We start from the raw sequence: 60948 nt of genomic DNA, 5'->3' as shown, positions 1-60948 counted from the left end.
CACTTCTGGAGTGGATTCAACTCAATTCAGTTTATTATCCACTTTCTTTAAAATGTGGAGAATTTTCAAGACACAATGCATGAAAACACAATGTCCTCTGGAGTGCCCATGAGCTAAGGAGGGCAGGCTGAGTGTTTTCCAACCTGCAACCTGAGGCGTGTGGGAGTGGAGAGCTCTCAGCTGTGGGCTCGGGTGTGATGTAACAGGAAGTAGTGGGTTGCCTCCCAACGTCAATGTGACAGCTCCCAGTGCTCGGATCTCACTGGGAGCCGGAGAGCCGCCGTGTGAGGACCAGGACCAGGAGCAGGACCAGGACCAGGACCAGGAGGAGCAGGACCGGAGGAGCAGGACCAGGACCAGGAGGAGGACTCTCTGCGGGGATTCGAGCTCCTGCGCTGCGGCTGGATTTTTCTTTTATACCCTCGTTGGCAGGAGGAGCTGAAAACCCCACTACCACCGTGAGTTTGTGTTTGTGTTGATCCTGCAAATAACTGTAGCCCAGAATATCAGTTCGGAGTTGAAAGTGCGTTTTTAATCCAGGTCTATTCAAACCGGTATATCTGCTCCGGTCCGTTAGAAACACCGGGAATACGAGCATCCACAGCCGGCTCCACTTAATCTGCATTTTCCTTCTGTCCTAACGGTGCACGATCATATAGACCCAGTGTATATCCAAGGGTTCACCTCTCTACGTGGTATGGGGGGGTTTGATCACGATGCACTGGTCAGGGGGGATTCGAGCTGTTCATGGAAATGCGCAAAAGCCCTTTTTTTAAAATAATATATGGGAATAAAACTCTGCAGGATCTCTATGAGCGCACAGATGATCATAACACATCAGAGGCTATCATAAAATGTTTATTAATATTTCTAACGCCTGCATGGCTGACTCATCCTTGGTTGGCTCTTCACTGTACATCCACTTTACCACCCATCCACCCATTCTATACATTCTATAGATTCAACAACAATAATTACAGTGAGGGAGGGTATGGCGGGTGAAACGTGCCCCGGCTCTTCCCACTGATTGGGTTGGGGATCAGCGGTAGTTCAGCTCCATTCAGTGGCCGAGGCTCTGATGAGAGCCCTGCTCACTGGCTGATGAACCATCTGCATGGTTACATAATCGGCAGATTTTTGGACAAGCTGGAAGTTTGTGGGCTGGACAGTAACAGAGACAAGGGTACTGAGTGATGGTGATGTGTAGGAGGAGGAGGATTGGATGACGGTGGTTACAGCTGGATGTATAAACCTGGCTGAGGAAAGACACACCTGCGTCATTATGAAGGTGATGACAGAGCCCTGGTCAGTGCATCCTGGTTATTCACACGTCAGAGTTTCTGCACATGAAAGAACACTTCCTGTCAATTTGATACGGTTCTGCTGAAGCTGTGTAGCTACTACAGATATCTCTTGGTCTTTGCAGTGATGGAGTGTGCACACATAGGATGTTATATTTATTAGTTACCGTTTAATTCAGTACTTTCATATTGGTGAACAAGAAAACAGCATCAACAGGTTTTAAGTGATATTTATCCAATGGACCTTTAAAGGACCACTGTGTAACATTTAAAGGATTTATTGAAGAAATGGAAAACAATATTCTTAGGTGTGTTTTAAAAAATCTGCTGCGGCATTCACTTACTCAGGCGAGTGTGGGCGCAGGATCATTTGTGTTAACTTGTGGTAACAACGCAAGCAACGCCAGTTCAGGGCCCAGCTACACATGTTTTGAATAACCAAAGAAATGTGGGTCTATTTTCATCTTTACATTGACTTTGCATGAACATTTATCGCACAAAAAATCTTCTCCCACATGCCTGAAAAAGGTTGGGTGAAGGAAGGGGTATTCACTTGCTGGCAATCTGTAAATTCAACGCTAGACGTCACTACATCCTACACACTAGTCCTTTAAACTTTAAACCAAAGATTAAAAATGTCCTCCTGCACAATATAAAAAAAACTACACACAGTAAAGTTACTTTAAATGTTCTCTAAGGATTTGTGACATGTGAGTGGATCCAAGTGTAGCATTCAAATGTAAATTCATATAATGTGAACCTCCAGTTTTTTCATACATTTTAAAACTTTATTCATGCATTTATAGGCAGCTTAACTTTCTTATCTACAGGTGTAATGGACCATATTCCTTCTGTTCTCCACTCTCAGGGTACATGTGCAGTAGTCTGTCCCTTAGGCTGCATGAGAACGTGACTGTCAGGGTTTGTTTTTTTGCTTAATGAGTATATGACATTGTATGAGATGATACATATCGCACACCCCTGCTGTTACCACACAGTAATCCTGATAAAACTGGGTCTGGACCTCCCTCTCGATGCATGTCGCCTCTCAGGACACTTTGGACAGTGAGCGTGTCGAAGCTGCCAGTTGGCAGCACTATCACACGGATCTGTGAGGCCCTTTTTGCTCCGACAACATCCAATTGCCAGGGCCTACACTAAATACATGAGCTGATTGGGCGATGGGAATGTCGTGCAACTCACCGCTTTCAACCTCCATGCTGAGTGTTTACTGCCCGGGTCTAGAAAACAGCTATTAAATGTGGTGCAGACAAAGGTTGTGGCTGCATAGCTTCCAGAGCGCTGGATATCTCCATGGTATGATAAGTCTGGTCCCAGTGGGATAGCACTTACAGGCCTGTGCCAGTGGGATCTCCTTCACGCTGCTGCTGATACCATCACACAGGAGCTCTGCTGTGCACAAGCCTTGAGCCGAGGGTCAAGGGATGATTTCATTTCTACCTGCTCCATGCAGGGATTATATGTGAGTTAATCCAGTGCTATTGTGTTGGACTTCCTTCCTACAAACAATGCTGCTAACCTCCACTGACTGATACAAAGACCCCCACACTCAGTCCCAAGAGTGATGATGATGCTCATGGAACTTAACCCCCATAAATCACCCAGGCGCTCTGGGCTCCTGCACCCTGCAGCTCATGGACTGCTGTGTTCCCTCTCTCTCTCTCTCTCACATGTATTCACCGAGGGATGTGACCTCCATTTGAATCAAATCAGTAACACACGTATTCATGTGTTTTTTTTTTACCTCAGCCTGAAGTTATTATATTACACAAAAGCTCAATGATGTAGGCTTCACGTGCACCGGTCCCGAAGCACTCGCCTCAGGCTCTGGATTCAGTTACGTGTGTGTGTGAATTCTACTCTGGTCATTTTTTCCGCTCATACATTATGAAGGGTCATTTTCTTTTTTCCGATCCAGTTTTTTATTTCAACACAGAAGGTCCCTAACGGCACCTTTCATGGGTTAACATCTGCAGATGCAGCAGCTGAGGAGCTTTGCAGAGAAGCTTTGCAGAGGTTGGCAGTGAGAGCTCCGAGCTTTGTGGAGGATAGAGGACAGTGGAAAGAGGGCTTGCGGTTTCTAAGGGTGCTTCATGTTTGTGTGAGCTAAACAAATTGTCATGGTCCCTCAGAGAGTTTGTGTGTGTCTGCTCTTCTTCCAAAGGTGAACCTGCCGCACTGTACAATCGTTACTCATGAAGCAGTAATGAACCAACTTCCTTTTGCAGTTAAAGGTCTTACAGCCAAATAAGACACAACTACCCTCTTCTATTCTTGGATTTTACAGGACAGGGTGTTAATGAATAATTTGTTAAAGTAGGCGCAGAGATTTGCTGGTTTTGAAGAACTCCCTTTCCACTCAGTGCACTCTGCTTCCACCCTGTATTTTCTGCTGCTATGAGCAGATGTCAGACATTGCTGTTGGATCTCCAATTAGCCAACTTACTCTACTGTGAAGATGTGACTGTTATTATTGTCAAACCCGGACGGCCGGAAGCCGTGCCAAAAACCCTCTCCATATTATTGCAGTTAATTGGTTTGCAAGGTTGATAAAAGTCCCAAATTGCTCAGTTGTCCTTCAAAAACACAAACAGGGTTTTATTGTACATATTCTTTAACGTGATCATTATCACAACTCCTTGCGTGACCTGTATGAATACCTCAGTGTAGACCGGCTGGATGGTTTTTGATCATCTTTATTAGACCCGACACTTCAAGAGGAAAGTTGTATTTATCTAGTTGATGAAAGACATTGGAACACACAATATCTTGCTTGTCTGTTTTAATCAAAGACTTCATAGAGTCGGACGGCTTGTCAAGTGTCACGATATCTACCTTGTGGCTGATTTTTCCCGTAAAAGTGAAAATCATGTTACTCTAATAAATGTGACTGTTTTCAGATCTCAATAACCCCACTGTTCTTTTAAAGCCTTTGTTTGTGCCCATTTGTCAAGTTAAAAGCCGTTTCATAGTCTAAGCTTCATGTAATCTACTGCCGACGTGGGACCTGTTGTGTGGCTGTTATTTGGGCATCAAGCACGACTGCATTTATTTTTTGGCCAAACAAAACTAAATTAAACAGAAATGATTTAGCTTTTGACCAAATGTCTTGAATCTTCTTACTCCAGCTTCTCAAATGTGAGTTCACATGTCGTGTCTGATGGTAAATTGATCTTTCAGGTTTGATCTCTCCCGAGTGTTGGTTTTTACAAAATCAAATAATCCTATCCTTGGTTGGCTGGTGTGATTAAATGCTACCAATTAAAAAACCCTAATCCTTCAGACTTTTGGACTCTAATTTCATCGTAGCTCACACATGTAGGCAGTTAAATGATTCTGTTACACAAACCCGCGGCCTACAGAGCAACTTGAGCCGGGCGGTCGTGACGTGGATCGTTCCCTCGGAGGTCAAGTCGAGGGCCCACAGCGAGGATTTTCCTCCCTGGCTTCCTTTGGGCCGTCTCTAAAACAGCTGTGAATTTGACCGAGCTCCAGGGTTATTTCAATCGTGGCAATACCATCGGGGAACCACACACACACACACACACACACAGACACACAGACAGACTCACACACCAGACCTGGAAGACCCAGTGGTCCCTGCGGATAAATGCAAAAAAATGATGATGGCCTGTTCAAAATGAGACTGTGAGAAAATAGTTTTCAAATCCCTTTTTTCAGCCCTTTTCTATTTCTTGATTTTAGTATCACTTTGCCACCAGAGGAATAAAGATGAAGTGGGAATTTGCAGCGATCTCACTACCTTGCTGCTCCTCCATGTTATTCTGTCTGATTAGTGTCAGTATAATTTGGTCATGTCGTAGAAAATGAGTGTAATATGTAGTTTTGGTAATTTTCAGATGGACAGAATGACAGTGAACACGGTGATGATTAGTGATCGGTGCACAGATAGCCTGCAGGCAGATGACACAGGTTGAATTTCCCACTTTATACGGTTTCTATCTCCAAATAACATCAGAGCATGAACGTGTAAACACCCATTTAAGCTCCTCGGGCAGGTTGTGAGAAACCTCCCCCCCTCGGGCGGCGTGCCAGTTTAATGTCCTATTAATCGCTGCAACAAACACAACCGTGAAAGTCAAATCTGTGAAAAAGCAACAGTCAGTTGTTGTGCAGAAAATATCAGACAGAGAAATCGGGGAGGGAAAGAAAGAGCCCGGCTAAGAAAGCTTTAGCTATTGTGTGAAGCTCTCAGCCTGTCGGTGCACTAAAAGCACTCCACAAAGGGAATCCAGTGACCTGTGAACATGCGGCTCCATGTAGTGGAATGAATCGGTGGAATTAGCCGCTGTTTCCCAGCAGACGGTACTGTACGCCTCAGGTTCAGCAGCAGCGAGCACATGCTCAGCAGGTCAGACTGTTTTCCACGCAGCCTGGAAACCCCACAGCTACATCAAAACATTTACATTCACACCAACAAGGAGAATTAGCAGCAGCCACACAGGGGGTCAATCTATGCCTGGTTTATTATTAACTGGTGTATTTTTATCCAGTTATTTGTGCTATGCTTTCCCCTTGCGTCGACTGGAGGCCTCTGGAATGGGATCGTTTTCCACGGCGACACCTCGGGATCTGAGGACGGCCTTCCTGTTGGTCATGTGTATTTGTCATGTCTAAAGGATGGTATGTCACAATGGGAAGATGTGATGGTATCTACTCAACCAGCTAATGGCATGTGTGTTATCCAAAAGCTGTATTTGCATTAGGAGTTTTATGAATTGTTACTGTTATTATTGTTAGCTTAGCCCGGCGCTAAGACTGGAAACGGGGTGAAAAGTCAAGCCCGCCTCTGTCCAAATGTAAAGTGAAACAAGCTGTCAAGTGGAACCTCTTAGCCCTGAGACCTGGTATTAACACCGGTCCCGAGAGACCAGGTCCCAAGTGGACAGCTCTTTGTTCGTCTGCTCTCACCTGGTTCTAAAATACATCCTCAATGTGTCTCCTGGGGACCACTTGTGATCGGATCTTATTCCCTGCTCTGTACATGCAAATATTTAAGATTTAAGATATTTAAGATACATTTATTTGTCCCAAACACATGCACAGACATGCACAGGCACACTCATTCAAGGAGGGAAATTGAACCTCTGCTTTTAACCCATCTGGTGCAGGACACACAGAGCAGTGAGCAGCCATGTACGGCACCCGGGGAGCAGATGTTGGGGGAGTAAGGTGCCTTGCTCAGGGGCACTAGACAGGGTAGGGAGAATCCTCTTGGATTTTTGGACAGATCAATCCAGGTTCGTCTTTTTGTTGTTTCTCCGTGGAGTCGAACCACAGACAAACCAGAGACCTTTTCTGCCCATAGTCCAAGTTTCTGCCACTAGTCCAACGCCTCTACATATACATATATACATATACACACAACAACATGTGTGTTATTTCTATTTGTGAAGACCGAATGAAGTAGATTCCATATCAGTATACAGATGTGTCTGTCGTCAATGTGTTTCTGTTGGAGTGAGCGAGAGATAAAGAGAGCAGAGCCAGGAAGGGGCTTCATAAATCAATGCACTGCACGGAGATCCACTACACACTACACTATACACGATTTAAGCCATTCGAAAAATCATCATGTGGTGGTGTGTTAATGTTGTGGCAGCGAGGAAACATAAATCAACATTGTGGGAATACTTCAGCGGAGTAAGCGGTCCTTCATATGTGGCTCAGGATTCAGGATTCTGAAAAGAATGCGGCCACATGCTTCTCAGACCACTTCCAACTGGTGTCTGAGTAACAGGATCTCAAAACGCTTACTCACGGTTCACACCTGAACTGAGAGGCGACCACTTATGATCAGAGGTCTCAGGACCGATTCTTAACACCTGGGTATGAACCGAGCCTCAGCGCTCGCTTGGACCGGGTATTAACATCTGTAAAGAACACCTGGCGTCAGGATGAGTCTCGAGTGACCATCTGCGATCAGGTCGAGCTTCCCTGCTCTATCTGCAAAATATAACACCAGAGAAAGGAAAAAATGTTTCAAGCTTTTGTTCTGAAACCGTGAATTCAATAGAACCCATCATGAGAGGTGTGAATTGGTTTGTTTGGCTCTGCAGACGAATGACTTGGATCCACTGGTGCTTAATCAGGAATTGTCTGATGAATGTAATGGAGTAAAAAGTAAAATATTTCTTGTGAAGAAGAAAAATCCAGAATATTACACAAAAATTAATGTACTTAGTTGTATTCCACTGTTCTCCCATTTCCAGTCTTTATGCTAAGCTAAGCTAACTGGCTCCAGGTATCTATCCTTTCATGTACATGTTGCTGAGCAAGTGAATGATCATATTCCCCAGAATCATCTTGAACTGTGGGAGAACTTTGATTTTGGTTTACTGGAGAAAATGGAGAAAAAAACAAACAGATGGAGTCTGCCCATTCCTCGGCTCTGAATGAAGCCCCGGTGCTCAGGACCGAGTTTTATGATGTCCAGCAGCTGTCGTGACAAGATAACATCTCTTTATCTGTGAGCTGGGTCCACTGCTCCTCTTTGATAACGCTGCCGTGTTTGGCAGGTTCTCACTCTGGTTCCCCTGGCGACATTGGAAGAGATTTTTTTTTTTTTTTTGTGTATTTGACTCACGTAGCGAAGGGAGGAGTTCTGACGCTGAATATCTGACATCATTAGGACTTCAGCTGTTTCGTGGTGTTTTGAAAAGCCATCGCATACTCCACTGTGACTCACCTGCATGTCACTGTTTTTTATAATGGATGCTTCAAATTCCAGTTTTACAGATTGTGTATTCTAAGGATGAGAACCCGTCCTATAGAAACCATGTGTACAACTGGTTCTCTATTTAAAGCACTCACTTCCATAACGTCTCTGGTTCTGGAAGTAAATCTCATCTCAAAAGCAGAACAAAATACAGATTAATTGAAAACTGTTATTCACATAAAGTGATAATATGTCAGTGTTGTGTCTTCAGCTTGTTTCACTGCTCACAATGTCACGTTAAAGCCATAGCACAACCCCACTGGTCCAGAGGTGCACAACGATACCGTAGATGTCCAAGCCGAAAACTAAATTGGTGAAGAATTCATAGCCCAACCTTTTCCCAGACCGACTGTTGACAGTCTGATGATCCTGCCAAAGCCCAGATTGAAACCCCTTAATAATTCTACCCTAGAAAATGATCAGGGTATTATCATGGTTATTTAAAGACTGTCGGACTGGGCACTGTTTAAAAGTAAAGCTTATAGCCATGCTCGGCCTTTGAAGGGACAAGAACTCTGCTTGACACATTTACATCCACCATCCGTCCCTCCTCACGATTACTGGAGGAAGATCGTGTGCGACAGTCTTTCAGTTTTCATAATTCCTGAGGCCACTTGACTGTATCATCCGCCCTTTGACCATATAGCCTCTAGGGTTTGAGTGACCACAGTGACGGGCTGTATGTTTTTGCATCTGGCATCATTTGTTGTAACGATATTAAGCACCAGTATGAGCATCATCCTTCATTAGAGCTCAAGCGTAGTGCCTGTTTCTTCTTCTCAGCACTATAGCTGTAAGTAGAACCACGTGCTCGCCCTGGGAATGTTGGCACGATGGCAACCAAGGAGTAAATGCATTGACACGAACAGTTAGACATCTGGGTTCTGGTACGCGGCGAGACCTCTGGAGCCCCGCCCCCCCTCCCTCCCCCGTTGCCATGTCGATGCAGAGAACATTGTGTGCGTCTGTGAGGGCGGCTGGGTTGGAGGAGAGCTGAGGAGGTTTCTCCTTCCTCGCATCTGTGTGGGATTGTTATTGTTTCCTCTGACATCTGGAGAAGCCCCTGGCAGCTTGGAGGCTTGTATGAGGTCTGCGCTCATGTCCCGGGTTCGGTGAACACAAGTGACTGAGTTGATGAACTCTTTATTCAGACAGTTTATTAAACCGCACTCAGATCTGCCATAATATTAAAACCACTCACGAGTCTCAGTGTTATCTCGATCGCTCCATCTCCTGTGTCTCGTACCCACGTCTCTAAAAGTATAAGATTTTATTTAAATGTTTAAATTTGATAGATTTTTAAACCGTTCAATAATCAACTGTTAACGTGTTTAGGGTTAGGGTTAGGGTTAGGGTTAGGGTTAGGGTTAGGCTTAGGGTTAGGGTTAGGGTTAGGCTTAGGGTTAGGGTTAGGGAGCCTCAGATTGACTCACACTTAGGCTGCATACCGTCTTGAAACTATTTGAATTCCCTACATTTATTTATGTGGATCAGGACCAAATTACAACATGCCTCATTTTACCGATACATGAGAAATCTCTGAAAATCTCACAATGTTAAAAAATGTGAAAGAAATCCCGGATCCACCCCCCTGATCTGCATATGCAACAGAAAGTCCATCCTTGGGTCATATTCCAAGCCTCCACAAAAATGTTATGAAAATCAGTTGAGTAGTTTTTGTGTCATCCTGCTAAATAACAAACAAACAAACTCAGATGATCCCGGATCAAAGTTTATTTAAAGATTATTTAAAGCAGTGAAAACATGAACTAAACCTGCACGAAAATATAGTCAAATTATCATAAGAACTAATTACATGATCAGAATTTGGTTAAACATTATTTTCTAGTATTTACAAAACTGGGCTTTTCCTGGTTGTGAGAGTTGTCAGTGTGGTTACACTGGTCCTTTACTTCTCCCAGCCTGTGGTTTTTAAACAACCTTTCTGTTCTCAACATTAGGGTGGAAGTGGAGTTTAATCACAAGCACTTAGAGATCCATATAATAAGATGTAGTACACTGTATATGGAGAATGTTGAAATGTCAGTGGAAGCATTTATGTATCGTAATACTGCCGGAGGGCGGGTGGACCAGCACGCTTCATCCAGCGGATCCCAGTTTGTTCTTCGATAGAAACACAGTTATGTAACATCTCTCAGCACATGTACAGTATGGCCAGGCTCGGCCTTGGTTAGACATAATAGGCCACTCCTTCTCTCTTTGTTAATGTGAGGAGGAGATGACTGGTGAGCCGTGCAGAACACATAACTGTGTCACCAAGTCAGTGTAGTGAGAGCGTTCAGACACGATAAATAGACAAATAATGGATGAAGGTGAGGCCGCGGGCCGCGTTTTAAAAATGCATCTGCCCCGGAGTGCTTTAGTAAAATACACATTCCAATGTCTCTGCACATCGGAAAGAATACTATATTAAATAATAAAAACAAAAAATGTTCTTCATATTTGCACTGGAAGGAAATAAGCAGTGTTCTCGAGGGGCGTTCTTCATGAGTGTGGTTTAATTGCTCGAGTGCACTGCCACAAGTATTACAGGATAAGGGCGATGTATATTAAACAATTTTTAATATCACCCTTAAAAAAAGCCCAAACGTAAAAGACACAGACGAAGATGTCTAGAGGGTTTGTGGAGATTAAAGCCGACACTGGAGTCTGTGTTTGAGAATCACGTGATCTCCACAGCAGAATTAATACGTCACTTCCTGTCTCCGCCTGCTGCGCCCGGCTGCTCCACCTCTCGCCTGAATAATGCGGAGGATTCGATGCTGTTGTGAACTCGTCTCTGCAGAGAACCTGCTGCTGTGTTGAACTCTGTATCCGATTCGGCCGACCTCACCAGCAGGTCGTGTCTGAGAACAGTTTTTAGTTCTGCTCAGATAAAACCGTTATTTTTATTTCCCCTGGTAATCTCTTCTTCTTCTCTGGCTTTTCCAAACAGCAGTTTTTCTATACTGCCATGGGCACTGTACTGTTTTAAGAACAGAGAAGAAGTTCTAGAGCTTGCCAAGACATTTGGCAATATTTCCATCTGGCAGTGCTCTTGTTGTGTATTCCTGGGAATTATATTTATTTGTGTTCTATTTCAGTTATGAATCACAAACTAGATAATAAAAAATAAAATAAGTTCTTCAGCGTAAATTCTCTGTACATTTTCCTTTTTTTCAAACGGCTGAACCTGAACCAGGATGGCATCACTTCCATACAGTGATAATATCACACATAGCTGTTAAAAAACGTATTAAGTTGTTGTTGTTGTTGGTCTTAATGCCCTGATAGCGGCCAGCTCTCCTCCAGTTTCCTCAGCTGGTAACTTGCTGAGTACAGCTCACTGTGTGTTTGCTCTGATAGACGTTACAACACCGAAACCTGGACGTCATGTTTACATCACCGCTGATCAGAGACGTCTCACTCTGTAAACAGGGAGAGGGGCCAACACTTCCACAGGGAGGGACCCAACAGCTAATGTGAGCGTGTGCACGGACAAATTACCAAAACACAGAACACAGTCGTCTGCGTCACAACACACACACACACTTTATTCTCTCCTCAGGGCAACATTACACAGAACATGGTTGTTGGCAGTTATATCTAAGTTTTCGGGGGTATTTAAGTCTGAGTTGAGGAGTAATAGTGACAACGTGAACCAGAGCAGATGAGCAGCACACACTTCATGTATCGATTGTTGTTCTCCTGCATGCAGGAACCTAATCACCTCTCCGGGTTTCTCCCCCTCGCTTGTTAAGTCTGTATCCTGCTGTACAATAAGACACTAATGATGTTATGGGCCCTCACCAGCCTAATGAACATCCGAATGCCACAGAATGGAACTGGGAGTGTGGGGCGCCGAACATCCTGTCTGTGGGGACAGTGGGAGTTGATCAGTACAGGCTGAGCTCTGCCACTGGGGTGAGAACACGGCAGCTGTTATGCACAGGGCTGTTTTTCCAGGTATGTTTCTGTTGGCCCTTGTGCAAAGTGTACGTGACTCACCACTTGTGTGGAACACTGAGGTACTACACATGATAGTGGACCACCCACAGAGGGCATCGTGCCTGCTTGGATTCAATTGGGAACCAAACAGATCGATAATCAAGTGCTTTGAAATGCGAGAACATTCTCATGGATCATGATGTATCAGGATTTTCAGTATTTTTGTTTGTTGTTGTCTTTATCTGTTTGGTGTCACATGGCTGTGGACGTATTTCAATCTGTGTCCTGGTAGGAGAAGCAGATAATGAGATTGTGCTGTGATCTGTAGTTTCAACAGAATCAAGCTGTAAGAGCAGAGGCAAGAACTTAAATGCAAATCTGTTTTTGACGTGACATGAAACCTAGTTATTTGACTTCTGTAGAAGATATTATTCAGCCTCGGAATAGAAGATGAGTTTTCTTCCCACAGATTTCCTCTGGAGCTGCCAGGGAAAGGTCAGCAGAGGAACTCACTGTCTTGATGTATATAGGCGTGAATTTCACGAAGCTGCAAACAGTTAAAGCAACACATCGTTTTTCTTAATGGTTACACACGTTATAAATGTCTCTTTTTAAACTTTGTGTTTAAAGAAGTAAGTCACAATTCTAACTCCTGCTGTGGAACATCTGGAGAAACATGAAATCTTAGTTGGCAACAAATGAAGCATGACTGTAGATGAAAAAACAAACATTGAATTTTAGCCAAAGTCAATGAAAACAGCTTAAGTTAATTCTTGGAAGTAGGAAAATGGTGAAATAGGGGCCAACGGTCTTTGCACGACAAGTTTGTATTTTCCGGCCAGACTTTTTCGCATGTTTGATAATAAAAATGATCTCCTGTTGTGTCGGTGACGTTTACACATCCGACTTTGAAACCTTTGCCTGTCAAGAGATTTGATTTGCTGCATTTTCCACGTCTGTCCAATGTGTTAGTTTGAGCCGTCGGGATTAAATGGATAACAGCACTTTGTTGTCTTGTTTTTAATAAGCGGCTTTAACGCTGGTAACAAATCAAACATGGACCAACTTTCTGAAACAGACTTGGAAGCAAACAGGATCAGAAGATGAATCTGCAATCCTCCCTGACGGCCTCCCAGGATTACATGGACTCAAAGTTTTACTTCTTATTTCAAGATTTGTGTTTCCTACTTCCCAAAAAATACGAACTTGGTGAGCAAAGACCTTGAGGCTGGTTTTATCCATCCTGCTTTGTTTAGTCTGCTTAATGTGCCACTACCGCAAGAGGGGTCATTGAAGATGTACATTGCTCTAACGACACAAACACAATCAATTAGGCTATAGATGCATTATCGTGGGTGCAGATCTTCCGGGTATATATGGAACATGTCCGTATCTGCGGACACAAAGTGGATTATAAAGTAATAAGAGCAACTGTGCTTCCGTGGTGTCCGCAGCTGTACACGTCTGTAAGAGACTCTAATTGAGCCCTAAGTACGGTTCATGTTGGCCTTGGACGTCCCACTGCTTCCTGCACTGGAGCCAAAGGTTTTGGGTTATGAATTAGTGACATTCTGCATGAGAGAAGAGGTCGGTGTTGGTATCGGACACACAATTAAAAACTGTGTTAAACACCCTTCCTCTCTTTTTTCATGGAACTCATTACCCAGGATTCTATCATTGGAAACAAGGCCTTGCTCCTCTCTCTCTTTTGGCTGTGCAGCATCAAACCCAATCACTATTAAGCTTCTAGTGTTGATCTTCTCCGGTCAATAACATAAACCGCTCAACATGTACGCTTCTTTTTCCATCGTGAATATGATATTTAGGGCAGAAATGAACAGAATGTCATGCTGGAAATTCCTACCGTGACAAATGGATTCCATCGAGACGAGAGGCTCGGGTTCACTTCCTCTCAACCAGCGGTAAAAATGAAATTATTCTGTGGGACCACGAACTTTAAATTAGGAACAGACAAACAAAAGGGGGATGAGAAACAAATCTGTACTAACATAGTTAAAGGCAACGTTCACGCAGCTATAAGGAAAACATTCTTTAACGTTTGTGTGTGTGTGTGTGTGTGTGTCTGTGTGTGTGTGTGTGTGTGTGTGTGTGTCCATCTGACAAGTTGTATCCCCCTGTATCATTCGGCTAATGTATGAAACTCAGCTCTTGCCAGGAAACAGCTGGGGGACTTGGCAAAGTAGAGCGCTGTGTGTGTGTGTGTGTGTGCATGTGTGTGTGCGTGCAAGCGCTCATGTGTGTGTGTGCGTGCATGTGTGTGTGTGTGTGCCTGTGTGTATATGTGTGTTGCAGGGTTTTTCGCATTTGCCGAGCAGCTGATTCTTCCCTGGCTGTTTCTAATTTGCATGTCACTATAATGTTTTACAGTCCCACTTTCAGTAAGCCCCCCCTCCCCCCCCCCTCCCTCCCTCTCCTCAGTGTAATGCAGTTTTAACTTGAAACAGACCCACAGACGTACCGGGTCGGTCCCTCTGGTGACGGAGCAGCGGGGAAGAGTTGTGGGAATCAAAGGCTCTAAATCCCCCAGTGAGGGGCTGACTGATGCCCACCCCCACCCCACCCCCCCCATTGCCTCCTCCTTATTTAGTGGCTCATTAATTTTCCAGCTTTCAGCAACGTGGAAGCTGAGCGAATCTGCTTGACTTCATACGAGACGATTCATGAGGTCTGTTTGGAAACGAGAGTATACGGAGATGTTCTGGACCGGTGCAGGTTTCTACGAGCAGCTGAGGTTTGGTTCATGTCAAGAGGATGAGATGGAAGAAAGAATGTTACCACAATAATAGCAGCTTGCAGCAAACCAAGTAAAACACCTTCTGACCAGGAGGAGAGCAAATATATAGTTGACGAGCCCACCCCCACACCCCACATAGTGGATGAAACTAGCCACCAGACAATTTTCATGTAAATGTCCTCATTAAATCGAAGTTATGTGTTTTTCAAACTCTCGGTGAGCACATCTCCATATGACGTTCCCTGGCAACCCATTGATTGATTGCTTTATATACCTCTATACCTGCTTATTTCTAACATTCGGATTCTAAACTGTCACGTTGATGATAAATAACCACGTTTCCTGCAAACTGTAGTGACAGTCGTCACCTGTTGCAGGAAATAAAAAGATCCTGCGATGTTCACGGATAATATGATAATGTGAAATTGTCAGTGGCAGTCTCCACATTCTCCAGGAGATGAAGTGGAGCAGATGCGGAGCTCGAGCTCTTTGACGCAGGCTTGAACTCTCTTACGCTGCCTGAACAGTGGTGCAGAGATTCACCACCTGAGGGATAATGTCTCCACTTGTGTTTTGTCTCATCTGCTGTACGCAGCAGCCGTGACATGGAATCCGTGTGGCCTGCAGCTGTGTGCCGCAAACCGCCTCTCCAGGATTCTGCTTGGACGAGACACCACCGTCCCTTTTATAAAATGAAATGTGTCCCGTAGATGTGAGACCATCCCACTAAACAGCTGTCCTGTGTGTGGTTCACAGAGCAGCAGCAGCAGGGAGAAGCTCAGCTGTGCTTACACGACTTGTGTCAGGGAAACAAGGACTTTCTGTGATGAGCGGCCAAACGTTGGGTTGAGTCCAGCGACATGTTTTGTCAGCCGTGTGGTTGTTTGAGCCAGAATCCTACCCTTGTTGGTATTGACCTCACGTTTCATGATAGCTAGCCCAGATCAGATCAGGTCAGAGTAGATCCATGTGCTGTGGAGACGTAACGGTGACATTTTGGAGATGATAAATCAGACAGAAATCCTCAAACAGGATCGGGATCAGAAGATAAACCATCAGAATCATTATAAACTAACACTTTTGACTTTTAAAACCACAAGACTGATAGAAAACCTTTTTTCCTTGTGTGTTTTCTATTGTGGCACTTTCTTACAAGTAATATATCACTGTTCAGTTATTTATTATATTTGAGCAGAGTTAATGAGGCAATGGAGGCACCAGCCAATCAAAATTGTGTTTAAACAAACACTTAATCAACAGGAACTAGTTAAATTAATCCTGGTAATTAATGTGAAAGAGGAGTAAGAGGTAAATTAACTGGTGTGTGCTCATGTGGTTGTGTATTTCTTCTCCCACGTACTTCTCTCAAGCTTTGTATTGATCGTTAGCAATGCATGTTAGCACGGAGGGCGTCTATGTTGTGTGTCTGCGATTGTTGATGTTGTGTTTGTGGTGTGAAGGCTGACCAGGCCTGAGACACACACACCAAGAGCACACGTAACCAAGTGTTAACGCAGCGAATATGTGTGATTGTTATCAACAGCTGGAGAAACAGAAAACCGCTGTGAATGAAATGATCTTTCACTCCGATGATATCGCTCAACAGTCGATTCTCTGTTCCAGGTCTGTCTCTGGCCGATCATCAAGCAGCTGTGACATGTCCAGAAGGAAGATGGAGAGCATCGGGCGGAGCTGGGTGGTGTCTCTCATTCTGTTGTGTGACGTAACAAAGGTAGGACGGTCCACAGACACACAAGCCAGTGGTGAAAACACACAAACTGAATATAATAAATATAAGAGCAGCTGGAATTAATATGTGTCCAGCTGGTGGAAGACAGATCTATTGTCTCCTTCAGATTTATGATTCACAGAAAAGAATCAAAGTACGTACATTATTTATAACTACTGTAGTTTAATATTCAGCTGTGACTTGGAAACTTTTCGGGACTTGTTTATTGTATGTTGGAGATTACTAAGAAATAAGAAGCCGCTTCAGGATTGGATTATCTGCTGTGTAATAAATAAAAGCTGCAAACTGTTGTTGGCAGTGTCTCTGAATTGATGTCATATTTTCCATGAGGCTCAAATAGATTTAATGGAAGCTTGTGTATGTTAGAGACCCGGTTTCCAGACGCAGGGCGAGATGACTGCTTCACTGTAATACATCCCCACTGAGTCATAACACACAGCCAATGTAGAATTCAGATGCATTAGGTTAATAACAAGAGTAACTTTACTCAACAAAATAAAAAAAAGAACTGAAATACTACTGATATACTTGTCTCAGAGCCGTCTGGGATGCACAAATATCACAATTATTATTTTAATTCCATGTAGATATTGCTGTAATATTGCTCTTGTTTGGCCACGATAATCATTTAATAAAAATCTGATCCCATAACAGCCCTGATCTAAAAATGCAGACTATGGTATGATGATTCCAGGTTGTCCTTCCGTTCTTCTATCTCAGGAACGCCTCCAGGGAATTCGTTCAAAAATGTGTAACCAAAGTTCACTTACACTGATGGATGAGCTTGTTTTCATTTTTGTGGTTCAAAAAGTCAAAGGTCAGGGTCACGTAGACCTCGGGTTATTGTGAATGTGATATTTCTGGAACAACCGCAGGGAATTTCCTGACACTAACATTCACCTGGGCTGCAGTCAGAGAGTTTAACTCCTCTCCTTTCCTAACCACTTGACCACAAGCGTCATGAGGAGAAGGAAAGATGTGAAGGAGACGCTGTTAGGAGTTAGGAAAAGAGAACCACAGTGCACAGAAAATGTAATTTTATTTACAACAGAAGATATGTACAGACGGTGTAGTACAGTGATAAACTCTGTATTGAATTTAATATAATAACACAAGGAATGCATGTGGAGAAGCACAATCCACAGACCTCATCAACACTAGTATACTTTATGATGTTCCTACTTGAGAGTAATGTCTCTGAACTCTCTCCCCTTGCAGTTCTTCGTGCAGGCGAGTATGGGCGTCAATGAGACTCATGAGCACCAGCATCCGACCAACGTCTACCACGACATCGGACTGACCAGGAACAAGATCGTAACGGCCCAGTTCGAGTGCTATCAGAAGATAATGAAGGACAGCGCCCACGGCCGACAAGGTACAAAGAAATAACTGAAAAACACTTCTTGCCTTCAAGCTTTTTCTATTCAATGTTTTCCTGGTCCAAATAACTGCTTCAGTCTAATTGGAATGTATTTCAAAAAAAATCTCTAATTAATAAGCAGAATGTAAGGTTTGGGTTTGACACATTGGGAGATACTGGTGTATTATTAGTAGTAGTAGTTTGCAATTAGTGTGCACAGGAACCTGAGGGTTTCAGGAAGGATCAGACGGAAAGAACAAGGAGTTTGATCTCATTAGTTTAGAAAAACACAACAAAAGAATACAGTATTGAATCCTTGCTTTCGGTAAAGCCCGCTAACGAGCTCTCTGCGGTTCCAGAGCACCTGTGTAATCGGACGTGGGACGGCTGGCTGTGTTGGGACGACACCAAGGCCGGGGTCGTCTCCGAGCAGAACTGCCCAGACTACTTCCAGGACTTCGATCCTTCAGGTGAGATATGAGGCTCTTACTTTTTATTCCTTCATATTGGTGAGATGTGTTTGATTCATTTAGAAGAATTAAACCTATAGTGGAGAACAGGAAACAGACATCAAAACTATGCATTAGAGTCTGAACACTACAATAAATGACCCTGGACCTCACGACTGGATTAAGTTGGGTTTTTCTTACATTGTTTATAGGGCTGGGCAAGTTAACTCGTTTTAATCGAGTTAACTCAAGTGATGAGTTAACTCGATTGTTTATCCGCCAATTATTTTCTTTTTTCCTGTTCTGCAGCAGTCAGCAACAGACTTTCACAAAATAAAAGCCTGACTTTCACAATAAAACAATAAATAATCAAACCTGAGTTAATGCGAGATAAAATAATTAATCTAGTTAACTCATCACTTGAGTGATGAGTTTAATATCAGAGTTTGGATTAAAAAAGATCAAAACCATCACATATGAATACACTGGGAACTGTGGTCTCATATCTACTCTATGTATTATCTCTACCTGCAGAGATGGTCACAAAGATTTGCACTGACACCGGTGATTGGTTCCTGCATCCCGAAAGCAACCGGACATGGACCAACTTCACCCGCTGCAATGAACACACCAGCGAAGTCAGAGTGGTAAGTGGCTTTAAGATTCACTAACACTACACGAATATCCAGAGGAACCGAGTCCTTGTTTATCGCTGACCTTTTGAATATTGGATCTCTGAAGGCCGTTAGTGCACTGTGTGGTTTCCAGTGATGATGGGAGACAAAAAAGGTCACAAACGTGCACATTACACACATCAGATAACATGAAAACACAAGTGAACACAAATGTCAGGCTCATGTTGGATTACATGTAGTAAAGGGGGGGGCACAGGAATAAGATAATGAAATGTTAAGTGAGAGGAATTCGTTCTCTGTTTACCGTGGAATTTCCACGTCTGGAGCCCACGACCTCCATGTCTTTAAAAGGCTGAAGTGTACATGGGAACCTTGGTTGAGTATTGTCATTATAATCCATCAACTGGAATTATCCAATGCTTACATTGCAGAACTGGGATCAGTGGGAAAGGTTGAGGGGGTCGCCACAGTCCAACAGGCTCCAGGGACCAAGGAGACGTTTCTCCTTTATCATCCACTTTCAGACCAGAGTCACAATTTAGAATTTGATAAATTGTACTCTAACATTTCTCTGTTACATAAACTGGTGTGGGAAGGAAATAGTCCAGGCAAAGTAACCCATTTTGGAGCCAAAAATAGAAGTAATTGTAAAAGAATTTTTTTCAGCATAGATTATTTCTATGAGGTGTCCAGAACAACATACTAAAAGTCCTAAGAAATCCTAGTTGAGGAAATATGTTTAATTCTCATCAAAGTGTGCCAATAAGGCCCGGCAACAATACACCCCAAAAGGGCTATTTTTTTCATTTACTCCAATCAAAATGAAACTTTACACAATGAAAGTTACCATGAAACGTAACATTTTTTGTATTACAAGTTTCTTTGAAAATTAATTTTAATATGCAAGTGAGCTATACTCATCGAATATGCCCAAAATACACCCAGCTCATTTCAAAAGAAACTTTGAAAAAGTTACTTTTCATAAATACTTTTACTATGTAAAGTTTTATTGTGGTAGGAGTAAAGGAAAAAATTAAGCCTATTTTGGTGTATTTGGGGCATAGTCGATTAGTGTATAGGTCATTTGCATATTCAAATTCATTTTCAAAGAAACTTGTAATACAAAAAATGTTACCTTTCATGGTTACTTTCATTGTGTAAAGTTTTATTTTGATAGGAGTAAACGAAAAAAATAGTCTTTTTGGGGTGTATTGTTGCCGGGCCTTATTGGCACACTTTGATGAGAATTAAACATATTTCCTCAACTAGGATTTCTTAGAACTTTTAGTATGTTGTTCTGGACACCTCATAGAAATGATCTATGCTGAAAAAAATTCTTTTACAATTAGTCGGTCGTAAAACGCTACTTTGCCTGGACTAAAAAGGACGAGTGCAGTGGATTAACGCAAACATCCCGATGACACTAGTGTGATAGATTGTCTCACGACAGCAGAAGTCATAATGAGATCCAGATCATCTCATTTGTGTCTCGTTTCCTCCCAGACTGCGATGAATCTCTTCTACTTGGCGCTCATAGGACACGGACTGTCCCTGACGTCCCTGCTCGTCTCCCTCGGAATATTCTTCCATTTCAAGTGAGCCAACAAACCTCACCAAGCACATTAATCCCTCGTGTAAATCAGCAGCACGGTGGTGTGACGTCCGTTTGTCTTCTTGCAGGAGTTTGAGTTGCCAAAGGATCACGCTTCACAAAAACCTCTTCTTCTCCTTCGTCCTCAACTCGGTCATCACCATCATCCTGTTGACAGCAGTGGCAAACAACCAGGAGCTGGTTCAGAGGAATCCAGTGAGTCGATGGGTTCATTTACCTTCTTTAATCATTTACTACACAATCATATACTGGAACACTTACTTCACATCATGTGTGATATGTGTTAATATAAACCATATTGATATTATATATCATTTTATACAATAATATTGTCTTTTGCACACTCTGTCTACATATTCTTACACTCATAGTATATTATATTATCTATTGTATAGTCAAATACTTATATTTATACCTCTACTATATATCATATTATATTATATCATACTCTCTGTATATTCTTTGTATATAAAAGTGTATATACACATATTTATACATGTGTACATGTTATTATTATTATATTTACTATTATTATTATATATACTGTTGCTGCCATTATTACTATATACTGCTATTATATTGGTATAATTACTATCATATATAAATATATATTATGTTATATTATATACCATATATACTGTACTATTTTTATATACTGTCTAACAATAACATTACCATCATATCATCAGTACTATTACCATCATCTTGCCACTGCACCTTATCTATCTATTTATCTTGTGTTTCTGTTTTTATTCTTTCTACCTCAATATTTTTTATTTTATTCTATTGTATTGTATTTTATTGTATTCAAATATACCGGCTGCTATGACGACCTAATTCCCTTCGGGGATGAATAAAGTAATCTATCTATCTATCTATCTATCTATCTATCTATCTATCTATCTATCTATCTATCTATCTATCTATCTATCTATCTATCTATCTATCTATCTATCTATCTATCTATCTATCTATCTATCTATCTATCTATCTATCTATCTATCTATCTATCTATCTATCTATCTATCTATCTATCTATCTATCTATCTATCTATCTATCTATCTATCTATCTATCTATCTATCTATCTATCTATATCATTGTTTCCGCCACAAATTCAACTTGAGCTTAAACTCTTAAACTCAGATAACAAAGGGTTGTTATCTGAGTTTAAGAATTAAACATAAATCAGGTTAAACACGGCTCCAGAAACCTTTGTTTATTTATTTTAGCGCTATAACATCATTATTTGATTAAATGCCCTAAACCTGTGAAAGTCTGACTTCAATGTGCACGTGTCTCTTCCTCAGACGAGCTGCAAAGTTTCCCAATTCATTCATCTCTACCTGTTTGGCTGCAACTACTTCTGGATGCTGTGTGAGGGGATCTACCTGCACACGCTCATCGTGGTGGCCGTGTTCGCTGAGAAGCAGCACCTGATGTGGTACTACCTCCTCGGCTGGGGTGTGTAACAGATAATTACAGCCCAATTTCCTGCATGTTCTGTATTTCTGAAGTAGCAGCTAATATGCTTATCAACATAACACTTTATCTTGCAGGCTTTCCTCTCATCCCGGCGACCATACATGCCGTTGCTCGAAGTTACTACTACAATGACAAGTAAGTCTTTCCGGGCTGATCTGCATGAATTCTCCCGACCTGTTCATGCAGATCCATTTCTCCGAAGGCCCATTGATCTGCAGCGTGGGTCGTCTGTCATGCGATGCACCGACACTGTTGTGTAAACTCCTCCTCTCCTTTGTCCTCCTTCCCGCTGCAGCTGCTGGATCAGCTCCAAAACATCGCTGCTCTACATCATCCACGGTCCCATCTGCGCTGCTCTGCTGGTGAGAATCGGGTATCAATCGATTAGAGCAAAGCAAATGAAAGAAATATTAATTTAGAGCAACAGATTAGGTCCACGTTACATGTTTTTTTGTTGTGCAACGAGCAGCGAAATCGAAAAGCTGATTTAGTCTTTTTCCGAGTGGACACTGTGGGGGGACAGGAAGCAGTTTCGTAACATGCAAAACATAATTGTGTTTATCTTGTGAAATCAATGCCTCTGCCTCTCTGAGGATCCCCCCCCCCCCCCCCCCCCCTGGTCCCCAGGCCCACTTTGCATTCAAGGAATCCTGCTTGTCTGTAGAGCCGGGCACGCTTCAGAGAACCCAGGGTCCCTGAAGACGCTTCGGAGGATTTAATGTTCACGAGCAGACTTCACAAATGTTTCCACACTTTTTTGTTTCACCTTCACGAACTGGATTGTGCGGCCGTTATTAATATTGTTTTCAAATGTGAAGGAGTACGAGTCTGTCGAGTGTTTCCAAAATAACCACGGCAGATATAGACTTTGTCGCTGTTTCATTTATAGTTTTGATTTGGGACCGAGGTGAAATCCGATCCTCCAGCAGCCTGTTCTTTAGAGCTTTGACTTTCACTGTCTGGTGTATTCTGTTGTTGTTCATTGACACATTCTTTAGTCGTTTTTTATAGTTTTCAAACCAGCTGTCCTCCCGCAGGTGAATCTGTTCTTCCTGCTGAACATCGTGCGAGTGCTCATCACCAAGCTGAAGGTGACCCATCAGGCGGAGTCCAGTCTGTACATGAAGGCGGTGAGAGCCACCCTCATCCTGGTGCCTCTTCTGGGAATCCAGTACGTGCTGCTGCCTTACAAGCCGGAGGGACGGGTGTCCTCGGAGATCTACGACTACATCATGCACATACTCATGCATTACCAGGTGAGACCATGGGGAAGCAGACTGGGTTTGTGTGACTGATTTCCAGCTTCTTGGAACATTTCATTTACAAACGGGAATTGTAAAAACCTCGGACAGAGCCAATGGATCCTACACGTCTCTGTGAATCCTTAAAAAAAAGGAAAGAATATGAATTTGCACATTTCACCGAGTTAGGTGCCGGACCAACGAAGAAGTCACCGGTGCACGACCTCCTCTGTGGAGTTATAAATAAACACACAGCTGTAAACGTATGCCATGCTGTTAAAATACATGCCTGGTGTGTATATTCTTAGATTGGTATTTCAAATGTTCCCGTGTGTAAAGTCCTGTTGTCCTTGTTACGTGTTTATGATTCACGATGAATCTCTCTCCCCCTGTGGTAGAGATGTTTACCAGATCAACGGCTCAGGGAACAAGCCCCTTCATTTCCTCGAGATTTCGTAAGAACGTTTAGTGGAAGCAAAACATCCCCGTCGGTCCCTGAAGAGACTTTGTTTATATTGTAACCCCCGTGAAGAACAGCAGGAAGGAAGGCATGAATTATCCGAGCGGAGAGAGAGGGACGGGGGGGGGTGAAATCAGTTGCATGTTGGCGATGTGTTATCTGACCGTCCTGTTGTTGCCCAGCGTGGGCAGAGAACATCTTGAGCAACAGGCTGAATCGCCTCCAAAACACAGTTTGACCCTAAGAATCTGATCCACAAATAAACTATCCACTGCTGGAGCTGGAGACCGGGCACTGAGGTCTGAGATCTGTTCTTTCTTTTCATTCCAGGGTCTGCTGGTGGCCACCATCTTCTGCTTCTTCAACGGAGAAGTAAGATTTACCCTTTGAATATGTTTATACTTGGACCTACGTGCACATATCCACTTATTTTGTCCTCTTGGTGATCAGGGACAGACATGAGGAGTCTCATGTCCAAACAGCCTCAGCTCCCCGGGGCTTCGCTGCAGACTCAATAATGTTTACTGTCGGCCAGCCGTCACGGATTGCTTTCAATTATGCAGGTGATTGATCTGCATACAAAGGAGCTTGTCTCCGTGTGAAGTGAACGTGTTACAAGAGCCACTTAATCAGCTGAAAGGAAGAGGACTCGAATAGAGGAGAGAATATCTAGTCCCGATATATAAATACGATAATTTGAAATGAAAAGGAAGTCAGAACAAAACACTGTGATAAAGGACTAATTCCACATTTTAGGAAATATTCTTCACATTTGATTATTTACAATAGTAATTTGTATTGTCTAGTGTGTGAATTTAATGACTCACTATTTAATATCTCAACTTTGGAATCTAGACATAAACTGACAATGTGTATTTTCAGGGTGAGTTGTGAGGAAAGAGATATTATGTTTTTGGGATGTTTGTACGCACATCCATACATTCTTGTGTACTTGTGAACAAGATATCTCAAAGATGCCTGGAGAGAATTCTTTCAAATTTGGTTCAAATGTTCAGTTGGCCTGAAGAATGACCCGATTATACTTTGGTGGTCAAAGGTCAAAGGTCAAAGGTCACAGTCGCTGTGACAATGGACAATCTGAAGTGGTACATAGCTGTTAATATTGAGGTGATATAATACATAGTAATTGTTGATTTTCAATCATGAATACTGACGTCTGGAAATACACACTTAAATATATTTCCCATATTATAACACTCATTCTTGCCAGAAGTGCCTTTTGAGTACTTAATGCTTTATGTACTAATTTCTAGATTTTTATTTCAAAATGCTGAGTATAGCTTGTTTATGGTTACAATTTTCCATATAATTTTGTGTTTTTTGTGTATTTTTTGGTTCCAGTGTGTTCAAACACTATCTCATATTGAAAAAAAAATTGTCTGGTCAAAAAGTCAATGTTGTGCTGAATAAAAGACCCCAAACAACATTTATGTGGTTTAGAAATACAAATTGAAAATGTCTCCGGACTCCTGATGATGATCCCAATACAGTTGTGTTAATAACTGAAATGTGTGTTTTCTCCGGTCAGGTGCAGTCAGTTCTGAGGCGGCACTGGAACCAGTACAATATCCAGTTTGGCAGCAGCATAGGGAACCACTCGGACGCCCTGCGCTCCGCCTCCTACACGGCCTCCTCCATCACCGAGGTGCAGGGCTGCTACAGCATCGACGGCCACAGTGAACACATGAACGGGAAGAGCTGCCACGACTCAGACGGCCTGAAGTCAGACAGCCCCCCCGCCTGACAGGGACACGCTTATCAGACTCTACCCATCCTGTCCCACCCGTAAAAAAAAACAGCAGCATGTTTCGGAGCTCTGTGGAAGAAGGAAAGGAGAGAGGAAAACGTGTGGGAACCCCGTCTCTCATCCAACGCCACCACAGCCACAGGCCCTCTAACTGAACTGGGAGCCGAGCTCTGGTCTGCAACGTGCAGCTGGAGCGCTTCACTCGGACTGAGATGCTGATGAAATGTTTTTTTTTTTCAAACGGACGGACAGTCGCTGCTCGATTCTCCTCACGTGGTCACGTCGTGCACACAACGCCTTTAGTTTCACTGTAAATTCTTCTGACCTGGTTTCAGTGCCAAACCACGAAATCCTGCCTGAAAGGTCACAGGACGTCCAGCAGGTGCATCGTAATATATTAAAGCATATATTATATATTTCATATATATCCAACCTAATTTATCATGACCATATTTTTGTTTTAATACATGAAAACAGAATGAAATACCGCACAGTATTTATTGGCGTTACATTAAGTTACAATCGGTCAATTAAATACACATTTGAAGTCATTTCGACCTTTAAGAGCGTTTCCTGTTTGTTTTAGAGTTTGTTCCTTCATGTGCAGTCAATGCAGACGAGATTTCATCATGCTAACCTTCTCAGCGTGTGTTTTACTGTAAGTGACCCTTCCTGTCATGTGTGTGCGTCCTTTGAATCCACACGGTCTAGTTCTTTGTAAAGTGACTTGTCCACACGATGTTGTCACCGAGGAGCCACCAGGAAGTCACGTGTGATCCGATGTGTGCTCGTCATACTTGAATGTAACGGTGACCCGGCTCCGCTGAACATAAACGCATCACATTCCTGTTCACTGCTGTCTTCAGCCTTTACTCTCCTGCTCTCTGTGATGTGAACACGACTGGATGTTCAGACCGGAAACAGCACTGTGGGGGGGGGGGGTTAGAAGGTAGATGGTGGAATTTGACGTATGGTTGGTACGAGCCATGAATCGGTTCCTTCATAGTGCAGCTATACTTTTAGAAATGGGGCCCATCCTCTACATGCTTTCTCTAATCCAGACAAAGCTAAAACCAATGAGCTGAATCCAGTCGGTTTGCATGTTGGTCTCATTTAGTTTCTTTCCACTAAATTTCCTGTAACTTGGGAAGACACACCCAGCAGATACCTTACGTGTGCTTCAGCTATGAAATGCTCTAGTTTCCTATTATTTTTACAGTGCAGTCGTACTATAAAAGTCAAGTTTGGGGACAGTGAGCGATGAGCGATCACACTTTTAACTTGTGCTAAAGAAATGAGCAGAAAAAACGTCAAGCTATTTGAATTCTGAGAAGAAAAGAGGAGCGGAAATGCTTAAAAATAAGTCAAAATAATGTGAAACTTTCAATTCTGAGAAAGTTTTATCACTGAAGTTAAATTGAGATTTTTAAAATTTTTCTTTAAATTTGCACCACATTTACGTTCTCTACTCCGAGGAAAATCCTGTTGCAGCTGCAGCAGAGAACTTCCATCCTGTTTTGTCGATGAGCACGAGGTAAACAAGAGGATCCCCCCCCCCCCATGTGTTTCTGCTTGGGCAACCCCCCCACAACAATGCAGTGACCCCATTCAAATGAATGAGAGGTTGTTGTTTTTTACCCACATTGTGCTGATACGAGTCTGAGCCCAGTCTTCTTCACACGTTCATGTGGTCATGTGATCGTCACGTCTCATAACAATCAGTCCAACAAAATTCAAAAGCACAATCACTGTAAAAGCATTTAGTTTGAAACAGGTTTCATCCAGATCAATAACCACTCCACCTTCACACAGTTACACTCGCTTCACACGTTCAAATCCCCAAACCTGTTATTTTCCTCTTCATCACTTCCTGAAGGTCTTCATCACATTTCAATCCACAATGCTGGGAACCCGAGTCACTGTCAGACGATATAAATCACTTTTGTAAATCTTAACATTTCTGAAGAGGACGAGTTGATCATGTGACTGAGTGTGTGTGTGTGTGCATGATTTATATTTACAGTATTAATGAGAACAACAGTGCATACAGACATGAAGCAGTTGCTTTGTGCGACAGTGTGTGAGGCGTCGATAAAAGAAGTTGTTTGTTCTACTTCTGTGTTTTGATAAGGGGGGTGGAGGGGGGGGGGGGGCGAGAGGTTTCAACAAGCTATTGTATTTGTCTGCCTGTGTTTGTCATCATCAACACTGCTTTTTGTCAGCTCTCAATTTTTTGCCTGTATTTGAAAGTGAAGAAAGAAAATATTATCCTATTATTCGCAGAGTGTTGGAAACAAATGTGAACATCCTGTTTTTCACATTTATTATTTCTTTCTTTGGGGCAAATTTATTTTTATTAATTATTTCAGATACACAATTCAAAAGTACTATTTTCATACAAATGCTCACTTGTATTCATGAGTCAAACAATTTAATGATTTGTGAACATAAATGAAATATGTTTTATATTTATTATTTTCACAGAAGGAGAAGTTTTCTCTGCTGCCAATGTTTAAGGTTAATTTCACACAGAACATTAGTCACAGTAAGTCCAAGGTCGTGAAATCACAACTACAGTTTGTGTCATTTTTTTTTTTTTTTTTATCTCAGATCTGCGGGACAGTTTCTCAGTTGAATCATTTGCTTTTTACATTTGTGGCTTTGCAGCAAGTTCTTAATGTGCAGCAGCAGAGTTATGAAGTCTTTACTGTGCAGTGACGCATCACGAGGACTTACGCTAATTACAGTAATTTCAGTTTTCAGTGCGTTGGAAAGGCCAGATGCAAATGTAGTCGCTCCCGTGTACCATTTTAATTTGTATATTTATGTGTGAATTACTTTCATATGACTCTGGGGGGCCGGTGAAGACCCCCGGGGACATTCTGTTGTAAAGTATGGGACAAAAGCATTGAGGACAACGTCTGAAGTTTTTGTTCATACTGATCTGTATTTAACTTCTTGACACCTGGACACTGCTGTTTGAATGTAACTAGTGGTGTTTTATTTTCTGGATGTGAAAACATATATATATATATATATTTACATATGTATATATATTTACATACAATGTGTCTTATTATTTCACTGGAGTAGACGATGTGTAATACTGATGTATTAATACAATATAGCACAGCACTAGCCCTCAGCTTTTCTTTTTATTGGACACGAGTAGATTAGTTCCGCAGATATAAACACACACATGATTAATCTTTACGTGCTGGATTCTATAACGTCCACCTCCGAGGCTCTATAATGAGAAACATGTGGCGTGTTGGTCCCCACGGCAACTGTCAAGAGCAACAAACACACGTTCCTCCTTCCACTCAGCTCCCAAGTCCCTGTTGTGTGTTACAACAAGTTGTGGGTTCGACTTTAAAAGATAATAATCAAGGATTGGGTCAACAAAGAGGAAAAGTGGTTTTCATTCCCACTTTAAAATCACTTGTTTGCGATCTTGATATATTGTCCTGGCTTAGATTGTTTTAAAGATGGTTAAACAAATACAGCATCACTGGTTAATGGGATAATTTGATTTGTCACACTTCCAATAAGTATAAACAATATAAACAATATATATTAAACTATGCCTAAACAGTCTTTACATTATATATTGATTGAAAAGACTAAGGCTGAAAATAAAAGTGGTTATATTTGACTGTTCACATGAATAGATAAATAAAAGATAATCTAATATTAATATATATATATGTACATATAATCTAGGCTAATCCAATGCCCATCACAGAATGGATCACAGTGTGAGAACATTCGTATTATTATATAACCAGTGACTCCTGAGGTTAAGTTAACAGGCTCCCATGTGATTGCCTCATACATTATGAAATACTGCATGTGATGATCTTCACAGTCACAGTCTCTCTCTGTTGCCTGTGACGCAGAATAGTCATTTATTCTTGTACAGTCTTTATCTGAAAGACACATAACGAAGAACAATGTGGCCCAAGGGTCCGGAAGCATTTTGTTATTGTACGTACAGATAAAGCAAGAGCATGGAAGGAGATGGGGGAACCTATAATTTGATTTGGCCCAAAATAAAATCTATAAATACGGAATAATCTCAGATTACAAAAAGAAGATATTAAACCGTGGACTACCATGTCCTTCAGGAAGCGTCTTTCAAGAAAGAGTGCGTGTAGAATCACTACCATCTGCCATCAGTCATCTTATCAGAGAGAAGCAGTTCCAGCCGTCGCACTGAAGAGGTTTGTGGGATATGAAATAAGTAGTTTATTTGTACAGCAGATACAAAATCACAGTTTGTTTAGTTAAAACACAAAACAAATAGACTGTTAAACCCGGCTCAGCATCTGTCCTGCATCGTTTAACCTCCTAAACTCTTGTCAATCAGTCAAATATGCTCTAGTATTCGCTCATTTTCTCTTTTCCTCCTCTTTGTTTCCTCTTCAGTTTCTTCTGTTGCTCTCTCATGACGTCCACACGGACAATGGCAAGCTAGTTGTCTTTTAAAGCTATCACCTTCTCCGCTCTGGTTGTTGCTGTTATGCCGTAAAAATTTTTTTTTCGTAATGTTCCAGCATGGTAACACCTCCAGGGGGCGCTATGGCAATCACAGACATGCCAAGTTTGTTTAGCATTAAAATGATTTTGATAGTTGTTATGTTAAGGTATAAAAACGACCTAGTGTTGCTTGAAACAAAAACTAAATATCGAAATAACAAAGGTTAAAATCACGAGAATAAACAAACTCAGACAGAAACTCAAGGAGCACGTACAAAATATCTGTGTTCAATAATTCAGTGTTCCCTATTGAGGCTGTTATAAAAATTTTAATATGGAAAAAGGTCGCTCGACCCTGGTGCAGGACCTCACATTTCGAATGCATGAATAATACTGTCGCTCTCATAAATAAAATGCTGTTTTATAAAGATATATCAAGAATTTAAAATGAGTGCAGTCCCAATGTAAAGTCAGTTAGTGTCATATTATTCATGATATAATGATATAAATAGATGCAGAACTGTATCAATACAAACACACAACTTTACTTTGGCAAATTGTGCAAACTCACAACACCCTGATGATGATGATGATGTTGTATTTTCTTGCTTTTTTCTGCATCTGCTTTGAAACAAATGAGTCCGGCACAAGAATGCGTTCACACACTCGTCTCAAGCTGCTCTCACATTAAGTTCAAAAGTTCAGTGGCTGCTCACTAACTGCAGAACAACACAGGAACACAGACGTCTCCAGCAGCAGCAGCAGCAGCCGTCTCTGTGTCCCTGCTCGGTCCAATTAGAACTCCCTGTACCACTCGATCACTGCCGCTCCGCTGCCTCCACCCAGCCGGGCCTGACACACACCAGCTCTCTCTACTGCAGAGGAGGCTGGGATCTGACTCACAACACATCACCTGAGAGAAAGTTTTAAAAAAATGGACGATTTCCTTCAGTGATGGAGAACGGTGGAGGCACACGTTCCCTGTAGTTCTAGGTGAACAGGCTTTTCTCTTTGTTTCTCCGCTGCTGGATGCTTGTCTCCCTCCCATGTGACCTGGATAGGCTGCACACCACCAGCGGCGGGTGGAGAGGGAGGAGAAGCTGCTTCAGGGCGCTGTCGCCTGCACTTAGCCTCACCAGCAGTGATACGTGTGTACTCTGCAACACAGGAGTAATTACACTGTCCTCTCATTCACACTGTGGGACGGCAGCGGGGTTTCTTCTGTTCCTGCTCAAACATATGGACATGTTGCTCATGTGGATTAGAAATGGATGCTGCCTAAAAAACGTTTCTTTAAAAAATAAAGACGTCTTAACACTCCTGTCCAAAATGTCTACTTTTGTTTTAGCCTAAGATATTTATGTGTTTTGTCTGATATTTATGTGTTTTGTCTGAAGTCTGTTCCTGCCATCATGACACGGTGTCTACTTTACCTTTAAAAAGTCTTGTTTTACATTATTTATTATATTATTATTATTATGTATTATATTTATTATGTTTATTATATGATTATTATTATATATTATTATTATTATGTCTTGTATTTTATTGTATTCAAATATACCGGCTGCTATGACAACTTAATTTCCCTCTGGGGATGAATAAAGTACTCTATCTATCTATCTATCTATCTATCTATCCATCTATCTATCTATCTATCTATCTATCTATCTATCTATCTATCTATCTATCTATCTATCTATCTATCTATCTATCTATCTATCTATCTATCTATCTATCTATCTATCTATCTATCTATCTATCTATCTATCTATCTATCTATCTATCTATCTATCTATCTATCTATCTATCTATCTATCTATCTATCTATCTATCTATCTATCTATCTATCTATCTATCTATCTATCTATCTATCTATCTATCTATCTATCTATCTATCTATCTATCTATCTATCTATCTATCTATCTATCTATCTATCTATCTATCTATCTATCTATCTATCTATTATATAATATGATAAAGTGTCATCTAATAACAACAATACCATTATAATAAATAATATTAATGGTGATCTGCACCAAATTGCACAGACTTGCAAGTCGCAGAAATACCATTCTCTTGAACAGGCCCTCGAGTTTTATGATAATCCATCCAGTAGTTTATTTCCAACAAACAAAAACAAAACCTCTTTGTTAGAGATGACAAACTTTATTATTATAGGACTTTTCATAGTATAAAATGAAGCTCAGGGTCCTTTACACCAAACATAACATAAGCTTATACAGCTCAATAGATTGGAGGTACATCTAGTCATTCTTTTAAAATCTCTTGTGGACCAGGATCCACAGTGTTGACAGCGGAACAAAGATGTACTTTTATTGTTGCCTGCTCAGGGCTGCTATTGGGCTTATTTGCTGAGTTTCAACATTAAAATTCATAGTTTATTTGATATAATCACTTGTTAACCAACCAGGGTGAAGCAGCTGATAATGGAGGCTTGTTGGATTGAACTGAATTGAATTCACAAATGTGAAGATCCAGCCTGAAATCAGCTGGAGCTCAAAACAAGAGAAAAGTAGATATTATGCCAGCGCCGCTACATAATCAGACTGCTGGTCTGTGGCCACAGGGGCTGTTGCATTCTTCACAGTGCACGGTGTTAGTGCATGAGCTTCCCTCTGATGAAGACGAGTTTGATGAATTCCAAAACACAACAATGTCGTCTCTCTCTCTCAACTCTTCGCTGCAACACACCGAAAAAAAGCTCCACAGGATGAGAAGGCGCCAACGTGTTTGCTTGTCTCTATTTAATCACCTCCATCTCAAACCCCTCCACCACAGCAGAGGAAGTGGGGACGAGTGGGGGGGGACCTTCTCCACCTAATGAAAACACTTAGCCTCTCTCACACTGATAGCTGCCATCGTGCATTGGTGGGAGAGGAGCCAGCTGCAGCAGAAAGACACTGAGTGTTTACCTTTGGGGAATCTCAGGATATTGCTGTGTGCAGGTCAGACCAGCAGGTTTTTAAAGAGGATGAAGCCGGAGCTTGACACGGGTCAGAGTCCGATTGTTCCTCCAAGGATTTGTTGTTATCAGGATCATCGCGTTCTTCTTGTAATGTTTACGTTAGATTCATCAGTGTCCAAGAAACGGCTGCAATTATTTATAATCGTCACTGATGTGCTTGAGCTTATCTTTTTTAAATTAGATTATGAAATAGTAGAATGTATGAGCAGGGTATCGTGTGAGGCTCAATTCTACAACATACATGATCTCAAGGCACTTTAAAAAGTAGAGAGAGAGAGAGAGAGAGAGAGAGAGAGAGAGAGAGAGAGAGAGAGAGAGAGAGAGAGATGGGAATTAATAATGATAATAATAAGAGATGAATGAATGGAAAACTATGTTGAATGGTACGACCCTGTGTTAATAACTCAGCTCAACTCCCCAGCTCCCTGCAGCTATAAGTCAAACAAAGATCTTTTTGTTTATGTCTCATATAAATATCACATTTTCACTTCCATATAATCCTGTGGAGTCAGCATTTATCAGGCCTGACGCTGCAGTGACGTCTGCCAGCTTCCTCCCTCTCTGCTTCCTTCTCCATTTGACCTTTTGATCTCTCGGTTCATTCATCCAGATTTTTCAGATCACTATATCCTGGTCAGGGAGTCATGGAGCATTCAAAAAGGAAAGAATACACTGAGATCTTTGGGGATCCTCTGATTATCTCTGTTGTGGCATCATCAGGTCAAAATTCAAATATGATTTTTTTGTAGCTTTGTGGAAAATGCTGCTTACGATCAGAGGGCGGATGTGGCTGCAGACCCGGTTCATTTTGTTCTGGTATTGTAAAGGAAATGTAACAGTTGACCATAATAAAAATGTTTATTTCCCCTTTGATTGATCATGATTGAATCTCTACACACTGTAACCCAAATTTTCTCTAGACACTAAATGTTTATTGGTCTGATTCCTCTCCTTGATCATACTGAATGTATATTGGTTGATTGCCCTCGACTTGGCATTGTTGTATTCATGTGATCAAAGGATCTCAACCTTTGACTGTTTAACACCCCCCCTCCAGTATGGGAGTTGTTAGCCAAATGTATAAAGTAGGGCTGTCAGTTTAACGTGTTATTAACGGCGTTAACGCCCATTTTAACGCCGTCAATTTTTTTAACGAGATTGTGTTTAACTATTGTAGCGTCCCCGCTTCCACAGGACACGGAACTTCTTCGTGGTTTAGTAACTTGTATTATCCTCTACACGAACATGTGCACTTCTCTCTCTTACTCCGTCACTCGCACACATCAACAACACTTCACTTCCTCATTGAGCCCCGATCCCCAAACAACCCCATCCTATTGGTCCAAACAGTCACATGTCCCACGCCGACCCCTTCACTGACCCTCAGGATATCAGAACGCTCCTTCAACACAGTGTTTTACTGAACATAGGTCAAAACCAAACATAAACATAAACCCAGTCCGTTACACTATTAGGCTGCAGCTATATGGTTTTATGTATTTTAAAATAGGGTACTTCTTATTTCATACATTTTCCACAAATAAGGGGAGGACTCAAATAGCCCTACAAAGTTCTGTGTTTAATTTATTTCAAAGTAGGCCGACACTTGCCTGTGTATTTTGTTTGTTTGTTATTTGTTGCTTGTCTGTTTGAGTAGCTGCCTGAAAGCAAAGAAGTAGTACGCTAACCTTTTATTGGTAACCTAACTGTTACAGTTCATTGTTTCTGAAATAAGAGGCCTGACTGCTATGTTCACAGCAAACTTGAAAAAAATAAAATATTAAGCCATGGTTTAACTGCACTATAGGCTGAGTCCTTGTTTACCTGACATGTGCACTTTATAATTTGACTTAGTACCGCCCTGTTTGGCAATGTTGTTTTTCAATAAAATAAAACATTTGCAGAAAGCAAGCCAATCCACTTTTCCATGTTGATCAGAGCATTAAAACGAAAGTAAAATTATGGAAAAAAAACAAATGAAGGGACATTTAGAATAGATTAATTTGCGATTAATTGCGATTAATTGCGATTAATCGCGATTACATATTTTAGTCGTTTGACAGCTCTAGTATAAAGACAGTGAACTGTTTTCTATCTGGGTGCATATTACAAACTAAACTTTGTGGTATGCACCATGCTCTGAGCATTAAAGTGTGACAATACTGTGAGAGAATTGTGTCTTGTTTCCTCGTTGCTAAGGTGGGATTGTAGAAATTGCCACCACAGTATGCTACAGGCCGGCTGCAGTGAGATCTCCACTGAACATGATTCATCCCCTGATCTGTTTCTGTTTCTGTAAAAATAAATATTGCTACAAGTGAGCATCTCTCATGATGATCACGTGTCTCAGTCCAAACTGTTTACGTAACCCGAGTTGTTCCGCTCAAGGCAAAACATTTGCTTCTGGTTACGAATCCGTCTTTCTGTTTATTCTGTGGCAATGTTTTGGTTTTCTGTTTTATTTCCGCGGTGAAATATCAAATCTTGGTCAGACCTGTGGATGAAATTAATAAAAACCAGCATGGGAAAATATTACTTGAGCAGCTGAAGGTAATTGATCCTGACTTTGTCTGACCCCTTCTTCTTCTGCTTCCTGTTTATCTTTCCGTCGCTCTCTGAACCCTCGGAAACTTCCCTGCGTGCCCCCCCCCCTCACTTCCCAGCAGGGGCTTCCTCGGAATCGCAGCGTGGACAGGTGCAGATATCTGAGTCCCCCCCCCCTCTAAGCCCACGTGGGGTGAGGGGTTCACCGAGCCTTCTCATTCCTTGGGGAACACTCACAGGGTGTTGTTTACAAGACGTGAAATTGAAATTTGGTGTATTTTTATGTCCGGGGGAAGTAAATTGAGCCGGAGAGTTTTTTACTAATTCACTAAGGAGTCACTAATTGGTTTGGGCAGAGAGAGTCTCAGCGGGATGAGGAGGTTGAGTCTCCACAGGTCTGATGCCCGGTGCTGGGAGGAGGTTAGAGTTATTTAATATGAGCCTGCAGAGAGAGAGAGAGAGAGAGACGGGTGGTAAGGGAAGAAGAAGAGGACATGTTACTGAGAGCTGCGGCGCTGGTGAGAAGTATTTTGACCTGAATTCTTTTGTCAGAGGCGGATTGGTCGAGCGAGAGCGAGAGTAGGTGATCAGTCACGCAGCCCAGATCCTCTCATCCATCGGGGGGGATAGAGTTGCAGCGGCGGAGTCTCGGGCTGTTTGGGTTAGAGATGCAGAACGAATGTTGTACGATTCAAAACACAGTGTCAGGATTAACAGAGACACACAGGCACATGTACAGAATAAACAGTTTCTCAGAGCTGGAAACCAAATGCAAAAAGGAAAAGAAAAAAGAGAGAAATTGCTAAGCTCTGGTAGTTGATCACATATTAGCTGCTTATAAACGTATTTCTTGCAATGCGTCGTGCAAAAAAAAAGAATCTGCAAAAAAAAAGATATGTGAGATGCATGTTAATGAGTCAGTCTTCACCAGGACATCCACAACATGCATGCAAAAATCATAATGCATAGTTTGGATAGATGTTCCTATTCTGCTCTTAATCAGTAATTGTTTCCAGATAAGGAAATATTATTTGATATCTTTCCATATCTATAGATAGGTGTATATATTTTAAGCCTTTGTCAGCAAGTGGCTGTATTAAAGGGTCACTCTATAGGTCATTTATAAAACGGCCTCAGTATATATATATATATCCAGCCTGAGACGCTTCCGGGAAGTGGTTAAAGCCCGAAGCTGTTTGGCAGCAGATGCAGGGGGGGAGGGGGGGTGACAGGTGTATCGTAAGAGTGCAGAAAGTGAGAATAGAAGGATAAGCCGTGGCATGGCGAGGAACGAGAGTTGTGTGTCTCCCTATGTGCATGTGTGTGTGTGTGTGTCCCAAAATGTTCTCATATGTGAATGAAGCTTTATTTAGGTGCATGTTGCAAATAGTGCGTCTGTGCAAAAAGAAAAAAACAGTACCATACCTTCACGCCATAAAATTAGCACTATATTCAATTTTGCAGCCAATGCATGTTGTGCATTTGTGTCCATGGCAACAGACGTACACACACTCGCTGTGTGCAGTAACGGTCATTCTTCCTGTGCCCTTGGATTTGACACCAGAGGCGCTGGGGGTTTAACTCCTTTGCTAAATATGTCCTGGAACCTGGAAGAGATCAGCAGCTCCACTGACACCAGCAGCATCAGCACTGGTTCCAGTTATGAGACGAGCAAGATCCGGAAAGCTTTGTTTGGGTTGAGGCCCGCTCGTCGTTTGTTCTCTTGACGTGGGTAACAAAACTGGAAAATAAGATCTGAAACCAGTGATATATATACTTCAGTTTGATAAAAGTTCAGTATGATGACCCGTCATGAAAGGTAGTCCATATGTAGTCCTCGTCAATTTGATAGATCTGACGAAATGATATGTATCACACACTTTTCCCTTAGCAACAGGTGGGAATTTTCACTTCATTATAATGTATAACAATCAATCAAATATAAAAATAAAAATAAAAATAAAAATAAAAATAAAAATAAAAATAAAAATAAAAATAAAAATAAAAATAAAAATAAAAATAAAAATAAAAATAAAAATAAAAATAAAAATAAAAATAAAAATAAAAATAAAATATATAAATTTACTACAGCAGCATGGGACCTAAGATTTTTTTTTGTAAATCATAAAGGAGCCACCATTTACACAGAGTGTATATTTAAGTCTATTCAGCAAAGACTCACGTTATTGAATATATATTTTTTAAATTGTTGAGAGAATCAAATTTCTTCACCTTTGCCATATTTAGTGTAAGTGTTGTTAGTGAGTGGGTTTATTCAGAGAAATGTTCTGATAAGACAGAAGCACTTGTCATGTTCTCTTACAGGTGTATTGAAATAATATAGGTAATTTACTGTCTACTTCTGTAATACCTGAAATAGAGAACAACCGATCATTGACCTCAATGGAGTTGGCCAAAGCAACGTGTATATGTACAATTTCTCTTCATGGTTTTTTTTTCACACTGTAAAAACATTTTCTTTAAGACGTAACACTACGAACGTGTGACCCTCCCTCGATTTGTTCTTTAACTATTTGTTCCTCTCGCTGCATGAAGACAAAACAAGTTTTCCTGAAGTCACGTCTGTCAGTCAGCGAGTCGCCCTGGAATGTTCTATACTTTACACAAATCCCCTTCCGTTAAGTGGAGAGAAAAGGGAAAGAGACTTGTTTGTGGAGCCAACCATTCAGGACATCTGCTAATGAGACAATCTGCAGAGCGGGGGTCTGCTATCACATGGAGGAAATGTCTGTCCAGGTTTCTGTCAGACGGAGACGGGCCAAGCACTATGAGGAGTCTTCCTGCAATTGTGAAAACCCACTGCCTTAAAGTTTGTGCACTTTCTTTGCTTGTAGTTGTGAAGGTAATGTAAGTAAATGTGGCTCATGGTTGTTATTAGAGAAATCTTGAGGGAAAAAACACATTAGGCAAAACAAAACGTACAAATTGCAAAGTGTCGGTTCCCAGGAGAATGTTTTAAAAACATGAAATGTCTCATTACATCAGAGTGTGAGAGGAATGTTGGTTTAAGACTAAATCTAAGATTCTGAGAAGAAAGTTGTAAAAATAAGAGAATAAAGTCGTAATTCAATGAGCAAACGTCAAAATATGTTGAAAATTAAGACGTTTATTCTTGACAAACTTACAAAACTATCGCTCAAATGTAATCAATGACAGCGACCAACCATTTCCTCCTCCAGAATAAAAGTAGTTTCCTCCAAGTCTTTGTAGTTCTTTTCACACTCACACTTTAATGCAGAAAACAGGCTTTAACATGTCCAATGGTCTAATATGTTCATTCTTGTAATATCAAGACTTTACACTCATAATATTAATTAATGTATTCTCATAAATGTACTTTACTATTGTAAATTTACCCCAAAATGAGGCTATGACCTTTTTCTCATAATATTCTCAAAAGATTTGTTGGTCCTAATGCTCCTTATAACCTTATGTATGTTTCTACCTCATAAATTGAGGTCCAGATAAAGTAGGAACAAAATGTTTGATAATGCATTCATTTGTTTTTGCAGGTTTTGGGGCATTTTCTCATCTTCCAGCACTTTGGTAATGCTTTGTTATAATTTCTAATGTGAATATGTGTGTGTGTACAGTACTGTACTGACCAGATAAGTATAGCAAATGGTTATAGCACACAGAGAGAGAGAGAGAGCCTATGATGATTGAAGGAAATGGCTCTTTGCAAATTATGGGCTGAACATTAATAGCGAGATCAATGTGTCCCGAGCGGCTTGCTGTGAATCTTAATCACACATGTGAGTCCTGCCGACAGGAGAAGAGACAGAAGCTTGCATCTTGATGAATGTGTCTCTTTAGCCAGAAGACACAGAGCTGCAGAACAATACATCAGGGAAATAACGGAGCAGCTCTGTGTTACATGTGGAATATCACAATGGAGACTAATGGCAGAATCTGTCAGTGAACACAAAGCCTCTCTGCTCAGATATCTGAAGAGCACAGCTGAATGTATGATGAGGAGCCAGTAGCTTGGAAACCAGACAGCGACCGCACACACAAGCCTGCTCCTCCTCCTCCTCCTCCTCCTCCTCCTCCTCCTCCTCCTCCTCCTCCTCCTCCTCCTCCTCCTCCTCCTCCTCCTCCTCCTCCTCCTCCTCCTCCTCCTCTTCCTCTTCCTCCTCCTCCTCCACCTCCACCTCCTCCTCCTCCTCCTCCTCCTCCTCCTCCTCCCATTCAGACAGTTTTTAAACAAGATGGAGGGTGTGAAAAGTGGTGAAATCATAGGTCCATTGATCGGATTTTTTTCAATTTTGGGTTTGCGAGCCTCGATAATGTCCTTTGGAAATCTCAGATTGGTGTGGTAATGGCCAAAAGCAGGAAAACAAATAAACAAAGTCACTGTTGTTCCCAATAAAGTAAAAGTTTCTACAGAAAGACTAAGAATCCTCGATCCAGAGCGAGTGGAACTCTGGAGACTACGGGTTCTCCGTGTCGCTCATTTCCTTAAAAACAGTTTTTTCCTTTATTCTCGTAATGTAAAGATATCATTCTTGAAATCTCAGATGGTTTTGTTCTTCAACACGGCTCAGATTCTCTCTTCTAGCTCCTTATGCTAAGATGCAGAGCTTGACTCTCTGTGAAGCAACAGAGCTGCTGCTGTTTCCCTCACGTACTCCTTACTTGATGCATTCGCCACACCAACGATCAATCTCAGGTTCAGCCGTCCTCACGCTTCTGAAGAGGAATCACTCAGGAAACAACCTCCAGAACCAGATGAGCAGATACGAGGTTCACCCGCTGCTTCTGCCTCATCTGGCCTGATGTCGGATCAGCCAGCGCCCTGCCAACCCGAAAGTTAAGGTTTTAACTTCTACCCCACACAAAGCCAGCAAAACAAATCAAAGGAACCACAATGCGGTTCGGCAACGCACGACATCACCCATTCAAAGTGAATCAGTAGCCTCAAACGCTCTCACATGTTCTACTATGAAAGGACTGTGAATGGCACGAAGCTCCAGCTGTGGGTTTTAAATACAAGAGGAATAATGGGGCTGTCACTGTCTGCAGAGATTCGTCATCTGGTCCCGAGGAAGACGTCTGAACACAAGAGAGCAGCCGGCAGGGACGTGACACACTTCAGGTAACCAGTACACCCAGTTAATGAAATACCAGTAGCTGCAGCAGTGGAGCTGGAGATCATCTTCTCAAGCAGCAGGTCATTGGATCCACTGCAAGATGATGGTGATGAGCTGTGAAAGACTCTTTACACATAAACCAAACCTTACACATGAACTCATGAAGCCTGCTCTGAGTTAAATAAGTAAAATGATGTCGTTTTTTTCTATTAAGTGCACTTGTGTCAGCACCGAGCAAACTATCTATCCATCCATCCATCAATTATCTATGCTGCTCATCCTTTGAGGGCAGCGGGGGAGCTGGAGCATTCACTCTTACATTCACACTAACAGTTAATTATCCTAAACCATCTCTGCATGTCTTGAGACCATGTAAGGAAACTTATGTACCGATGGAAAACCTATTCAGACAAGGGGAGAACATGCACACTCCACTCAGAGAGATCCCACTCTCTAACGGGATCTGAACTTTTCCCAAAACGTTTTAGCTTGTGACCTTTAAATAGCAGTAAGTATAGCCTCGGTGTCTTCATATAAGCTGAGAGACTCTTTTTTTCTTTCCTCTGATCAGTTTTAGATCTTACATTTCTGAAAAAAAACCCTCCAACTCTGTCATGTTTTGCAATAAATAAAGAAAAATGACGGAAAAAAGCCATAAAAAATGAACAGAAATTATTCGCAGAAGTGATGTTTAGACTTCCTCTACTCTCATTAATCATCAAGTGACACCCCCCCCCCCACCTCCGGCCATGCAGATTTATCTTGCAACCGCCTGACCCACATCTTTGGGGAACCTCTGTCATAATGTGAAAAGTGTCAAGCTGAGAAACAGCTGCAACCTTTCAGTCCAACAGCGAGATTTTAAAGCCAAATAATCCTCCAAGCTCATTGACCATATTGGTCTCTGATATGACCAACAAACCTTGTTCCCTGAATTTAGCTGTGATGAACCAATGTCTGAAATACACAACTCATGTGACAATGACATTGTAGAGGCCAGGTTCAGACACAAAAAAACACATTTTGGGGTTTATTCAAGGATCGTCAGGCCTTGGAGGTGGAGTTGCTCTGTTTTTCTGTAATATGAAATGACTTTCTCCTTCCCTCACTTCATAATTACTTCACCCACTAGTGTGCGGTGGCACGACAAGTGACTCACAAGTGCAAAACAAGAATGCAAAAGCCACAGCACAACTACAGAAGCCTCACAACAGGAGTAGGCAGCAGGAGTTCCTCGCTGCAGTCGAGTGATCCATCAGTCAGCCCCTGCTTAAAGTTGAATGCTCGTCTGTTGGAAGCGTTACGGTACAGGAACTTGTTGTTTGTGTTGTTCCTTTCCTTCCTCAAAAAGAAGGGAACAAACATTTGTACTCGTCCAATCGTATAAGCGTAAACAGTCAAAATTAAAACTACATGTTCTCAACAACATTATAAACAAAGATAAAACCGAAGAACCAATTTCATTATCTCCTGACCTCCTCGTTGAATTGTTCCAAACACTATAGGTGGAAAGTCATATTTATGATGTTAACTTGTGAGTCACAATCCTTCTTCCCTCGTCCTCTCCCAAACAAACTAAATCATCTGTTGCTTTTATTCTCCTGCACATCCCCAGATAAGAAGTTTCTGTAAACACGGGAATGATTGTTTACAGATTCTACACTCCCTCTTTTGCCCTTTCTTCATAAACCGACGCAATTAAGGAAATGATATTGAATGAATGTTGACTCTAGTGTGGGAGTTCTTCCGGGCTCTGCATCAGAGCACCGACTGGGGGGAATAAAAACTGTTATAAGTCTGTTATCATTTTTGCATCAACAACAAAGCTGTGCAGAGTCAATTCGGTTACATTTGAAATGTGTATTAACATATACTGACCATCTGTGAGGAGAAGTGTTTACAATGAATCATCCATAGTTAATGATAAGTGGTGGAGTCTACAGAAAATAAATATAGGCAGAAGAGAAATGATATCATCTTCCCTTTGCTGCATTGTGCACAGAAATCTGTTTCCAAGCCAAATCCAACTGGAATGGATTTAAAATCATCTTAAAAGACGTGGATGGATGAAGAGTTCTGATTTGAATCAATGGACAAAACAATAATGAAAGAGAGACAATAAACATAACTCATAATTTCCCTGCCTTGATTTCTCAAGCTCTTAATGGAACTCTGCTGTGTTTACTTTTTAAATCATTACATTACTTCTTCCTGCCAAAAGCAGCTTTCAACCCAACTGGTCTTATTTTCTCAGGACTAGGGTTACAAAATTCCGGGAATATTCAAAGTTGGAAACTTTCCATGGGAATTAACGGGAATTAACGGGAATATACGGGAATATACGGGAATTAACGGGAATAAACTGGAAATGTTGTGGGTAATTTATACTAACTGTATTTACCTTGTCATATACAGACATAAATATAAACATTTTGTTGTTTCATAGGCTGATTTGAGCCCTGAGGAAACTTTGGGCACTTGACTATATGCTTCTGCATCGTTGTGTCATTCTTAACATAGGTCTTTGCACAGTATTTGCAGATGTACACAGCCTTTCCTTCTACATTGGATGGGGTGAAATGTCTCCACACATGAGAGAGTGCACGTGGCATTGTTCTGTAGAATAAGATGAGAAAAAAGTTTGTAAAAAAACACTAATGCAATGCCAGAGATATAAATAGTTAGTCAAATAATTGGAATCGTCTGTGAAAATATTTTACAATTGATGGATAAATGAATGGAAATAGGCTAGATGAACAGATGAACAATCCTCAATCAGCATGCTAATATATTTTCCCCAGTAATATCATTGAAACTTACCTGACTAGTCCTGCACAATACAGTAATAACTTCCCATGGAAAGTTTCCAGAAAGTTTCCGGAAATTTACCGGTAACTTTCCGCCCCTTTGCAACCCTACTCAGGACTTCCCTTTTAAGCATATTTCTTTACGTCAGGAAAAAAAAGCGTTAACCCCTTAAATATGCCAAGCTGAAGTTTCCCTTATTCGATATTACACCAGCTGCAGAGATCTGTAATGCTTTCATCCCTCGAAGTGCAATAAAACACAACTAACGATCATGTGATATTATTGAAAGGTCCTGAAAACGTGAGCAGTGGGATTTGGGCTCTGGTTTCCCGTGTGTGTGTGTCACCGACTGGACGCTCTGTACGTTCCACTTTCTGCTAAAGACGACAATCAGCACCAGGAACTATAGAGCTGATAGAATTGTGTGAGTCTGACGCAGAGTTGTTGTCCCGTCGGTTTCCAGCACAGCAGCATGAATGACTCATCATCACAATGACTCAACATGACCTGCGAAACCCACTTCAAGTGACAGTCAACTCATAGAGAAATAGAATTCGCTCCGGCGCTGCTACATTATGGGAGAGAGGCAACGCAGGACGCCCACGGCTTCGAGTGCTCGACTCACGGCTTTCGATGGGTTTCAGGAGCGGTGCACCCCCCCCCACACTCCAGTGCCCAGGCACATTGAAGCTCCACGTGCACAAACACAGTCTGACCACTTTGTGTTTCTGACTCGAGCAATAAATATGTCATTGTTGCTCCTTTTCAATTTGTGTCCTCTCTAAGATGATTTATTTCTTTGTGTAGGGAAACATGCAAAATGATTGTTATCCTTGAAGGATGTTTCTGAAGTGACTCATATTAATAAATTAGTATTTTAACAGGAGTGATAATAAGTGTTAGTCCATTATCCATTACCTGCTGAAATATCAGTTCTCTAATAGCTTTCAGATATTTAGTTTTATAAATATTTGCATACATTTGCAATTCATAATCATTGTTGACTTCTCGGATGTGCACAAGGTTCTTTAGAACCAATGGAAAGTGAGGAGCTGCAAATGGTAAGAAAATGGTAAAATAACCACAAAAGTGATAAAACTAAGTTAAGAAAATAAAAGTTAGAGATTTATTCTGACAGGGCGCCTGATGAAAGTTGTTTTCTGACAAGCTTTACTGGCAGAGGAGTCATCACTAGTGTTTAATCTGCAGCCAGGAAACTGATAAAGAGAAAAGAAGAGCTGAGGGACCTGAGGCTGCAGTCAGACTCTTCTGGAGTTAAACCATCTGCCTCATCGGATTACATGTTTCCTGTTAAAGTTAGTTCACTGCAGAGCTGCACCACCACATCCATGATTTAACCAACTGCTTTGTGCCATCGTGTCAAAACAGACTTCAGGTCTATACTCAAATTATTGATTCAAATGTTAATATATTTTTAAAAACATGCATATAACTTTTTTTATGTTGACCTTTGTATTCAGCATTTTGCTTGCTCTGATTGTATTCTTTGTTGTTTTTTGTTTTCTTGTGTGTGTGTGTGTGTGTGTGTGTGTGTGTTAAACATGTTGTCTAAATGTCAAAATGTACTGCACCTGTATAATTGTGTTGAGAAACCCTTTAAAAACAAGATGATATATCTCAGGAGGTTATATCCTAGGACGGAATTTCACTTCATTCACCAAATATCATGCTGCGACAGTTAACATAAGTTTATTGAAACTTACTCCAACTTTAATAGTGTCCCAGATCTACGTCTGAGTCGTACATCAAACCTGCATTAACTGGTTCAAGGAAAAGACACAAAATGTATGACTTTTATCTCAGTTTCTCGTCTCCACCAATACAGGGCGTGTTTATCTGAACTCAGTTTTATATAACAGAAGTAAATGAGCCCATTCAAGTCTTTTTCTGTCACAAACAACTGCTACAATAAGATATACAGTAAACACCAGTGTGTTTGTCCCTGTTTCCTGCTGCTGTTATTCTGATTTCATTCTCAATCAGAAAACTAGAAGAACTTTGTTAGCGTGAATAAATCCCACATTATTTGTTGTTCTAGGTTATTTCCTTGATACATGGAAGATAACCTTGTGAATATGAGCCATATATCGGAAAGGGTCCAATGCATCGGTGTCGTGTTTGTTGTGGGTATATTTTTAAGTTCACCTCTCTGAAGCATTCGCAGTATGTCAAGTTGCTCCTACTGTTCAGCCAATCACGTTAATCACCACCTGCTCCACTGCTACTCACTCTGTCTGCACATGCACAGCTGGAGTGTTCTCAGGTTGTGTGACACGAGACACTGTTCCATTATGGGTGAGGGGGGGCGGGGGGGGCGTGAAATCCCACAGCAGGTTAAAGCAACTGAACGGCAACCATCTATGGCATGTGTTCCATTAGGGCCAAGGTCTTCATGGGTCTTATTTGTAGTCGAGTACCATTAACGTGTGTAAAGAGAGATGGACGACCTGTCTCCACTTCCCGACGCTTTCCAGACATGAAGCCAGAATAAGGTGAATACGAATTCAGAGCCAGATTCTTCACATCTTCCATCTTTATGTGTCATCCTTTTTAATTTATTTTACCTCTTTTAATCTGTTTATACTTCTTTACTGCTACGTTTGTTTTGCTTAAAAATTTCAAAGTTTCAAACAGTTTTTTTATTGTTTTCTTTGAATTTTCACTCTCTGTTGTTTTTTTTTTACTTTCCATGCACAGCACCTTGAATCCACCCCTGTGTAAGTTGCTTTGGCTCAGGAGTGGGATTGCAGGTTGTCTAGTAACCAGAGGGTCTTTGGTTTGATCCTTATCACATGCTGAAGTGTGATTGGGCAAGATGCTAAACCCCAATGTGACCTGAATGGCTGTGCAGGCAGTGTATGATTGATTTATGATTTATGAGAACGTGTAGCACATTGCTGCACTGTACGAACGCACGTGTGTGTGTGTGTGTGTGTGTGTGTGTGTGGGTGTGTGTGTGTGTGTGTGTGTGTGTGTGTGTGTTTGTCTACATAAACACTTTATAAACCCCGGAGTATTTCCCATGATCTCATATTTCCTAGCACTCCGTTCAATTTATTTCCCTTCCATCTCAGCACCAGATGACTTTCACTTTCTTTAGCATAGATCCTAAATCACAGGCTTCCTGCGTGTGTCCTCTCCTGCTCCGGTGTCCAAGGAAGTCGAAGAGTTATGAACTGTCCTGGCTCCAACATCATGATACGGGTGAGTCTGGAATGGAAAAATACATGAACCGCTCTGCAGCACGGAGGCTCCTGAAAGATGAATGATCTTTGGCTGTGAGCTGTAGGTGTGGTACGTGAAGATGAGAGTGTGTTGTGTCCTCCGGGCGCTCGGTGTAGGACGGGCAGGAAGGACGAGGTGGAGCTGAGACCAACTCAGAAACACAGACACAGAAATAGCTGAATGTCACACTGAGAGCAGAGGACCTTTTTGAAACCTGCCTGTTGTATCGCACGGTCTTAACTATTAAGTGATAGGAAGCGTGAAAGCCACATTCCTCCTTTGATTGTTTGAACTAGCACAACAGATCCTCTCACGTCCGAACACACTGAGACCAAACGATCTGATATCTTCCATCCAGCCGTCTGGGACAGAGATTAACCGAGTCCGTACGGTGGAGGTGGAGCGTCCTGTGAAACGAGATGCTGCGAACCGACCCAACCTCTAAAACAAACTGACTGCAGCTGTTGAAAGGAGATGGGAGGTGGTGGTGGTCTTAAATGGAATTAACAGCCCGACTGTTGTTGCCTGCGTTGGGGAATGACCTCTGGAAACTTCCCGTCTGTCTCCAACACTTTGTGCCCTTGATTTGGACCTGAATGATCCCAGGCCCCTGATTTCTCAATGGTGGCTTCTCGCAACCTTTAAGACCGCCATCTTTTGTTGGCCACTTGGGGGCAGCAAATCAGCAACCTTTATTAGGGACCATTTGCTTATTTCCACATCAAGAAGCTACATAGAAGAATCGACTTTAATGACGTGTTGTGTCTTCGATGACTTGGCGGGTGGAAGATAGTGGTGGGGGAAAAAATTGATTCTGTTCAGTATCGCGAAATTTTGCGCCCGCGATTATATCGAGATTTTTTTTTTTTTAAATATTTATTTACAAATATATATGTAACAGCCCCTGGCTGGCAAAGCATGACGAGGAGAGTTTCAGAGTTTAAAAGATACCTAGTGTGTATGCGGAAAGGATGTTTTCCACTGCAGGAGATGTAACGGCCCAGAGGAACTTTAACATCTGAGCATGTTGACCAACTCCTTTTTCTGAACAAAAATGCCAATATTCCCAAATGAATTTAACATTTTGGGTCATGACCTTGCAGGTCTCAATTTGATTGAAGCTCTAGGTTACTCTTATTTATATGATTGAGCTCAGTGTTCATGTGAGAGGTCTCCTATTCAGATCCTGTGTCCTGTGTCCTGAGTGTTCAAGGACAAAGTTTTTGCACTTCAGTTAATGTGTAGAAGACAATGTTGTTCACATAATTAAATCTGACATTTGAAGTGAGTTGAGCAGTCTTATTTTCCTCATTTTTTGTAATGCCTTTGAATAATATGGGGGACATGAATTGCAATAAATCGCAGAATCGAATCGCAATACTTGCAGTATCGCAATATATCGCAGACTCGCAATACTATTGAATCGTGGCCCAAATATCGCAATACTATTGAATCGTCACATTTTTGCCATTTCCCACCCCTAGTGGAAGATAATGCATCTATGTAAAATCTCTATATGAAGTTAATGCAGCAGGACAGATTGCTCCACTTGAAGACGTCCAGGACATGAGTTAAGACAAGGTCATGGTTCAAAGTAAAGACGGGAATATAGAAAGGAGAGAGACCTCTCCGTGGGAAACACTATTTTTAACGAATCCTTTATTTGTGTGGTAAGATCCCCCCCCGGGTTTGTTTCAGGGAAATGGACCCGCTCTGATTCAGTTGGGTGAATATGAGAAAAACATTCTGAAAGAGTGATAGCGTGTCATTTGTTAAGGGTCATCTTACTGGTGCAGGAATTCCCTCTTCGCAGGACATTAAGTGACTCCCAGTGAGAGAGGAGGTATTGCATGACGGAGTCAGTGTCCCGACCCGTTCTCTGTTCCTCGGCCAACTCTCTACCTCTTCCTTCTCTCCCCCTTGAAACCACACGTCCACAAAAAAAACGAGGTCAGAAGTTCAGAGTGAACTCACGGGATCCATTTCACGGCCCAGTTCAGACCCGGTATTAACATCTGTCTCTGGTGATCCAATCACAAGTGGTCAGCTCAAAGTTCAGGTGTGAAAAAAACACCCTGGACATGTTGAGATCACAACACACATCAGACCAGATTCAGAGGTGGATCGGGACTCATGTTGCCACATTTTTCTTTTGGATCCTCATCCTCTGAACGTATTGCACACTTTTGCACACTCTGTCTACATATTCTTACACTCATAGTATATTATATTATCTATTGTATAGTCAAATACTTATATTTATACCTCTACTATATATCATATATTATATCATACTCTCTGTATATTCTTTGTATATATAAATCTATATACACATATTTATACATGTGTACATGTTATATTATAATAATTATTATTATATTACTACTATTATTATTATATATACTGTTGCTGCCATTATTACTATACACTGCTATTATATTGGTATAATTACTATCATATATAAATATATATTATGTTATATTATATACTATATATACTGTACTATTTTTATTTTCTGTCTAACAATAACATTACCATCATATCATCAGTACTATTACCATCATCTTACCACTGCACCTTATCTACCTATTTATCTTGTGTTTCTGTTTTTTATTCTTTCTACCTCAATATTTTTTATTGTATTGTATTGCATTTTATTGTATTTAAATATACCGGCTGCTATGACGACTTAATTTCCCTTCGGGGATGAATAAAGTAATCTATCTATCTATCTATCTATCTATCTATCTATCTATCTATCTATCTATCTATCTATCTATCTATCTATCTATCTATCTATCTATCTATCTATCTATCTATCTATCTATCTATCTATCTATCTATCTATCTATCTATCTATCTATCTATCTATCTATCTATCTATCTATCTATCTATCTATCTATCTATCTATCTATCTATCTATCTATCTATCTATCTATCTATCTATCTATCTATCTATCTATCTATCTATCTATCTATCTATCTATCTATCTATCTATCTATCTATCTATCTATCTATCTATCTATCTATCTATCTATCTATCTATCTATCTATCTATCTATCTATCTATCTATCTATCTATCTATCTATCTATCTATCTATCTATCTATCTATCTATCTATCTATCTATCTATCTATCTATCTATCTATCTATCTATCTATCTATCTATCTATCTATCTATCTATCTATCTATCTATCTATCTATCTATCTATCTATATCTATCTATCTATCTATCTATCTTTTGAAGGCCCAAGTAAAATCATGTTTCATTGTAGAGCCATGCAAATAGGTGTGAGCTGACGAACTCCGAGCTGTCCCTCTGTGATCAGATCGCCCAGGACGGATATTACTGCCAGGTATGAGCAGGCTCCATGTGTCAGAGCTGTCTTTTTAATTTGTTGGCCCAGGGTTGTAGTTATCAGGGCGGTGCACGGCCGCGACCAGGGGATGAGCTCCTCTATCCTCTCCGTTTGTTTTGATGAGTGTGAGGATTCCCCTCAGTTGTTGCTGTGACCTCTGCACTGCAGCCATCAAAGCTCATTAAGTGTCTGCAGCGTCTGGATGGAAACTGAAGCCTTCGGTATCAGCTGCAAGTTTGTGTGTGTGTGTGTGTCTCCTGAGTAATGAAGACAGTTTGACACCGGTTGTGCAACACATTTGGTTTTCTGCAGCTGAGACTCGTAGTGTATCCGTCTCATCGTCTGCAGAACTGAGGGAGAGGCTTGATTACAGGAGTTTATGTTTCATTTCCATATACGATTTAATTTTTTTTTAAATCAACCTGGAAATTCCTCTTAGAACATCTGGATGGAAACTTATTTACAGATTTGTGAATCTTCCTTACGAAGGTATTTTACAGGATTTGATTATAATTTGCTTCACTGTTTTTTGCTGATATGTTAAAGAATAAACCAAATTATCTGTTTTTACACTGAAATATCCACTGGAAATCACAACAGCATTTTAAAACTTTCTCATGGTTATTCTAAGCCACTCACAGGGGAAAGTTGTGGTCTGGTTTAATATAGAACTACATTACAGAACTGCGGGTGTATGTATATATTTCTACATATATGTTCTCATCAGTTAATCTTGAAATTCAAGTACAATTCCCTCAAGCTGCTCTCAGGATATCACGCACAAGAGGCCACCTGACCTTTGACCTTGGGCAACCAAGATGAAATCCAGGCTCAAGTGAATGTTTGTACCATATGTGAAAGAATTCCCTCAAGTCATTTCAGAGAGAAGGCAAGGCATGTGCTTTGTGAGGTCCCAGTGACCTTGACCTTTGACATTAAGCCACCAAATTCTATGCAATCATACTTGAGTGAATGTTTAGTTCCAGATGTGATGAAATTCCCTTTGGCATTCCGGATATACGGAGTTCAGGTAGATGGACGGACGGACAACCTGACAACATATAAAGCCTCCGGTCGCTGGCAGCTCAGGTGCATGAATATATTAAAATAGAAAAAGGTCACAGACACAAATTGATCATTTATAATTAAACTAAACCCACAGCGTTTTGGAGCCTTGGGGTTGTGTGTGGGCCTGCATTATAGTGTGTGCTTTCCAACCAATATAATCTCAAAAATTGGTTAATTGCCAGTCTTATGCCTGAGGTCTCTCACATTTTTTAAATCATTTAAGAATTAAAATTCCTCCACTGGACACCCGGGCTTAGACACATCGATCTACAGGAAACTGAATTCAAACCCTGGTCTGTAATATGACAGGAATACGACCACTTTCTGCCGACCCTGACTCAAAAACCATGTTGCCTCCAAACATCCACGAACCACTGATTACATTTCTCACAAAAGCGATTTGCTGTTGGTTGTAGTTTAGTTCCACAGAAATGTAATTTGGAGGAAACAGGGTCGGACCTCTACACTAACATCACTCTTATATCAGCTATTGATCAAAATGACAACGTTTCTTCCATTTCATTTCCTTCAGAGAAACCTCACAGTGTTTCTCCAGCACTGAACTGAAGTTAAACTCTGAGCCGGCTGACCCCCCCGAGCAGTGAATCCCCCAGGTGTCTGCGTTTTGGCTCATCACGGTTCTCATGCAGGATTTATGACACAAGTCAGAACTATGAACTTCCAGCTTCTCTTACAGCTGGTAGTGTTTTGTTGAGACTGATTTTTAGCGAGGCCGCCTCAAAAAATGAAGGGATTGTTTTGGGTCAGTCGTGTTTCAGCCCATTGCTGTGACACAGTTTAAAAAGATACTTCAAATTGTACGCATAATTTACATTTTAATAAATACAAAAAATTTAATATGAATATAGATAAAATAGTGCAGATACATCCAAATGCTTTGTATTGGCGTCACCTCTGATTAACCATAATTTCCCATCCTTTGTGCAGTAAAACGTATCTCTCACGTCTCTTGTCCGGGTCTGAGCTCCAAATGTGAGACGCTTGTATGTTTTAATAACTTATATCACTGCTGATTGGCGCTGGAGACAATAAATACCTGTGACCATACTGTTATTAGAGCCACTGACACCACGTGGGCCCTGGGCAGCCTGTGTAGGTTGATCAGCACAGTGAGCTTTCTCTGGATCACTGAAGACCAGATGTGCTGCTGCGCTCTGGAGCATCTGTAAAGGTTTCACTGTGCATAAAGGGGGGGGGGCAGAAGGACATTAGTGACGTAGAGGAAAGTGATAACCATGATACAGAGAGTCAGGATTTATTTTTCAGGCCAATATAGCAACTTTGATGAGTCAATTGAGAAGGAACGTGCGTGTGGACAGAATGAGGGCCGGCATTTTAACTGTATCTGGTAATATTGGATCCTATGGTTGATTAAATAATCAGACAAGACTAAAAGACCAACGAGATGACAACTGAAGAGACAGTAAATAAAGTAAATGTCTGCAAACGATGCCTCTCAAGGCAGTTTAGCAAGTCTCAGTGTGTGTGGGTTCTCCATCTGTTCCCTCGAAGATAATGTTGCAGAAGAACCGCTGGGCTTTAAATTAATATGCCGAGCTTCATGCTTTATGAATATATGCTAATTACCATTGAAATGAGTGGATTTTGCTAAAAACTTGCACAGTTTAAAATAGCTGTAACTCTGTGTGGAAAGATGACTCATAGAGGGTAGTACACTCCAAATGATATCAAGGGAGAAAAGACATATTTTAAAAGAAACTATAAGCATCGAGGATTCCATTTCGATAATACTGATTTGCTTATGTAGAACAACACAGATTCCATTTTTTTGTCGCTGAGTTTGTGTCTAATTCAGCTGTTTGTTTTTGCCTTTAGCTTTTTCATAGCTTTAATAGAAGATTTGAAATATAGCTCCTTTGTAGACCAATCTGTTGGCTCCAGTGACACAGTATGTAGACGTATCATTGTTTTAGGTACTCAGGTATAATTGTTACCATGGGGAACAATCTTTTGCCTTACCTGCTGCTACACACGCTTAAGGCCAAATAGAAGTATTTCATTTTTCTTAGTTGTTTTTTTCCATATAACAATTTCTTTATTTTGGGGAAGCAGACACAATGCAGTGGTCTTTTCTTGGTTTTATATGACCCGTGTAGAATTAATATAACCTTTATTGTGTGAAGTTGTTAATTTTCCAGGCAATGACGACAAAAAAGTATTTTTTATAACTCGCTAACCCAAATTTGGAAAGGGAACACGCTCCTCCTCAGGACAGGGCAGGAGAAGCAATGTGAGCGCTCAGGGTGAAGCGTTCATTATGAATGAGAAGACTTGTCCCCAACTCGCCAAGACGGGAAAACAAGACAGAACAATAGAAATAGAAAGTGTGGAAGTTACGGTTTCTTCCTGTTCCTCTTCGGTCCTTTCCTCTAGGGAGACAGAGAGAGAGAGAGAGAGATAGAGAGTGATAGAGAGAGAGAGCTGCTGGAGACCCTCACTCCTCACAGGAAACTCAGCGAACAAGAAGGAAATGGCCAAACAGTTTTCTTTGGGGCTGCTAGCAGGACAGTGTCATCTCAGCAGTCTGAGCTTTGGCTTGATTCCCACTTTGAAGATGGCGGCTTCATTGTTAACGTGGCAGACAGCATCAGGGAGGAGACTGGAGAAAGGGAAGGAGTCAATCGAGGAAGGAAGTGTTAATGGTGCCGACTGTCTGTGGACTCGCTGATGGGCGAGAGATACTCTGTCAAACAGGATGAGGAACAGACCAACAGGATTCTGCTCAATTACATTAAATCTCCTGATTGGATTTGTACTGATTGACATGTTCCTCATCATTGTTATTAGTTCTAATTGTTCAAATTTGATCTCTGAGGCTACTTGAAGTTGCAGGACTCGTTTAGTTATTGTATTTCACTGGAAGCTCATTCACGCTTTTGTTTCCATTCATCTGAACTACTTAATCTCATTATTCACAAGGCTCCCACAGAAATCAATCAACTGCCTTGGACTCGCTTTACAAAACCAGACCAGGCAGGGTGTTTACAGGATTTTGAAAGTATGAGCACGTCTCGACTCATTCTCGTCTCATCGTGGTTTTTGGGATTTGATTTGAAATTGTTTTTACTTGTTTTTAAAGCCCTCATTGACTTTATGTTCGTATACGTCAACACCGATGAGGTTCAGCTGAATCACTAACAATCCTGTGGTCTGAACTGATTATCTGACTCATTTAGAATTTAGATCACAGCCACAAATTAAATCTTATCCACCGGATTTCATTCTCCTAAAATATCAAACATTCTACGTGAAACCAGCTCATGACAACAGTTCACCTTCCCCAGGCTTTTGAATTTCAATACAATGGTTCTCTCTTTAAACAATCGTTCACTTTTCAAATCCAAGCTCTATGTAATGAAATCCAGATGTTGCTGTTATCCCAGAAATTTCTCACCGATGGCAAACAAAAAACTCATCCATCACGAGGTCTATAAGAGTTATCCTGTGAGGAAGGTGACTCCAGTGTTGCTGTAGAACACAGATCATCCCTTTGCTCTTCATCATGTAAATGAACGCGAGGGTCTGAGTGTGGAGAGCGAATCGTTCTCAAACCATTTTCTCATAATGGAAAGCAAATAAAGGGAATGAAAGGAAACATCAGCGGCTGAATGTGCGACAGCCCGAAAGCACAGGTGGGTTCAGCCTCGGAGCAAAGTTACCAGGACGACTGATGACCTGCTCGGATGCTGGGTGAACCTCGGTCATTTGTCTTCCTGCAAGGCCTCTGGGTTATTTAAGGGGTGGGGGGTGGGGGGGGGTTATATCAGGGGCTCTGAGTGACTGTCCAGAACAATGGGTTCTGTGGAGCTAAGGCCGGTTACTGATTGTTTGCTGCAGGGGAGACATGAATTTAATAATGAACATTGTGAACAATCAAGGTTGTTTTTTGTTTTTTTTCAAAATCTGTCTCATTCAAGGTTGTTTTTAATATGAAAACACAAACAGATTTTTATCAACAACTGATGATGTATCAATCTCGAGAAATTCAGGTGAAAGAAGGTTTCCCACCAAAATACAACAAGAATAATTCACTGAAGGGATGAATTCATTTTTCCTGCTTTGCTTTATCATGATTAATGTTACATATATACATGGCATTCTACTGTTAAATTGAGAATATTGTTATGGAGAAGTGTAATCTTTTCTATGTGGGCGTTCACATTTACACACATATTTGAGGTTGAGGTAAATGAAACCGCAAAAATACCTCTTAACCAAAATGAAAGTGCATTTCAATCATTAACCATATGAAGAGCACAAGTAGAATTACTTTTATAAAGAAGGATCCCTTTACAAGTTATTCAATTCCATAAGGCGTTTAGATGAGTGAAGAACACCTGCAGTCATATATGTAGAAGCTAGTTCCTGTAGGAAATCATGATAGCGGTCAACAATAGTTCACAAGGACAAATGGAAGTTAAGTACTCGAGTAAGATGTGTCCTGACGTGTGTACTTGGTCCCTGAGCGCTGGTCAGTCCAGGGTCATGGTTCCCAGGGTCCTTTGCTCCTCAGCTCAACATACAGAGGTCTTATGTTCCTAGAGTCCCATATGTCACATTATGGTTCATAAAGGGAACCTGGACATGTTTCAAGCTTTTTATTTGTTTCATGGGTTTGGTGGTAATTAGGTTATGGTGTTGTCTGGAGAAAGGATAAACCCAGTACCTCGGACAATGGATACTTCTCTGCAGCTGTTATTTTAACATGAACGACAGAAAAGAAAAGGATCGTTTCCACACATTGGCATCTAGATCTATGGATCCCTGGCATCATTAGGAACATGCAGGATAACAAGCCACCTTGTTAGGTGCAGCTGCAGCATCAGGATCAGACAGGGCGACACAGACCAGTGCACAGAGAGCCAGCAGCCTTCAGCTCAGAGCACATCGGTGGATTCCTCCTTCTGTTTCTTGATTTTCCAGAAGACGTTGGTTTACCCACCAGACAAAATGAATGAGACAAAGGAGAAACAAGAAGGAACCTATCGCTTTCTCCAAATGCATCTGTTCTGCAAAATCCTCCATGTGTGGGTCAATATTCAGATTCAGGCTCCCAGCATGTGTTCGGTTTGGTTTTAGGATCCTCACGATTAATTTTAAGGTTCTTCATGGCCTCTCTCTCTCTGCTTCATCTCTGAACCTTCACCTATCCTCCATGAACCTGCACCTACGGATCCTGAGGCAGAGGTCTGTTACCTGTTACAATAACCTAAAGCAGACAGAGGATTTGCATTCAGGGAACCATCAGCTTGAGGAAATCCGGTCGACTGACTCAGTAAATCCTTCTCAGACCCTTCTACAGATATGTTATCAACTCTTCAAATGCAACTGTCTTTTAAACCTGCTGACGTTATGACTCATCTGTTTTACTGCTCCCTCGTGAGGCACTTTGTTATCTGAGGCAACATATGATTTAAAGGTTAGGGTTGGTCATCCTGGAACAACTATTACAGGACCAGCCTTCACTTTGAAAATATACAACCAATACAGCCCTACCCCTCCCATTGCTAACTTCTGGCTATTGGCGCTGCTTCAGGGACGCATTTCTCTCTCGTTGAAACATCCGGTCATGCACGGAGAGAGGCGGGGGTGCACAGGCAGGCAGGCTGGTTAGAGCCAGACAGGTACAACCAATCACTTCATTTGAATGAGATCTGGATGGGTTTATGAATGTATTGCAAGTGCTTTAGACACACATAAAAACAAATACATTTAAATGTTTCAACATTAACAAAACTTGCACAACTTCAGGGTGTTTGACTCCATTTTGTAGAAATAGGCAATACATAATATGTCCATGTCCACCAGCATGCAATTAAATGAACCAAATGAATGATACATTTGGTTAAAATGTGGATATAACAATTCCAACATCCCTAAAATCTACAAAAGGCATTTTGTTGATCCTGAATGTGAATGTGAGATTACCAGCAGGTAACAGACGTGCACATGAGGCTCAGAGAAAAGGTCCCAGCTCTGTTATTCTAACCTTTCTCCTCTTTGTTAAATTCAGACGGCCTTTCTGTGGCGAAGCTGAGAATCTCCCCATCATGCTGATTGCTGCATTATGTCCCAAATCCACAGGGGGCCCGTGGCAGACAGTTGTGGCTATTCCACAAGAAAATCGGCTTTGGCAGGGAAACAAAAAGAGCCAAAGGGCGGTTTAAAAAAAGTTCAACTTGAGATGTGCTCAGCAACCCCCTGCTGTGCGGAGATAACAGCGGCAACGTTCGGATGGGGGAACGGCAAAAGTCCTGAGGAAGAGCGGAAGTGACAGAGACAGAGGCTGGAGAAGGAAAGTCCGAGGTTGCAAAATGTTTCTACTGTGTAGTCAGCACTTTGTGTGTTTTCATGTATGTTTTGAATTATACCGGCTCAGCTGCTCCTGGTTCTGTGTGTTTCTGTAGTTTCACCTCGAATCGCCCTTTTCTCCAAACAGGCCGGTTCCTCTTCGCTCTTCTTCTGGTCGGAAGCTGCTGGTCGGGCTGAGTGAGCTCATCGGGAGGCTGACATGCTTTACGACCGTGGACCATTGGCTAACGTTAGGGTTACATAAGAGCGACCATTTCCACACCACGTGTCTCAGTGATGATACCAGACAGGAGAGGGGAGTGGGATTGTGAAACGAGCAGAGCAGCCGGGCCAACAACTCACATCACCTCTCGTCTGTGGGGAACTGGATGTTTGGAGAAGGGAATATCACAAACTACACGCTTTTTTCTTTATTTTTTGTCCATTCAGCTCCCTGAAGGGATCATGTCAAGTGCTGTTATCGTCTCCATTGTTGTAACTTAAATTGAGTCAAGAGGAGGCCTTGGCTCTTTCTTTAGACATTTCTGAAGTGGTCCTTGTTTGACTGCAATATTAAAGATTCAGCTCAAGGCCGTCCATTGTTCTCGTAATGTACAATGTTACAGTTTGACAAATAACAACCAAACCAACATTTAAAGTATCATTCAATACAATACAATACAGATAATTGAAAGATAAAACAAGACAAATTCATGTACTGACAAAAATCTAATGAACAACAACACAATGAATCACCACAGAGCTTAAAAGTGCAATTTATATAAATGAATAAGTTAATATAAATTAATTAAAATCAGTTCAAGCAGCATTATTTTCTGCCTAAGTGTATACAGTGGCCTCAGAAATTCAGGATTCATATTGCTTTGTGTAATTTTCGATATGTGTGTGTGTGTATTTGCTTCCTGTTTGTGGTATTTAAAGTGGATGCTGGTCAAGGACAGATTGAGAAGTTTATTGAAATATTAATGAAAGCAGCCGGGTTCGTATATCGAGACGGCGCCGTAACATCGGAGCTGTTCAGTGGAGCAAACTGACAAGAGCGTAGAGAAATGTGAGGATCAGAAGCAGAGAACAGGAAATCGACAAAACCACACACAACAAATAATCCCCAGATACACAAGTTTTGGTCATTCAACATTGTTGTTATGTGTGGAGCCGACACAGATCCTCCTGATGTATCAGAGTAAAGATCTGAATGAAGACAAACAGACATGCACATGTTCCACCAGGTTCAATTAGAGCTATTTCAAAAAAAAACATATGTGCCTTACAGCACCCCCCCCCCCTTGACAATCTACTGTAATAAAGAGTAAAGCAAGGTCACCGAGGGATTAACTCTTATCACATCTTCTATACGGCCGTGCTGCTATAGACAGCCTGGCCTCCCTGACCTCCCAGTGAAACCCTAACAACATTATTTGGCTCAATTAAACTGACATTTGCAACTTTGCCTCAGTCTCACATTATCCCACTTTGAGCCACAGCTGCACGTACGTACAATCATCTGTGTGCAGCCACCAATTTGCAATTTAGCCCCTATCTCTGTAGCTAGGAGGAATGATTTCCTTTCATTATTTTCAAAGTCAAAAGTTGCCCGTCTGCTTATTGTTTTTCCGATAAACCCCCGAGCCGGCTCGCCCTGAACAGGCTGTTTCCTCTTGGAGCAGTTTGATTTTGTGCTTTCATCAGTGCTTTATCATTTCCTTCTATCGTTACAAGAAAGAGCCATAAAGCAGATGTTTGAAGAGCTCGCATCCAGGAACCAAACACTTTTCATGCGATTCAACCTCTCGTTTTCGGAGGCTTATCTCACTCCGTGCAGGCGTCGGACCACAAACATGGCGGCTCGGACGCACCGTGGAGCCGCTGCCTTGTATTTGAACAGCTGAGAACCTGCTCGCCGTGGTTGAAAGGCAGCGATGATGCACGTTAACTACCCGACAGGCGAGGGACCATGAGAAAGTCAGGAAACATAAACACAATGTTCCCCTTGGCTTGACTGAATGTGTTTTTACTCATTAAATACTGTCATATCTTTTACAAAGGGCCCGGGGCTGATTGTCTTTTCAGACTCATCGTGTCCACAGTGAAATCAAAAGTTCAAAGTTAGGAATTTCCTGCAAAATGGGAACTGAAATTCAGCTAATGAATTGTGTCAATGAAAATAAAGATCATAATTATACCTGAGCAGCCGACTGTCACATTAAACCTGGAATATACATGATTTGAACAACATGGTGCCAGCAGAAACAACACACATCAGCACCTTTAAGTATATATGGCAAACTAGGGAACAGTTCCCAATACACAAACACACGTATACACTTTATATTCATGAGCATTGATTTGGAGTCAGTCTTTTGGGCTCCACGGTGGATTAGCTCTCCTATTTGCTCTGTTTTTGGTCTCCACCCTCTCAAGGCCAATAGCTGGTTCATCGCTCCGGTTGTACAATAATGAAGCTAAAATATTCTGGACACAGGAGCTGCCATTTTGCGCTTCTGATATTTTTCGGAGCTGTGTCTATGAATTAGTTGTCGTGGTGGAGCCAGGGTATCGAGGTCCTGCCAATCAGGCACTTGACCAATTGAAGAGTCAGTCTCATCTGTCAATCATGAGGTTTGGGTTATAGCATCAAATAAATCACTCTAAAAGTGGACTATCCCTGTAATCAATGTCCCATCTGTTAACATGGAGCCGGCAGGGTTTGTGATCTATACAGCAACCAGCCACCGGAGGGGGGGTTCTGATGATTTCCCTCAGCATGTGCACTGTTTGGTGAAAGACAGCTGGTGTGTTAGACGATCTTCAATGGGAGCAGCCGGCTGCTGTGTCCCAAAAAAATGAAGATTGAACTAGAAAACTGAGACGTTAAAGGGCCAAAAACTGAAAGATGGTAAAAGGCTCTAAAGGACTAAGGGGAATCAGGATGATACATATTTACGTAAAGTCCAGAATCTGTCTCCGGCTTTCAAAGATTGTCAAGTACAAGCTACAGACGGATACACACACACACACACACACACACAAAAAAGGATGGAGTCAGCCTGCATCCGTCAGACGAGTGACTGAAACGATCCGGAACATGAAAAACGAGTCAATGTCAAGAAACATCCTCGTCATCAAAGCTGATCTCACGCAGCCGCGGGTCTGAGGAGCACTGAACCCGGCCGGCCGCAGACGGAGCTCGACCCGGTGCCCTCCCCCCCCCCAGCCGCTCTCATGACACACATCGGATCCAGAGCAGCATGAGAAACAGCTGCTCGGCGTCTGCACCCCAAACCAAACACATATTGAACTGTGTCAGCTCAGCTCTACAAGCTACACACCGGTGCTCTCTCCGTGCAAGTGAGGTTAATGTTTGTATGCAGTTCAGTCAGCTGCACAAGGTCCACCATCATAAATCAATTTGGCCTTTTTTTGGGGAGGGGCGGGGGGGCCTTAAAGATATCAACATCC

The 60948-nt window shown here is 41.6% G+C and overlaps 1 protein-coding gene across 1 annotated transcript; it reads left to right on the top strand.

Annotated features, from left to right (window-relative positions):
- The first annotated feature begins 361 nt into the window (after window positions 1-361).
- calcrla (calcitonin receptor-like a) lies at window positions 362-25651 on the top strand. The gene is made up of 13 exons (XM_061088675.1): window positions 362-458; window positions 16388-16496; window positions 17733-17889; window positions 18234-18344; window positions 18858-18970; window positions 20462-20553; window positions 20639-20765; window positions 21880-22033; window positions 22129-22189; window positions 22350-22416; window positions 23092-23310; window positions 24086-24127; window positions 25305-25651. The coding sequence occupies exons 2-13, from the start codon at window positions 16422-16424 to the stop codon at window positions 25518-25520; spliced, it is 1434 nt and encodes a 477-aa protein (XP_060944658.1). The 5' UTR covers window positions 362-458; window positions 16388-16421; the 3' UTR covers window positions 25521-25651.
- The last annotated feature ends 35297 nt before the right edge of the window (window positions 25652-60948 follow it).

The sequence above is a fragment of the Limanda limanda genome, chromosome 16 (assembly GCF_963576545.1).
Source record: "Limanda limanda chromosome 16, fLimLim1.1, whole genome shotgun sequence".
Lineage (NCBI taxonomy): Eukaryota > Metazoa > Chordata > Actinopteri > Pleuronectiformes > Pleuronectidae > Limanda > Limanda limanda.
This window is presented reverse-complemented; position numbering and strand designations above follow the sequence as displayed.

Coding starts and splice junctions, on each gene's coding strand:
- calcrla (XM_061088675.1), top strand. CDS start 16,422: ATGTCCAGAAGGAAGATGGAGAGCATCGGGCGGAGCTGGGTGGTGTCT. Junction 22,034..22,128: donor GTACTACCTCCTCGGCTGGG/GTGTGTAACAGA, acceptor TTTATCTTGCAG/GCTTTCCTCTCATCCCGGCG. Junction 22,417..23,091: donor CCATCTGCGCTGCTCTGCTG/GTGAGAATCGGG, acceptor GTCCTCCCGCAG/GTGAATCTGTTCTTCCTGCT.